The 70,717-nt window shown below is 51.4% G+C and overlaps 2 protein-coding genes across 3 annotated transcripts; both read right to left on the bottom strand.

Moving 5' to 3' along the window:
- Window positions 1–18,717: 18,717 nt before the first annotated feature.
- Window positions 18,718–43,143, bottom strand: E2F2 (E2F transcription factor 2; the record flags this gene model as incomplete). Of its 2 annotated transcripts, none has more annotated exons than XM_080693137.1 (7): window positions 18,718–18,978; window positions 27,995–28,171; window positions 30,470–30,582; window positions 32,959–33,131; window positions 34,256–34,475; window positions 36,559–36,664; window positions 42,889–43,143. In XM_080693137.1, 7 exons carry the CDS (start codon window positions 43,141–43,143, stop codon window positions 18,718–18,720), a joined length of 1,305 nt encoding a protein of 434 aa, XP_080549263.1. The 2 variants fall into 2 exon arrangements, with proteins under 2 accessions (XP_080549263.1, XP_080549262.1); XM_080693136.1 differs by having other exon boundaries at window positions 18,718–19,001; window positions 27,994–28,171.
- Window positions 43,144–69,278: 26,135 nt separating this feature from the next.
- On the bottom strand, window positions 69,279–69,751 carry ID3 (inhibitor of DNA binding 3; the record flags this gene model as incomplete). The annotated part of the gene is made up of 2 exons (XM_080692538.1): window positions 69,279–69,338; window positions 69,452–69,751. 2 exons carry the CDS (start codon window positions 69,749–69,751, stop codon window positions 69,279–69,281), a joined length of 360 nt encoding a protein of 119 aa, XP_080548664.1.
- Window positions 69,752–70,717: the final 966 nt, after the last annotated feature.

Consider the following 70,717-nt stretch of genomic DNA (forward strand, 5'->3'; position numbering starts at 1 on the left):
GAGGATCCCTCTTATTTTGTTGGCTTTTTTTTTCAGAACTGGGGATTGAACCCAGGGGCCTTGTGCGTGCCAGGTAAGAGCTCTACTGCTGAGCTACATACCAGACCCTTGTATTATCTGCTGAGGCAGGGACTCCATAAGCTGCCTAGGCTGGTTCTCCAACGTGTGATCCTCCTGCCTCAGCCTCCCCAGTAGCTGGGATTTTAGGTGTGAGGCGTCACAGCCAGCAGGATCCCCGTTTTGCTGTCCCTAAGGCAATGCAAACACTCTCAAAGACACAGCTTGTTTTGTTTTTATGCTAGGATCAAACTCAGAGCCGTGCACACACACAAACGGGCAAGCACTCTATACACACCCAGCCCAGCATCAAAGGTCTCTTTTTTGGAGCGGGGGATTGAAACCAGGGACTTTCTGCTTCCAATATATCCCTCCAGCCTTTTTTGTACATTGTGTTTATATTATTTTGTTACAGTGACTCATTTTAATGCTTTTTTAAAAAATAATCATTATTATGTTATTTTGTCCATATTTATATTGAATCGGCCATTGGCAAACTGCTGTGTGTCAAGAAAAAAGTCCAGGGTGTGGCTGGGCTGGAGGGCGGGAGGGCGGGGAACGAGCCTGAGAGGGGCCGTGGGGGCGTGCCCGTGGAGCCAGGGTACTGCGGCAGGAACTCTCGGGCTTTCTGGCCAAATCTGAACCATCCAGGGCTTTAAGTAAGGGACGATATGATCTAGAAATTGATGACAAGAAAGGAAGAGAAGCCAGGAGGATCCAAGGGAGAGGCCCATGGAGCAGCTCCGATGGAGGGCAGGGAGGTTAGGAAGGAGAGATGGAGGCCAGTGCTTGCACTCTGATATTTTCTTAAACTACCTTTTTTGTTGTTGTTGTTAGTGTGGATTCAACCCAGGGGCCTCCGAGCTACACTTCTAGCCCTTTTTTAAACTTTTATTTGGAAACAGGGTCTCACTAAGTTGCTGAGAGCCTCACTAAGTAGCTGAGGCTGGCTTCGAACCTGTGCGATCCTCCTGTCTCAGCCTCCCAAGTGCGAGGATTACAAGCGTGTGCCACCACACCCGGCTTATTTTTTAATTGTAAGACAGGGTCTTGCTAGGTTGGTGAGCTTTTCACTACTTGCTGAGGCTGTCCTCTAGCCTCAAACCTGTGATCCTCCTGTCTCAGCCTCCCAAGTACTGGGATTACAGGTATGTACTACCATGCCCAGCTTGACCCCATGACCTTAAATACCAAGTAGATCCTGATGGTTCCCAAACTTATAACTCCAGCCTAGACCTTCTCCCTTGAACTCCAGACCTCCTACATCCGACTATATCCTTGACCCTCCTACCTGTAAGTCTGATAGGGCGTCTTGAACATGACATGTCCCTGACATTTCTTCTTAAACTCTTACACACACACACACACACACACACACACACACACACACCTGTCTTTCCATCTCCATTGATGGCAACCCCACTCCATTTACCCCACCTCCAGAGTGTATCACAAATACATGCTGCACCCCACCATCCTGCTGATACCATCCTGATCCCCACGGCCATCATCTCTTGCCTGGATCGCTTCCGGAGCCTTCCGATTGTGTCCCCCCTCCCCCTTCCACTCTAGGGCCTCACCAGCCTTGGCTCAACAGAACAGCAGGTGATCCTTTAAAATGTAAATCAGACCATGTCACTTCCTGCCTCAAAACCTTTTAAGGGCCAAGTGACAGTGCACACCTGTCATCCCAGTTCTTGGGAGGCCGAGGCAGGAGGATGGAAGGCTCAAGGCCAGCTTCAGCAACTGTGTAAGACCCCATTTCAAAATTAAAAAAAAAAATAGGGCTGGGGTATATCTTGGAGGTAGAATGCCCCTGGGTTCAGTCCACAGTGCCAACAAAACAACAAAGACCCCTCACCCCTACCCTTGCTGGCCCGAGTGCTCCATGGCTCTCTGGCCTCTGACAGGGTCAGGGGAGAGCGGGGAGAGGGAAGGAGCTGAACAGGCTCCATTGAGATAAACCTGCAGAGGGGTGTCCAGGAAAGGATGGTGCCTGTCTCCACTTATGGGCTGAGAGGTATATAGGTTAATCGGGAGGGAGGTTCAAATTCCGGTGGGTAGGTAGCTCCAAAGGTGGGAAAGAGGGAGTCCTGGAGGCAGGAAAGGAGTTATCTATCGTAACTCTTAAGGAGTTCTCTAGAGATTTCTTGTAGTCTGTGCCAAGCAAGAGATGGAGGAGTTCCAGTGGGCGAGCTAGGGGGACTTTTCCAGGAAGTGAAATGCCTTCACAAAACGGAGTAGCCATGTAACAGCCTCGAGTTTTGCTAGATGTTTCCTACCCGAGGATCCCACAAAGAACAGAAAAGCACTCAAGCTCAGCCGCCCGCCAGGATTCAGTGGTCTTGGCACATCCTCATTTTGAGCCATCAGAAGACCTTAATCATAGGAATCTCAACTCTTCAATTCCCTTGAGAGAGCTGGGTGGTCCCAGCCTGGATCAGAGGCTCATAAGCTTCTTGCTGTACAATTCCAGGACTGGGAATTGTCTGCGCCAGGGAGCCCTCTAGTGCACAGCCTGCAGAGCGGGAAGGCCACAGTGGCAGAGTCCCTGAGTACCTGCTAGCACAAGCCAGACTTCCGCGGAGCTGTGGGGCCCACCCATGTCCACAGAGCACAGGCGAATTTGTCTCAGGCACCCAGGGGCAATTTCCAGAGAAGGATGTGGACTAAATAAATATTACAAAGGTTTATACCTGTCATCAGATTCCTAAAGGGTCCATCCATGAACCCATAAAAGGTTGGAATCTTCTAAAGAGATATTTAGTGAGCACATAAAATGATCCATGCTAGCAGGGCATGGTGGTGCACACCTGGAATTCCCATGCATGGGAAAGCAAGACAGGAGGATCCCAGGGGCATTCTACCTCCAAGCTATACCGCCAGACCTGTTTTGTTTGAAACAGGGTCTCATTAAGTTGCAGAGGGCCTCACTAAGTAGCCGAGGCTAGTCTCAAACCTGCTATCCTCCTGCCTCAGCCTTCCAACTACTGGGATTACAAGCTTATGCCACCACGTCCAGCTAAGCCCCAGCAATTTAGCAAGGCCCTCTGCAACTTAGTGAGGCTCTGTTTCAAAATTAAAAAAGAAAAAGGGTTGGGGGTGCAGCTCTGAGGTAGAATACCCCTGAGTTCAATTTCAATCCCCAGTAACACACACACAGTATCATGAGAATCTCTCTGTACAGCTGGACACCACTGCAGTCCCTTAGAAAGAGATTTGGGGTGAGCCGGGCGTGGTGGTGCACGCTCGTAATCCCGGCACTTGGGAGGCTGAGACAGGAGGATCGCACGGGTTCAAAGCCAGCCTCGGCTACTTAGTGAGGCTCTCAGCAACTTAGTGAGACCCTGTTTCCAAATAAAATATAAAAAAGGTCTGGAAGTATAGCCTGGAGGTAGAAAGCCTCTGGGTTCCACCCCCAGTACCACCAAAAAAAAAAAAAAAAAAGATTTGGGGTGAAGTGGATGTCCCAAGACATGAAATAATAATGAAATGATAAAATTTGCCAAAGACTTACTTGCATAGGCACTGAATATTTTCCTTCTATACCTCGAGACCACATAATAACAAACACATGTATCATCACAAGGGATAGCAGATCAGCATATTGCAAGTTCGTGGCCATCTAGCCAACAAAGGCTTCCCTAGCACCTCCAAGGAGACGGCCTATTGCTGACTTCCAGGGTCACAGAGCTAGAGAGAAGGTGCTGGTCCTCAAAGGGCCTGGGTGCTGGGAAGCTCCCAGCAAGCAGAGAAATCATGGGATGAGGCTCAGCCTCAGGGCCTGCGAGTCCAGCTCTTCGTGGGAGTTTGGGGATTGCTGTCTTGCTTTAGGGGGCACATCGCTGGGGAAGAAGAATTGTGACCTTAGAGACCACCTTCAGGCCAACATACACACACACACACACACACACAGACACACACACACACACACAGACACACACGTGCACACACACACACACACACAGACAGACACACGCACACACACACAGACACACACACACACACACACACACACACACACACACACCGTGCTTCCCTTGCTCCTCCTGAAGCCAGATTCTTCTCACAACTTGCAGTCGCACATGTGTGTATATGCATGGTGTTGGGTTCTGGTGATTGAACTCAGAGACATTCTACCTCTGAGCTATACGCCTAGCCCTTTTTTTCTTTCTTTTTTTTTTCTTTTAAATTTTTTTATTGGTGCATTATATTCAAACATCATATTGGGGTCTTTTTTTTTTTTGGTGGTGGTACTGGGGGTGAAACCCAGGGGCTTTCTACCTCCGAGCTATACTCCCAGACCTACTTTACACTTTATTTGGGAACAGGGTCTCACTAAGTTGCTGAGAGCCTCACTCAGTAGCTGAGGCTGGCTTCGAACCCGTGCGATCCTCCTGTCTCAGCCTCCCAAGCGCTGAGATTACAAGCGTGCGCCACCACGCCCAGCTAACCCTTTTTTCTTTTTAATTTTTTTAAAATTTTGAAACAAGTTCTTTCTAGGTTGCTGAGAGCCTCACTAAGTCGCAAAGGCTTTCTTCGAACTTGTGATCCTCCTGTCTCAACCCCCCAAGTACTGGGATTACTGACGTGTGTCACCAGGCCTGGCTTGGTCACAGTCTAATAGGCAAAGGACTGCGTCTTTGTTTAGCATCTAGCACTGTACACCATGGGAAATGGCTAAGATCAGAGTGGAGCCCCATAATACCAGTGAGGAGGCAGCGCCACGTGGTGGTCAAGAGCATGGCCAGAGTCCAGCTGCTGCCATCACTAAGTCGGGGACCAGGTGAGGCAGATGAAGAGTGCTGCTCCCACCTGTGTCCGGGCCCCGCCTTCCACATCCTAGCTGTCTGACTTCAGATGCGAAAACTCACTTCCTTTAGTCTATGGGGATAATTATACCTTCTTTATAAGGCTTTTGGAAGGATCAAACAGAATAAAACCTTAAAGAGGTCTCCAAAAGGAGGAGCTCTTTTCTCAATTTTTACACTTGGAAGAGTGGCCACCACAGCCGGGCGTGGTGGCGCACGCTTGTAATCCCAGCTTTTGGGAGGCTGAGACAGGAGGATCATCATTCCAGGACAGCTTCAGCTACTTAGCGATGCCCTTAACAACTCAGTGAGACCCTGTTTCAAAATAAAGAATAAAAAAATAGGGCTGGGGGTATAGAGTGTGGAGGTAGAATGCCCCTGGGTTCCATCCAGTGCCGGAAAAAAAAAAAAGAGTGGCCACCAGAGGGCAGTGGCGCCCACCCTGGGAAAATACCAGCCTGCCTGTGGGGGGAGGGGGCAGCCAGGGTTGACCTGCAAAAGCCTCCGGAGTCAGTGACCTGTTGGATGACAGAACCACACACTCCAGAAAGGGGTATGAGACCTTGATTAGGTCTGCAGAGCCACCAGCCCGCAGATACACTGGGCACTGGTCTCTTTCCCCTGTGGCCACTCAAGGGCTGGCACAAGCCTGGGAATCCGTGAATTGGGTTTGCTGGGATGCGCTAGTGTGTATGTTTAACCGTGGAGCCACCTAACCCTTTCCAGAACGGCTCCTTCTGCCTGCCGTGTAGCCCTGTCTTCCTCGTCCTCCGGCAAAGGGCTCCCTCAGGTTCCATCCCCAACATGACCTCTTAAGAGTCTTCGCTTCAGGTTGTCCATCTGGACTCCTGTGCATCCAAATCTTCCTGATGGTAGCAATTATTAACACTTCATCAAATGAAATATTTATATGAGGTTTGACAAGCAGTTAACAGTAGAAAGTCTTGGCCAGGCTTGGTGGTGCATGCCTGGAATCCCGGTACTTGAGAGACTGAGACAGGAGGATCGCAGGTTTGAGGCCAGCCTCAGCAATTTTAGCAAGACTCTATTTCATATTTTTTTTATACTGAAATCCCAGGACTTGGGAGGCTAAGAGAATAAGATCACAGGTTTGAAGCCAGTCTCAGAAATTTAGTGAAGATGTCAGCAATTTAGCAAGATCCTGTTTCCAAATAAAAAATAAAATTAGGGCTGAGGGTGTAGCTTGAAGGTAGAATACCCCTGAGTTTAATCCTCAGAACCACAAGGAAAGAAAGAAAGGAAGGAAGGAAGAAAGAAAGAAGAAAGAAGGGAAGGCAGGCTGGGATGTAGCTCAGAAGTATATCCCCCACCCTTTTCAATCCCCAAAACCAAAAACACCAGTAAGGTGGGCATGGGAGTGCACGCCTGTAACCCCAGTACTTGGGAGGCTGAGACAGGAAGATCAAAGATTTGCAGCCAGCCTCAGCTACTTAGTAATGACCTCTGCAACTTAGTAAGACCATGTTTTAAAAATAAAGAATAGAAATAGGGCTGGGGATATAGCTCGGATGTAGAATGCCCCTGGGTTTAATCCCCAGTTCCACAAAAACAAAAACAAACCAAAACAAACAAACCCACTAGAGTAGGAAGTCTTGGGGGCCATAGGCTGAATTCCCTCACTGAGTATCCTGTATACATTTTTTTTTCTTTTTCTTTCTTTTTTTTTTTTTGGTGGTACTTGGGTTCCTGGAAGCCCTTCTACCTCTGGGCTACACTCCCAGACCTATTTTTATACTTTTAAATTTGGAAACGGGGTCTCTTAAGCCAGCACGGCTGGCTTCGAACCTGCGCGATCCTCCTGTCTCTGCCTCCCAAGTGCAGGGATTACAAGCGTGCGCCACCACGCCCGGCGTCTTTTTCTTTTTTTAGCGGTACTTGGGATGGAACCCAGGGGGATTCTACCTCCGAGCTATACCCCTAGCTCTATTTTTTTTATTCTTTATTTTGAAACAAGGTCTCACTGAGTTGCAGAGGGCCTCACTAAGTAGCTGAGGCTGGCTGCGAACCGTGATCCTCCTGTCTCCGCCTCCCAAAGGCTAGGAATGCAAGCGTGCGCCACCACACCCAGCCTACTTTGTACATTTCTAAACTCCCTGAGTCTGTTTCCTCGTGATAAATGTAGAGCCAAGCCAGGCGTGGTGGCGCACGCTTGTAATCCCAGTATTTGGGAGGCTGAAACAGGAGGATCCTAGGTTTGTGGCCAGCCTCAACGACTTCATGAGGCCCTCTGCAACTTAGTGAGACCCTGTTTAAAAAAAAAAAGGAATAAAAAATAAAATAGGGCTGGGGGTGTAGCTCAGAGGTAGAATACCCCTGGGTTCAATCCCCAGTACCGCAAAAATAAATAAATAAATAAATAATAAATAAACCAGGTGTGGTAGCGCACGCTTATAATCCCAATACTTGGGAGGGAGGCTGAAACAGGAGGATTGTGCAGGTTCAAAGACAGCCTCAGCAACTTAGGCTTTTATTTTATTTTTATTATTATTATTTTTTTTATTTATTTATTTTTGGTGGTGGTGGTACTGGGGACGGAACCCAGGGGCCTTCTACTTCTGGGTTACACTCCCAGACCTATTTTATATTTTATTTGGAAACAGGGTCTCAAACCAGCTGAGGCTGGCTTCGAACCTGTGCGATCCTCCTGCCTCAGCCTTCCAAGTGCGGGGATTACAAGCGTGCGCCACTGCGCTTGGCTTTAGTGAGGCTTTTAGAAACTTAGTAAGGCCCTGTTTCCAAATAAAATATAAAATAGGTCTAGGAGTGTAGTTCAGAGGTAGAAAGGCCCTGGATTCTACCTCAATACTACAATAAATAAATAAATAAATAAATAAATAAATAAATAAAGGTAGAGCCAACAATAGCCACAAAAACCTGCTTTGTAAAGTTTTCCTGGAAACAAAATAAAGGCCTTACGTTATCCAGGCCCTAATTTGCTGAACAAGTAAATGAGTGAATGAATTAATGCCTATCAAAATCTATTAGGGGAGTCGGGCATGATGGCGCACACTTGTAATCCCAGCATTCGGGAGGCTGAGACTGGAGGATCGCGGTTCACGGACAGCCTCAGCTACTTAGTGAGGCCCTCTGCAACTCAGTGAGACCCTGTTTCAAAGTAAAGAATAAAAAATAGGGTTGGGGGTGTAGCTCAGAGATCGAATGCCCCTGGGTTCCACCCCCAGTCAGGACTGTTTTCTTCCTGACGTTGTGCAATGCCTGCATGCCGGTGTGGATGCACTGTCCGACGCAGTGCTCCTTAAAGTGGGGTCCTCCTGGCACCCCCAGCCAGCACCTTGGAGTTCACTGGAAATGTACATGGTTGGGCTCCACCCCGACCTACCGAATCAGAACCTCGGGACGGTGCTGAGCGTGTATCTCTGTTACCAGGCGCTTGCCAAGCCTGCAAAGGCACTGGGTTCTATTCCCAGCACTGCACCCAAAACCAACAGAAACCTCTGCGATGGAGCCCAGCAATCTGCTTTTTGGGTGATTTTGACGAGGGCTGCGTGCCTAGCACGTGTAGGCACATAGTAGGTACTCAAAAAACGTTCACGGAACAAGTGGTGATCCTGCTCACTTCTTTCTGTGGTTCTAAGTGTCTTACGTTTTCTATATTTCGGGTTTATTATCTATTTTCTCTCCCAGGATTGATGGAAGGAAAAAGAGGCAAACTAAATATCTGAATATACATGACAAAATAAAATAAAATAAAAAAGCATTGTCCTACTGATGAGTGCTGAGTTCTGTTAGAAACTCTCATTTAGAATCCCAGAGAGTTGGCCGGGCGTGGTGGCGCACGCTTGTCATCCCCGCGCTTGGGAGGCGGAGACAGGAGGATCGCGCAGGTTCCAAGCCAGCCGAGCGCGCTGGCTTAGGAGACCCTGTTTCCAAGTAAAAATGTAAAAATAGGTCTGGGAGTGTAGTCCAGAGGTAGAAGGGCTTCCAGGAACCCCAGTACCACCAAAAATAAAAAAAGAATCCCAGAGAGTCGGGAGGCTGAGACTGGAGGATGGCGGTTCGCGGACAGCCTCAGCTACTCAGTGAGGCCCTCCACTACTCAGAGAGATCCGGTTTCAAAATAAAGAATAAAAAATGGGGCAGGGGGGTGTATCAGAGGTCGAATGCCTCTGGGTACCATCCCCAGACCCTCCAAAAAAAAAAAAAAAAAAGAATACCAGAGAGGCATACATGTATAATCCCAGCACTTGGGAGGCCGAGACAAGATAATGGCAGATTTGTGGCCAACATCAGCAACTTAGTGAGGCTCTCTGCAACTTAGTGAGACCCTGGTACAAAATAAAAAATAAAGTAGGGCTGGGCTGGGTGGTGGTGCACGCTTGTAATCCCAGCATTTGGGAGGCTGAGACCAAGGGTCCTGGTTCGTAGACAGCCTCAGCTACTTAGCAAGGCCCTTCACAACTCAGTGAGACCTTGTTTCAAGAAATATAAACCGAGCATGGCGCATGCTTGTAATCCCAGCATCTGGGAGGCTGACCGGAGGATCGTGGTTTGCAGACAGCCTCAGTTACTTAGTGAGGCCCTCCGCAACTCAGTGAGACCTTGTTTCAAAATTAAGAATAAAAAATTGGGCAGGGGGTGTAGCTCGGAGGTCAAATGCCTCTGGGTTCCATCCCAGACCCACAAAAAAAAAAAAAAAAAGAAAAGAAAGAAAAATAAAATAGAAATATAGACAGGCCGGGCGTGGTGGCGCACGCTTGTAATCCCAGTGCTTGGGAGGCTGAGACAGGAGGATAGCGCAGGTTTGAAGCCAGCCACAGCTATTTAGTGAGGCTCTCGGCAACTTAGTGGGACCCTGTTTCCAAATCTGGGAGTGTAGCCTGGAGGTAGAAAAGCCACTGGGTTCCAACCCCAGTACCACACACAAAAAAAGAAAGAAAGAAAGAAAGAAAGAAAGAAAGAAAGAAAGAAAGAAAGAAAGAAAGAAAGAAAGAAAGAAATATAAAGACAGCCAGGCATGGTGGCTCACACTTGTAATCCCAGCATTCAAGAGGCTGAGACTGGAGCATCGTGATTCAAGGACAGCCTCAGGTATTTAGTGAGGCCCTCTGCAACTTAGTGAGACTCTGTCTCAAAATAAAGAATAAAGAGCCAGGCGTGGTGGCGCACGCTTGTAATCCCCGCGCTTGGGAGGCTGAGATAGGAGGATCGCGCAGGTTTGAAACCAGCCTCAGCTACTTAGTGAGGCTCTCAGCAACTTAGTGAGACCCTGTTTCCAAATAAAATATAAAATGGGTCTGGGAGTATAGCCGGGAGGTAGAAAGCCTCTGGGTTCCACTCCCAGTACCACCAAAAAAGAAAGAAAGAAAGAAAGAAAGAAAGAAAGAAAGAAAGAAAGAAAGAATAAAAAATAGGGCAGGGGGCATAGCTGGGAGGTCGAATGCCCCTGGGTTCCATCCCCAGACCCGCATGTGGGCGCGCGCGCATGCACACACACACACACACTATATATATATATATATATATATATATATATATGCAAAAAATATATATACACACTATATATATATATATATATATATATATATATATACTGCAAATATATATACCGCAAAAAAATAAAAAGAACAAGAAGAAGAGAAGAAAAAGAAAGCACCTCAGAGCCAGAGAGGCACATACCTGTAACCCCAGTGTTTGGGAGGCTAAGATGGGAAGATGGCAGGTTTGAGGGTAGCCTCAGCAACCTAGTGAGACCCTGTTACAAAACAGAACAAAACTAAACTAAAAGGCTGGGGCTGTAGTTTGGAGGTAAAATGCCCCTGAGTTCAATCCTCAGTAACCACACACACACACACACACACACGAATCCCAGAGAGGTCTGCCTTCTATCCCAGCCACAGCCCAGAGCTTCAGACATACACTTGCCAGACCCTGGCCACCCACGGAAGGAGGAAATGAATTCTTCCAGAAGACACACACCCTGGACAGGCAAGGAGCAGCAGCTATGACCCCACCCTGCCGCGGAGTGCAGGCTCAGCTCAATAATTATCTGGTGAATAAATGACCCTTGCTCAAGAAGTAAGTCATTACTTTTGCAGGGTTTGGGCAAATAGACTTGGGCTATTTTCTCCTTTTTGTCTTTTTTTTTTGTGGGGGGCAGTGCTGGGGAATAGAAGCCAGGGCCTCACGCATGCTAAGCACGCGCCGTACCATCGCCACAACTCCTGCCCCCAAATGTAGCACGTCTGTCTCAGCTTCAGCGCATAAGAGCAGCTTGGCGTTTACAGCAAGTTTTATCAGCAAGCTGATAACATCCTTGAGTTTCTACATCAACCCAAGAACTTGACTGTGATTTTTTTCCTTATTTTTCAAAGCTCTATTTAATTGGTTAATTTTTATTTAGGATTTGTGCCTCTCTGCTTAACAGAATTAATCTATAACTTACTTGTCTTGCATTGTCCTTGACTTACTTAGAGTGTACAATTCAATGGTTTCTAAGATAGTCTTCAAGCTGGGTGTGGTGACACAGCCCATAGTTCCAGGACCTGAGAGGCTGAGACAGGAGCATTACAAGTTCGAGGCCAGCTTTAGCTACTTAGTGAGGCCCTCTACAACTTAGTGAGACAGACCCTGTTTCAAAATAAAGAATAAAAAATCGGGCTGGGGGTGTAGCTCAGAGGTAGAATGCCCCTGGGTTAAATCCATGGTATCAGAGCCAGGCAGGTGGCACATGCTTGTAATCCCAGTAAGTACTTAGGAGGCTGAGACAGGAGGATCACAGGTTTGTAGCCAACCTCAGCTACTTAGTGAGGCCCTCCACAACTTAGTGAGAACCTATTTCAAAATGAAGAATTAAAAAAATAAAGTCGGGCTGGGAGTGGAGTTCAAAGGTAGAATGCCCCTGGGTTAGGCCGGGCGTGGTGGCGCACGCTTGTAATCCCTGCGGTTGGGAGGCGGAGACAGGAGGATCTCGCAGGTTCGAAGCCAGCTGTGCTGGTTTAAGAGACCCTGTTTCCAAATAAAAATATAAAAAATAGGTATTTGGGAGTGTTTCTGGGAGGTAGTAGAAGGGTTTCCAGGAATCCCAGTACCACCAAAAAAAAAAAAAAGATTTTTAGTTTTTTTGTGTGTGTGGTACTGAGGGTGGAACCCAGAGGCTTTCTATCTCTGGGCTATACTTCCAGCCCTATTTTATATTTTATTTGGAAACAGAGTCTCACTAAGTTGCTGAGAGGCTTACTATGAGCATCCTAGCCCTGGGCTACATCCCTAGCCCAATTATTTATTTATTTATTTATTTATTTACTTATTTATTTATTTATTTATTTATTGGCAGGTCTGGGATGGAACCCAGAGGTTCTGAGCTGCATTTGACAGCTGAGGCTGTCCGCGAACCGCGATCCTCTGGTCTCAGCCTCCCAAATGCTGGGATTACAAGCATTCCCCACCACGCCCGGCTCGGCAGTCTACATCTGAGCTTCACCCCCATCTCTATTTTATTTTGAAACAGGGTCTCAGTTGCAGAGAGCCTCACTAAGTTACTGAGCCTGGCTGCAAACCTGCGGTCTTCCTGCCTTAGCCTCTCAAGTACTGGGATTACATGTGTATGCCACCATGCCCAGCTATTTTTTTTTTTTCAGTACTAGGGATAGAACCCAGGAGCATTCTGTTTCCGAGCTACATCCCCAGCCCAATTTTTTAATCTTTTTTTGAAACAGGGTCTCACTGAGTTGCAAAGGGCCTAAGTAGTAGCTGACTGAGGCTGTCTGTGGAATCCAATCCTCCTGTCTCAGCCTCTCAAATGCTGGGATTACAAGCGTGGGCCAGATGATGTTTTCTACAAACAGACATAGTGTCTATGAGTCTGGACCCCCACCCCATTTTCTTGCCTAATTGTCCTGGCTACAGTGCCCAGTACAAGGTTGACCAGAACAGCGTATCTTTTTTTCTAAACTTGGGAGTATTTAGCCATCAAGTGGACATTAATTGTGGATTTTTCATGGATTTTCTTTAGCAGGGTTGAAAAAGTTCCTTTCTGATCCTAGTTTGTTGAGGTTTTGTTTTGATTTTGCATGAGGGAGGAATTGGCCATGGTAGTGTATGCCCATAGTCCTAACTACCCAGGAAGATGAGGCAGAACCACCACTCCAGCCCAGGAGTTGGAGAACAGCCTGGGCAACAGAGAACATAGTGGTTGCAAGAAAAGTAAATCAATAAATCATAAAGGAGCCGGGCGTGGTGGCGCACGCTTGTAATCCCAGCATTTGGGAGGCTGAGACGGGAGGATCGCCGTTTGCGGCCAGCCTCAGCTACTTAGTGAGGCCCTTTGCAACTCAGTGAGACCCTGTTTCAAAATAAAGAATAAAAAATAGGGCTGTGGTGTATCTCGGAGGTAGAATGTCCCTGGGTTCCATCCCCAGTAACACACACACACACACACACACACACACACACACACACACACACACACCATCACCACCACATACAAATCTTAAAGGGTGATGAATTGGGGGGATTACTGGTGGTTGAACCCAGAGGCATTCTACCTCCAAGATACACGCCAGCCCTATTTTATTTTTTAGTTCGAAACAGGTTCTAAATTTCTGAGGCTGACCTCGAACCTGCAATTTTCCTGTCTCAGCCTCCCAAGTACTGGGATTACAGGCATGAGCTAGCACACCCACCTCTTCATCGTGTGTGTGTGTGTGTGTGTGTGTGTGTGTGTGTGTGTGTATGTGCATGTGGTACTGGGGATTGAATCCAGGGGCATTCTATTTCTGAGCAACACCTCCAACACTATTTTATTTTTTAAAATTGGAAACAATCTCATTAAGTTGCAGACGGCCTCACTAAATTGCTGAGGGTGATCGTGAACCTACGATCCTCCTGATTCAGCCTCCCAAGTACTGGGATTAGAAGCCTGCACCATCATGCCCAGCTCCCTCTATCTCTTTTAGGAGCTGCCAACCTGTTTACTAAAACAGCTGGCATCATCTTGTATTTCTGCCAATGATGTATGATGGTTACCCTGGGAATGTAAATTTTCTAAGTATTTTTTTTTCAGCCCTGCTTTTTATTCTTTATTTTGAAACATGGTCTCACTAAATTGTGGAGAATCTCACTAAGTAGCTGAGGCTGGCTGCGAACCTGCGATCTTCCTGTCTCAGCCTCCCAAGTACTTGGATGAACCTTCTTGGCTCAGTAGGCTTTCCTGGGCCGGAGTTCCCAATTGGCAGAGTTGGGCTTCTGGGCTACCTTTTTTTTTTTTTTTTTTGCAGTACCGGGGATGGAACCCAGGGGTATTCTACCTCCAAGCTATAACACTAGCCCTATTTTTTAGTCTTTATTTTGAAACAGGGTCTCACTGAGTTGCAAAGGACATCACTAAATAGCTGAGGCTGTCCTTGAACTGCAATCCTCTTGTCTCGGCCTCCTGAATGCTGGGATTACAAGTGTGCGCCACCATGCCTGGCTCTCTGGGACACTCTTTTTGGCTTTTAGATGTCAGTGTCCTGCCTCTGGGGTGGCAGGCAGTGCCCCATACCTGCTCTTGTCTGTTAGGACAGAAAAAAAATGTTAATTGCTCTGCTTGAAACAGAGATCCTCTCCCTATAGGCCCGACCTTCAGGCTACTCCCGTCCATCCTTTTGACACTGCTGGACACGGATGATAGGTCAGGTCCCTCCCTTCCCTACAGCAGGGACAGGAGGTGGAACCCTGGAAGCCAGAAGTGGAGATATCGTGAGAATCCAGGTGCCTTGAGACTCCAAACATCGCGAGACATACACCAGAGGTCGCGAGACTACAGATGTCACAAGAATCGGCATGCCTATAAAACATCGGTGCTTCCACTCTGCCATGTGACTCAGCTGGCCGACCGGGACTACATGCAACTCTCCGGATGTGGGGCTCGTCGTTCCCTTCCCCCACGGCCGGCTGACTCCCTGAAGGTGCCAGATTCTCGATTAAAACTGTCGTTAATAACCTGGTTGGTGTTTGTCTCCTCTGCGAACTCCCTAACTCTATTTTCAACGTTTCAACCACCTCCTCCAGGAAGCCTTCTAGTGATCCTCCCATGACAGGTATCACTATATCCACCACATCCTGATGTAACTGTCTTGCCAGCCTCCTGAGGAGGGCAGGGTCGTGCTTACCTCCAACTCCCCAGTGCCTAGCACAGTAGGTACTCAATAATCCAAAATAAAAACATATTCACGTGCAGAACACTGACATGTAAGAAGACCCTACAGAAAAGGTTCCTGACCTGGGCTGAAGAACAAGCAGGCCTTGCTCAGGGCAAACGAAGCTTGGGGCATCTCGGGCAGAGTGACCAGTGTGTCAAGGCCCAGGAGTGGGGAGTGTAGCTATGGGTGGTGGGCAGGAGTGGAGGAGGACCTGAGGGCGCAGAGCGCTGTGGGTGAGCACCAGGCAGGAGGGCAGGATGAGAACCTTAGAATGACCCCTTGGTGGTGGAAGGTACACACTGTCAAACCTCAGCAGCATTTAGACTCATCTGAAAGGCTCCTTAGGACTCAGAATCCTGGGTCCTGCTCCTGAGTTTCTCACAAGCCTGGGTGCAGCCTCGAACCTGCATTTCTCCTGAATTCCCAAGTGATAGAGATGCTGATGATCTGGGGACATGACTTTGGGACCCCTTGGTGCAGAGGGCGAGAGGGAAGAGTGTGGAAACAGATAACTAGAGAAGCAACCTCCACCGTCCAGGTGGGCAGGATGGCGGCCGGTGGTCAATTTCAGATCCATTTGTTGCCAACTTCTCAGGGAGGATGACTTCAGTGAGCCAGGGTGTTAGGGAGGGAGGCTGTTTCTAGGGACGGTGAGCTGGGCAGGCGTGTGTTCCTGGCTGACGGCCCTAACTCCCAGCTTGGGGGACCAGATGCACAGCTGGTAGTGAATGTCACTCAGAAAGTACAACGGAGACAAGCCATGTCGATTCCAGAGTTGCTGTGGTTTAATGCCTGATTATCGCAACACAAGAACGGAGGTCCCCAGATGAGCTGGAACCTCGGGAAACAGCAACCGACAGGAACCAGGGAAGGGTTTCCAAACAACCCCAACGGATACCACTTCAAATGCACTAAGCCACAGGCTGCCGGGCACCCAGACTCACTCCACACTAAACACGGTGCAGGCAGCGGCCGAGGACAGCAGGGGAGGGGAAACGAGGTCAAAACACCGAAAGCCCTCTCCTTTCCCTGTGACTAGTGGAAAAAGGACACATCAGTCATGACACTTTCGATGGCACAAAGAACTCTCTTTGGATCTCCAACTCTACAATTTAAAACCACTCAGTTCCTCGGAGTCCCAGGGCCTCGGATGTCCCTGCGGACGTGAATGGCTTGGGGATGAGACACTTCCTAGCACAAGTCAGAAAGAAACTGGTTTTTCTCTTGCTGTAGTTTTTTTTTTTTTTTTTTTTTTTAAGATGCTGGGGATTGAACCCAGGGGCATTCTACCTCTGAGCTACATCCCCATCCCTTTTTATTTTGGAACAGAATCTCTCTCTAAGCTGCTGGGGGACCTCGCTAAGTTGCTGAGGTTGGCCTCAAACCTGCAATTCTAGCCGGGCGTGGTGGCGCACACTTGTAATCCCAGCATTCGGGAGGCTGAGACCGGGGGATCGCGGTTCGCGGACAGCCTCAGCTACTTAGTGAGGCCCTCCGCAACTTAGTAAGACCCTGTTTCAAAATAAAGAATAAAAGCAGGGCAGGGGTTGTAGCTCGAAGGTCAAATGCCTCTGGGTTCCATCCCCGACCTGCAAAAAACAAACAAACAAAACCCTGCAATTCTCCTGTCTCAGCTTCCCAAGTACTGGATTCACAGGCATGCACCACCATGCCTAGCTTTCTCTTGCCCCAATTTTAAAGTTTTTCTTGGCCCTTAAAGAAACTATCACTCAAAATAAAATTCTTCAAGTGCTTTAGGGAACTTGGGAGATTCCAAACGTTGCTGGCAAGAAAGAGGCATGGGGTCAGTCAGTTTCCACTCAGAGCCCGCGAGGTCCAGCCCCTCGGCCAGGCTGGGTGCGAAGGGAAAGGCCCAGGACGGGGCAGCTCGGAAAGGTCTCTGTATCCCCCCATGGCTGGGCCTTGGTGGAATGAGCTTGAATTTGGCCAAACTTCAGCATTCAACTCCGTCCAAGATGGCTCCTGCGGGCCTCTTCTGTGGCTCTAGGAGGAAGCCCCAGGTAGAGCCCCGGGCATGGAGGCCACAACCTCTGTCCTCAGAGCTGGGATATGGCTAAAAGACAGCCTAGCAGAAGCCTTGGAATAGCAATAACACCTGCACCGCACTACCCAAGCCAGGCCCCTGCAGCCAGCCCCACCCGGGGGCCGAGGCAGTCCCTTGTCCTCGAAATGCTGGGCTTCAAGATGGGTTTCTAATGAGACCCCCGGTTGGGGAGTGGAGACCAAAGACATTGCTGTACAGCCTACAAAACTCTCAGGGGCCTCTGCGAACTGCTGGCTGCTCCCTGGAAGCCCTGAAGGTTGGGCCAATGATAAGGCACAGCTGTCCTCGGCCAGACATCAGCTCACAACAGACCCCACCCACAAAGAAGCCCACAGCCCAAATCGCAAACGCGTCAGCCAGCTCAGGAGCAACCCAACAAAACCAACTTCATACTTTAAATCAACTTAATGCTACAAAAAAAAAAAGTGCTGCTCAGCTGAGCTCCTGAGGAACCCGAGCTCCCTGAGGGTGGGCGGAAGGCCTCTCGGACCACTGCCCCCGCGGGGCGGGTGACAAGAGCCGCTCCCGGGCCACACGGACACTGTGGGGTGGCCAGAAGACCTTCTCAGACCCCCACGCCTGAAGAGGGGCCGCAAGCCCGTCCCATTAGCTGCCAAGGCCTGGTCTGCAGTAAGAGCCCTCCCTGTGACCCCTCCCACATTCCAGGGACCAAAGGAGTGGACGTGCCGCCAGGCCCTGGTCACCTCTGTCCCGGGAGGCCTGCGAGCTGGTGGGGTACGGCTTCATGAATCATCCCTCCATCAACCGAGGCAGCAACACGCTGCAGGGGGTGGGGGTGGGTGCTCCCTGCAGCCTCTGCTGTGACCTGCCCCTGGCTACGGCGGAAGGGCCTGGGGTGGCGGACAGCTGCCCGCCTGTTTTCCTCAGGATCCCTGATCCCCTGGAGGATTCTGTTCTAAGGCCAAGGAGAGGCAAGGAATTCCACAGAACAGGGACTCCTAACTGGCTGCTCCTGTTTCCACAGGAGCCGCAATGCTTCCTGCCCCAGCATGGCTCCTGGAACCTTCTCTGGGATGGAGGACCCCAGGGCTCCCGGCCGACACGCAGCTGGGGGTGTCAGGCTGAGCAGAGGCCGAAGGTCAGAGGGCCTGTCGCTCACTAGAATTACAAGGCCTAAGTGCAATTAGCAAACTGGACAACCCCTCAGAGGCCCAGGCCCTGCGCGCCCGACCTTGGATGGCGGGCAGGTATGGGCCTGTCTGAGGAGAAGCCTTGCTAGAAACTAGAACAATCTCCCTGCTAAAACTCAGGAAGAACAAACGAATCTCAACTTGAAATAAATACAAGGGCATTAAGTGCTTCTTAAAACTCGAGGGTCCCAATGACCCCTCAAAAGGAGGTGGCAGGGCCTTTCCCTGAACCTGGTCACCTGCACCTGTGGTCCTTCACTGAGGTCAGAGGTCAGAAGAGGAAGGGCAGGACCCCAGCCCCGCCACCCTCCTCACCCATGTCCTCAGATAGCGTCTGCCGGCGTGGGGGGAAGGGAGAAGAGACCCTCACGTCCTGAGGGTGGCACCCTGTGTCCACCGTCCCAGTGTGGGCAGAGGGCCTGTCAGTCTGTCTGTGAGGAGGTAGAGACGGGCACGCTGCTGGGGGCCACTCAGTTAATCAACAGGTCCCCCAGGTCGTAGGAGTCGAAGAGGTCGCTGATGCCCTCACCCCCATCCAGGCCCCACAGGTAGTCGTCATGGTCCAAGGGCGGGGAGAAGCTAATCAGAGGGGAGCTGCACCCCGGGGCCGGGGACAGGAACTGGTCCTCGGTCTGCTGTAGAAGGGGGTGCGGCAGATCCAGCATGCTGTCGGTGGCCTCCAAGGGGACAAGGGACGGGGGTGGCGGCGGCAGTGGCGGCGGCAGCGGGACCTGCTGGGGAGTCAGCTCAGGAGCTGGAGACAAAAAGACAAAGGTCATGCCCAGACCTCAGCATGCCGGGACAGCCTTCCTGTTCTCTAGACAACTGTGAACCCCCTGCTTTTCCCCCAGCCTGCCCCACACCCAAAGGCACAGGGATGCCCTCCCTTTCCCACACCAACTTCAGAAACCTCCTGCATTCTCCCTCTCCCCTTCAAGGCGCGGAGTGCTCCTCTCTCTCAAAATCTACTCCAAGCTCGTACCCTGCTGCCTCACAAGGCCCTCACTCCCGAGACCATTTCTTCACCTTCCTTTTGTTGTACTAGGGGTTGAACCCAGGGCATTTGATCTCTGAGATACATCCCCAGCCTGATTTTTCATTCTTGGTTTTGAAACAGGGTCTCACTAAGTTGCAGAGGGCTTCACTTAGTAGCTGAGGCTGGCCACGAACCCTGATCCTCCTGTCTCAGTCTCCCAAGTACTGGGATTACAAGTGTGTGCCACCACACCCAGTTTCATTTCTTTCACAAGCATCCCTCCCCTAAGAGGTTGTTTGTCCTTTTGACACACAGTGCTGGGAAAACTGGATGTCTACAAGCAAAAGAATGAAGCTGGTCCCTTACCTCACACCATATACAAAAATTAACTCAAGGCATGGTGGCACACTTGTCAGTACAGGAGAATCAGGGCTCGCGAACGGTCTCAGCTACTTAGCGAGGCCCTCCGCAACTTAGTGAGACCCTGCTTCAAAATAAAGAATAAAGCCAGCCACGGTGGCGCACGCTTGTAATCCCAGCATTCCAGAGGCTGAGACCAGAGGATTGCGGTTTGTGGACAGCCTCAGCTACTTAGTGAGGCCCTTCGCAACTCAGTGAGACCCTGTTTTATTTTATTTTATTTAGCGGGTCTAGGGATGGAACTCAGGGGCACTGGACCTCTGAGCTATACCCCCTTCCCTAGTTTTCTTTATTTTGAAACCAGGTCTCACTGAGTTGCAGAGGGCCTCACTAAGTAGCTGAGCTTATCTGCGAACTGCGATCCTCTGGTCTCAGCCTCCCAAATGCTGGGATTACAAGCGTGCGCCACCATGCCCGGCTGAGACCCTGTTTTAAAATAAAGAATAAAAAATAGGGCTGGGGGTGTAGCTCAGAGGTAGAATGCCCCTGGGTTCCAATCCCTAGTAACGAAAACAACAACAACAACAACAGAAAAAAACAATCGGGCTGGGGGTACAGCTCAGAGACAGAATGCCCTTGGGTTCAAACCCCAGCACTACAAAAAAAAAAAAAAAAAAAAAAAGCCTCAAAAGAGATCAATCAAAGACCTAAAAGTAAAAAGTAAGACCTAAAACCACAAACTCTGAGAAGACATATGACAGAAGCTTCAAGACACTGGAATTGGCAATGGCTTCTTGGAAATAGCGCCAAGGGCACAAATAAAAGGAAAAATAGATTTGGCCTCATAAAAATTATTATTATTATTGGTGTGTGTGTCTGTGTGTGTGGTACTGAGGGACCCAGGGCTTTTCTACCCCCGGGCTACACTCCCAGACCTATTTTATACTTTATTTGGAAACAGGGTCTCACTAAGTTGCCGAGAGCCTCACTCAGTAGCTGAGGCTGGTTTTGAACCTGCGCGATCCTCCTGTCTCAGCCTCTTAAACACTGGGATTACAAGCGTGTGCCACCACGCCCGGCTTATCATTATTATTATTACTTATTATTATTATTTGTAGTGCTAGGATTGAACTCAGGGCCTTGGAAACGCTAGGCAAGTACTCCATCACTGAGCTACACTCCCCTTTTTATTTAGAGACAAGTTTGTGCTAAATTGCTCAAATTTGAGTTCCTCCTGCCTCGGCCTCCCACAAACCAGGATTTCAGACTTAAATATTAAAAATTTATGAACCAAATGATCATATCAAGGCCGGGTATGGTGGCACACGTTTGTAATCCCAGCATTTGGGAGGCTGACATGGGAGGATTGTGGTTCACAGACAGCCTCAGCTACTTAGGCCCTCTGCAACTCAGCGAGACCCTGTTTCAAAATAAAGAATAAAAAATCGGGCTGGGGTGTTGCTTCAGAGGTAGAATGCCCCCGGGTTCTGGGTTCCATCCCCAGTACCACACACACACAAAAAAAGTAGTTAACATGGTAAACTTTACCTTGTGTTATATTACCACACACATGAATATTTGGGGGGGAAAAAAAAAGCATGCCTGACCTCATGACCTCTCCAGTTCCTGGCACACTTTATTGCTTCATTTCATCACAAACTTTCTCAAAAGCTTGAGAAAGCCTCTTTGTGTTGCACTTCCCCACTTCCACTCATTCCTCGGTCCGTGTCAAGCTGGGGACCCGTCTCCACCAGGGCACTGAACCAACAACCTTCATGTCGCTAAATCCACAGGCCAGTTCTCCGGTCTCACTTTGTGTGTGTGTGTGCGGTACTAGGGATTGAACCCAGGAGTATTCCACCTCCAAGCTACAGCCCTACCCCTTTTATTTTTTGTTTGGAAACAGGGTCCCACTAGGTTGTTGAGGGTCTCGCTAAGTTGCTGAGGCTGTCCTTGAACCTGTAATTCTCCTTTCTCAGACTTCTAAGTACTAGCACCTCACAATCCCAGGATTTCCCCTGTGGCTTTAAGTTCCCTTCTACACCCAAGGATGTCCCCCACATCCAATCCAGGAGCAAGACTGGTCAACTCCCCAACCCACCACTTATCCGAGCTGCCCATTCCTCTTCTGTCCCACACAGTGGTCAGCCTCAGCAATGTAGTGAGACTCTCAACAACCCTAGCAAGACCCTGTTTCCAAAGGGCTGGGAGTGTTGCCTGGAGGTAGAATGCCCTTGGGTTCAATCCCCACTACCATAACAACCACCAACCATAATGGCCGCAAGTCCCACCAGGGCTGAAATGACCCTGTGTGCTCTGGCCTCTGCTTTCCCTCCATAACTCGCACCCCCAACCCCACCACGCCAGCCCCAGCCACTCCTCAGCACACCAAGCTCGTGTCCACTCTCAGGAAGGAAGGTGACTTCCTACATGGGGGGATAGGGCAGGACACCAGAAATACCTGCCAAACAGACCCCAGCGCTCCGAGTCCCACGTCTGAGACCTTCCCTAAGCTCCATCTGAGGCAGCTTCGGGAACAGGGAACGAGGCCGCCTGGCAGCCTCTAACTGCACCGGGGACTTCGTGTTTCTGAGCCCGCACTTCCTCGCCTCTGAAGGGAGTGACAAGAGCCAGGCGTGGTGGCGCATGCCTGTAATCCCAGTACTTGGGAGGTTGAGACAGGAGGATCGCAGGTTCAAACCCAACCGCAGCAACTTAGCAAGCTCTTGGTAACCTAGTGAGACCCTGATTCCAAATAAAAATTAAAATCGGGCGGGGGGGGGTATCGTTTGGAGGTAGAATACATCTGGGTTCAATACCTAATACCAAATAAATAAGTAAATAAATAAAGGGGTTGATAATGACTGTATCCACCTCAAATGTGGAGAGGATGAAACGGGCAGTGCAGAACAACTGGTCTGTATAAACCCCGTGGGTGTCTGCACAGCCCTCATTAGTAGAGTAGCCCCGTTTACTGAGGGCTCCTGGGGGCCCACCTCTGCTCTCTAAGGGAGGCACAGTCCACCCCGAGGGAGGAGATTCTTATACCTTTATGTACCAACGAAGGAATGAGGTCCCAAAGAGTCAATTGCATTTGATTAAAAAAAATCTAGTCAGCCAGGCGTGGTGGCGCACGCTTGTAATCCCAGCATTCGGGAGGCTGAGACTGGAGGATCGCGGTTCGCGGCCAGCCTCAGCTACTTAGTGAGGCCCTCTGCAACTCAGTGAGATCCAGTTTCAAAATAAAGAATAAAAAATAGAGCAGGGGCTGTAGTTCAGAGGTCAAATGCCCCCTGGGGTTGGAACCCCAGACCCGCCCCCCCCCCCAAAAAAAAAATATATATATATATATATGGAGTCAGGTGTGGCATATGCCTGCAATCCTAGTGACTTGGGAGGCTGAGGCAGGAGGATTCAAGTTCTAGGCCAGCCTGGGCAACTTACTGAGCTACTTAGCAACTTAGTATGACCCTGTCTCATAATAAAATAAAAAGGACTGGAGGCATAGCTCAGCGGTAGCGGACTTGCCCAGCGCATGCAAGGCCCTGGGTTCAATCCCCAACACTGAGAAAAAATAAAAAAATCCAAACAAATAGCCTGCGGCTGCTGTTGTAGTAGTCAGAGGCCTGGCGCTTGGGGACAAGAGAGAGATGGGTCCAGACCCCAGCCTGAGCCCTCACCAGCTGTCAGACCTGGCGGTGGCTCAGATTCCGCATGAGGAGTAACGAGAGTCCCCTGAGCGCAGTGCAGGCAGTAGCAGTCCAGATAACAGGGCTGGAAATCCCTGCCTCGGCCGGACCTTGCCCTTCCTGCTGTAGCTCGTGCCCTTTGGACTGTCTGCCTCTCTGCTGCACTCCTGCACCTCTTGCTGTTTTCTGTTTCCAAAACCATGCCAGGCCCTGAGCCGTGGTGCTCAGGTCACATCCGCTGTTTTAAGAAATCACACCCACCAGGCGTGGTGGTGCAGGTCTCTAGCCCCAGCTACCAAGGAGGTGAGCAGGAGGGCTATTTAGCCCAGAAGTTTTTTTTTTCTCTTTTTCTTTTTCTATGGTACTGAGTTCTACCCCTGGTCCTATTTATCTTTTTTTTTTTTTTTTTTTGGTGGTACTGGGGTTCCTGGAGACCCTTCTACCTCCAGGCAACACTCCCAGACCTATTTTATACTTTTTTATTTGGAAACAGGGTCTCTTAAGCCAGCGCGGCTGGCTTCGAACCTGCGCGATCCTCCTGTCTCTGCCTCCCAAGCGCGGGGATTACAAGTGTGCGCCACCACGCCCGGCTGATCTTTTCTTTTGAAAGAGGGTCCTAGCCTCAAATATGCAATCCTCCTGTCTCTGCCTCCCAAGTACTGGGATTATACAAGTATGTGCCACCACATCTGGCTGAGCCCTCATCTTAAAAAGAAAGACACTAGGTGTAGTGGTATGTACCTGTAATCACAGTACTTGAGAGGCTGAGAAAGGGGGATTGAAGGTTTAAGGCCAGCCTTAGTAACTTAGTGAAACCCAGTTTTAATTTTTGTGTGTATGTGGTACTGGGGTTCCTGGGAGTCCTTCTACCTCCTGACTACACTCCCAGACCTAATTTTTATATTTTTATTTGAAAACAGGGCCTCTTAAGCCAGCACGGCTGGCTTCAAAACTACACAATCCTCCTGTCTCCATCTCCCAAGCGCAGAGATTACAAGTGTGCACCACCAGGCCCGAAGAAACCCAGTTTTAAAATTTAAAAAAAAAAAAAAAAAAAAAAAAAAGCTGGGCAGGGTGGCTCACGTGGGCACCTGAGGTTGAGACAGGATCGCAGGTTTGTGGCCAGCCTCAGCTACATAGTGAGGCCCTTGGCAACTTAAAGAGACCCTGTTTCTAAATAAAAAAAATAAAAAAATAGGGCTGAGGGTGTAGCTCAGAGGTAGACTGCCCCTGGGTTTCATTACTAGTACTGCAAAAGTAAATAATAAAATAGGCCAGGCATGGTAGCGCACGCTTGTAATCCCCGCGCTTGGGAGGCGGAGACAGGAGGATCCTGCAGGTTCAAAGCCAGCCGTGCTGGCGTAAGAGACCCTGTTTCAAAAATATAAAATAGGTCTGGGAGTGTATCCCGGAGGTAGAAGGGCTTCCAGGAACCCCAGTACCACCAAAAAAGAAAAGAAAAGAAAAGAAATCCTGAGGCTATCAACTCTATAAACCTAGTCCAATCACTGTTGTAAGACAGAAAGAAGCTGGCTTCTGGGCCGGCTGCCCTGGTCTGCTCCCGGAGCCTCTCCTCCCGGGGCCCCAGGTCTCCATCTGAGATGCTGAGGTCAGAGCTTTGCCTCCACCCAAGGTCTCCAGGCAGCTGTGGCGAAGGTGCTCTGGCTCTGCAGAGATGCGACATGTTGACAGCTGAGGGAGAAGGCGGAGCAGGGGGAGGGACAGCAGGGTGGGGCCCAGGTCTGGGGCAGGAGATAGGCACCTGGGAGTTGCCCAGAGGGACAGATGGCTGGCACAGGGAGAAGCCCTGGTTTCTGGACGAGGCCAACAAGCACAGGGGAGATGGGGAGAGAAGAGCTGAGAATCTGGGCTCTTGCCCCAGTTTCCCCATTAACTTGCTGCATGATCTGAGGGACACTGCTGGCCCTTTCTGAGCCTTAGTTTAATCACGTGTAAAATGAAGGGTGGTTTTAGATCAGGACTCTGCAAACCTTTCTAAAGGGCTGGGGAGCATTTTAGGCTTTGCAGGACTCTTGTGTCTTTGTAACGCAGTTGCACCTGTTACTGACTCTAAAAATGTACAAACTGGGCTGAGGTCTAGCTAGATAGGAGAGCACTTGACTATCACTCACAAGACCCTGGAGTGCACGGCCAGTACTGCCAAAACACAAAAACAAAAACAGAAAAAGTAAAAACAAAACAAAACAACAAAACAACATGCCTAGCTCCTGGGTCATGTAAAAACAGGCCAGACCTGACAGCAGGCAATAGCTTGTCAGGCTCTGAGCTGAAGAACCCAAGCTGTGCTCTCAGACCCTCACCCCGCCTCCCTCATCCCACCTGTCCTAGCTCTGTCTTTTAAATACTACATTTCAGCCGGGCGTGGTGGCGCACGCTTGTAATCCCCGCGCTTGGGAGGCGGAGACAGGAGGATCGCGCAGGTTCGAAACCAGCCGCGCTGGCTTAAGAGACCCTGTTTCCAAAAATAAAAAAGCATTCAATAGGTCTGGGAGTGTAGCCTGGAGGTAGAAGGGCTTCCAGGAAACCCAGTACCATCAATCAATCAATCAATCAATCAATCATCAATCAATCAATAAAATACTACGTTTCTCTGTAAGGGAATTCTACTGAAGAAACAAAAAGAATGTTTGCTCGTGTGACTTGAGGACCTTGGAATTCTAACCTGGCGCGTGATCCTGTCCCTGTGGAAGGCAGAAGTCGTTCTGCAGATGGGACCTGTAGGGGCTCCCAGGTCTACCCCTGTGGACTGCCCCCGCCTCTGCTCCCCAGTGACTACCCGCCAGGCCTTGCCAGCTGTGCCACCTGCCTCCCAGCCAGGGCAAGCCCCTCCCTTGACTTGTTCTGTACCCATGCGAGAGCACTGGGCCGGTGTAGATCAAGGATCAGGGCCAGAGGTGGGATGAGCCTTATGTGGATGAGGCCCTGGGTTCCATCCCAGCATTGCAAAAAAAAAACACAGGCACATGGCTTCCCAGCCGCCAGACCTTGGCACGTCACATCATCTCTGTCTTGGTTCACTTATCTCTGAACTGGGAACAGTAAGACCCACCTCAAGAAGAGCCACGAGGGGTAATGTGGTAATGTGAGTACCTGGCACGTGATTCTGGTTGAACGATAAGGTTCTGAGCCCCCTCAAAACCAGTGTCCAGAGTGTGGGCACACGGAGTGCCAGGGCTCTGCTGCCAGCAGTCCTCAGAGGGGTGGGTGGTTCTAATGGTGGTGGCCATCGTAGTAATACGACTCACCAGCATTGCCAGGCCGAGTTTCCTTTTCTCTCTTTCTCTCTCTCTCTCTCTTTCTTTCTTTCTTTCTTTCTTTCTTTCTTTCTTTCTTTCTTTTTTGTGGTACAGGGTATTCTACCTCCTAGCTACACTCCCAGACCAAGTCTTTATTTTGAAACAGGGTCTCACCAAGTTGAGGAGGGCCTCACTAAGTTGCTGAGGCTGTCTGCAAACCTGTGATCCTTCTGTCTAGCCTCCAAAGTACTGAAATTACAAGTGTGCACCACCACGCCAGCTTCAGGCTGAGTTCTTATACTAACTAATGCTGGTGGCACACACCTAGAGTTCCAGTAGTCGGGAGGCTGAGTCAGGAGGATTACAGGTTCGAGGCCAGTCTCAGCAACTTATACTAACTCATTAATCATTACAATCATCTGATAATCAAATTTGTTTAAACTGGGACTTTTGGTGTGTGTGTGTGTGTGTGTGTGTGTGACTGAGGATTGAACCCAGGAATGTTCTACCTCAGAGATATACTCCCAGCCCTATTTTATTTTGAAATAGGACCTCACTAAATTGATGAGGGTTCCGCTAGGTTGATCACTCTAACATGTGGTCCTCCTTTCTCAGCCTCCCAAGTACTGGGATTACAGAAGCTGAGACGGCCTCCGTAAGTTGATCCTCGTTTTCAGCCTCCTAGGTACTGGAATTATGGCAATGTGCCACTTCACCCAGCTGGTATTGCGGCTTGAACTCAGGGATATTATATCTCTGAGCTACACCCTCAGCCCGTGTGTGTGTGTGTGTGTGTGTGTGTGTGTGTGTGTGTGTATTGTGTGGTATGTGTGTATGGTACTGGGGATGGAACCCAAGAGCATTCTATCTCTGAGCTACACCTCAGCCCTATTTTTTATTCTTTATTTTGAAACAGGGTCTCACTAAGTTGCAGAGGGCCTCACTAAGTAGCTGAGGCTGTCCGCACACAAGCCATCCTCAGGCCTCAGCCTCCCAAGCACTGGGATTACAAGTGTGTACTACCACGCCTGGCTCCCCAGCTCTTATTTTTTTTAACTTTTATTTTGAAACAGGGTCTAAGTTGCTGAGACTGGCTTCAAACCTGAGAACCTCCTGTTTTAGTAACTGGGATTATAGGTGTGTGCCAATGCATCCAGCAACCCTCACAATAATCTAAGGGTTAGATGTTATTAATTACTATGCTGACTTACAGAAGAGATCAAGGCCAAGAGAGGTCAAATAACTTGCCCAAGTGGTAGAGCTGAGATATCCAAGCCCTCTTCTGCCCGGAGCAGCATGGGCTCCTAGTGGGATGGGGTGCACTTGTTCATAGAGCACAGCGCACATGTGTAGGGGAGCCAGCTGTGCCCCAGACACGGAGAGGGTGACAGGTACCCAACAATGCAGAGGTGGAAGAGGAAACTGAGGCCGCACTCTCCCTGCCTCCCACCCCCCTGCCCCTACCTGAGGATGCCGGAGGCTCTGTGATCCCAGGGTCTGCACTGCTGCTGGGCTGGGCAGAGAGGGCCGAGGTGGAGGGGAGGGGTTCCTCAGCAGGATAGGTGGGCTCCTGTACCTCCTCTGGGCACAAGTAGACTTCGATGGGCCCTTGGGTGCTCTTGAGATAAATCTGCAATTTCTCCTGGAGGAGGAAGAGAAGCTAGCTTATGGCCTTGGGCAGCTGACGCTGGCCCGTGGATCAGTGCGTATGAACAGACACACGTGGTGCCATCATGTGACCACACTCAACCCTGAACCAGCACTGAGGCCTGCTCCACCTGGCCCGTGGCGGTCACACGCAGCTTCCAGTCCCCTTCTTTTAGGGAGAACATGTTGATTTTCTTTGGCAAATCATTCATCCCACCTCGGGTCATGGAGTTTGGGGGTGCGCCCTTCCCCAGCTTTAAGAAGCAGACGGAGAAGTCAGAGTGGTATGAGTGGCTGAGCCAGCACCAGCCTGGGACTCTGCTATACTTGTGGGAAACGGAGGTCCCCCACCACTGGCGGCTGAGCTGGTGACACAGAAGACATTTGCCAACAGAGCGGCGAGCCCGCTGGGGAATAATCAGCCCAGAGAAAGGGAGCGTGAAGACAGAGCAGACAAGACGGCCCCTGCATCCAGCCCGGTCTCCAGTCCCAAGTCTGCCCCCGGAACTGCGGCTTGGTGCCCCACCACTGTTTGCCTGGGTCTTTCCCCAACAGGTCCTTAGCTTCTTCATGGGAGAGACCTTCCCCACCTGTGCTGGCCGTTATTCCTTCCAACATGTTATTTCTAGAGCCTTGTTATATGCCTGACTCTGGGCTGGGGCCACAAGGTGAGCAGAGCATTCTAGAGGGAAGTTTGCGCTCTACAGATGAAGCAGAGCTTAACCCATGCTCAGGGCAGTGGAGACTTAGAGTGGTGGGGAAGCGCTGGCTCTGGAGTCTGGGGTGATCAGGGAGGGCGTCCTGGAGGAAGGCAGTTGTGTTCCAGTTGAGATCTGAGGACCAATGGCAGTTAATTGGGCAGAGAGGGGGCGTTTCAGAGGGAGGGACAGTGTGTGTGGAGGTCATGCACCACAGATGCTCTCGTGTGCGTGAGTGGAGAGGACTGCAGACAGGTCAGTGGGGCTGGAGCGAAGACAGATGGGGCGGCACAGAAGAGGAAGCCGGTGAGGTCAGCTAGGGCTAGGGCACCAAAGACCCTGTAGGAAGTAAGAATTTTGGTGTTGGCCGGGCGTGGTGGCGCACGCTTGTAATCCCTGCACTTGGGAGGCGGAGACAGGAGGATCGCGCAGGTTCGCAGGTTCGAAGCCAGCCGCGCTGGCTTTAGAGACCCTGTTTCCAAATAAAAAAAATATAAAATAGGTCTGGGAGTGTAGCCCAGAGGTAGAAGGGCTTCCAGGAACCCAAGTACCACCAAAAAAAAAAAAAAAAAAAAGAATTTTGGTGTTGACCAGGTGCAGTAGCCCATGGCTGTAAGCCCAACTACTGGGGGGTGGGGGGGTGGAGACAGGAAGATAAAAAATTCAAGGCCAGCCTGAACAATTTAGCCACAGCCTGTTTCAAAATTTAAAAAGAAAGCCAGGTGTAGTGGCCTATGTCTGTAATCTCCATACTGGGGAGACCGAGACAAGAGGAGCACAGGTTCGAGGCCAGCCTCAGCAACTTAGTGAGACCCTGTTTCAAAATAAAAAACAAGCTGGGCATGGTGGTACATGCTTGTTATCCCAGTATTTGGGAGGCTAAGACAGAAGGATGGCAGGTTCCAGGACATTAGCAAGCAGTGAGATTCACTGACCTAGTGAGACCCTGTGTCAAAATAAAAATAAAATAAGACTAGGGGTGTAGCTCAGAGGTAGCATGCCTCTGGGTTCAATCTCCAGTACTAAAAAACAAAATAAAATCAGAAAATTACCCACACACAGTCGGTGGGTAAGGATTTCCATGAGTCTTTTTCTTTTTTTGTTTTTTTGGTGGTACTGGGGTTCCTGGAAGCCCTTCTACCTCTGGGCTACACCCCCAGACCTATTTTATGCTTTTTTGTTTTTGGAAACAGGGTCTCTAAAGCCAGCTGGCTTCGAACCTGCGCGATCCTCCTGTCTCCGCCGCCCAAGCGCGGAGATTACAAGCGTGTGCCACCACGCCCGGCTTCCATGAATCTTAACACAGTTGTGAGGGCACATGTGTGTGTGTGTGTGTGTGTGTGTGTGTGTGTGTGTGTGTGTGTGCAGGGACCCAGGGGAGGTGAGACAGGGAAGGACAAAGAATCGCTCGGGGACAGAGATCTTTGTCCCCTCCTCTTCAGTCTCCAATGCCCTTTCCAGCTCTGCCATTTTGGCCCCAGAACTGCCACGGGCACCAGAATGGAGCAGCAGAGCTTGGGGCTGGGCAGCACCAGGGACGGCCTAGAGAGCTGCCCCGACCCTCCACCCTGCTCTGGTGCAAAGTTGCCTCTCACCTCAGGCTTGTCAGGGACTTCCAGTCTCGTCAGCGGAGGGGCCTTGACAGCGATCACCGTTTGCTCCTTGAAGCTGTCAACGGCGCGGATGTCCTGGTAGGTTATGTAGGCCAGTGTAGGGGCAGGAGGAGTCAAGAAAAACAACTGTCTAGCCGGGCACAGTGACACACGCTTGTATCTCAGCATTCGGGAAGCTGAGACAGGTTCACAGCCAGCCCCAGCTACTTAGCGAGGCCCTTTGCAACTCAGTGAGACCCTGTTTCAAAATAAAGAATCAAAAATAGGGCTGGAGGTATAGTTTGGAGGTAGAATGCCCCTGGGTTCCACCCCCAATATCGCAAAAAAAGAAAAAAGAAAAAGAAAGAAAGAAAAAAGAAAAGTAATTGTCTGGTCCACGCTTGATCCTCCAGGCTGCCAGGCTGGGCCTTCACCCACCACTCCCAAGCCTCTGAACATCACTTTCTCACTCCATACCCAGCTCAGAAATACCTAAAAACTTTAGCCTGTTCATTGATGATCACGAGCCACCCTAGGTTACTCTCAGAAGCAAATAGAGATACAATCATTTTTAAAATGCTGCTTTTTTTTTTTTTTTTTTGGTGGTACTGGGGTTCCTGGAAGCCCTTCGACCTCCGGGCTACACTCCCAGACCTATTTTTACATTTTTATTTGGAAACAGGGTCTCCTAAGCCAGCGCACGCGGCTGGCTTCGAACCTGCGCGATCCTCCTGTCTCTGCCTCCCAAGCGCGGGGATTACAAGCGTGCGCCACCACGCCCGGCTAAAATGCTGCTTTATGCTGAACGTGGTAGTGCCCAGCTGTGATCCCAGCAACTCAGGAGACTGATGTAGGAGGATCACAAGCTCAAGACCAGCCTGGGTAACTTAGTGAGATCTGTCTCAAAATAAAAATCAAGTCGGGCGTGGCGGCGCACGCTTGTAATCCCCGCGCTTGGGAGGTTGAGACAGGAGGATCATGCAGGTTTGAAGCCAGCCTCAGCTACTTAGTGAGGCTCTCAGCAACTTAGTGAGACCCTATTTCCAAATAAAGTATAAAAAATGGGTCTGGGAGTATAGCCCAGAGGTAGAAAAGCCCCTGGGTTCCACCCCTAGTACCACCAAAATAAATAAATAAATAAATATTAAGAAAAGATTGAAAATGTAGCTTAGTAATAGAATACCCTGGGTTCAATCCCAAGTACCACCACTCCCACAACAAAAGATAAAAATGCTACTTTATATTAGCTTTTTATGCAAAGATCTCATCTCTCAAACTAGACTATTAGCTCTGAGACGGCAGGAAGAGATGTTTTATTTCTCTGTATTTCTCAGAATGTCTAGCATCCTTACAAAAATACAAGATCAGATCCAAAAACCAATAAGAAGCCAGGTGCAGTGGCATATGCCTGTAATCCCAGTACTTAGACGGCCGAGATAGGAGAAATCATGGGTTCAAGGTCAGCATGTGGTAACTTAATGAGACCACTTCAAAATTTTAAAAAAGCCAGCACGGTAGTGCATGCCTGCAACCCCAGGGCTTGAGAGGCTGAGACAGGACTACAAGTTTGAGGCCAAGTCTCATCAACATAGCAAGATCCCCAGCAATGTAGAGAGACCCTGTTTCAACACAAAAAATAAAAATAGGGCTGGGGTGTAGGTTAGCGGTAGACCACCCCTGGGTTTAATCCCTAGTACCAGTGAACAAATGAATGAATGAATAAATGGCTGGGAGGATGGCTCGGTAGTAGGAGAGCAGATGGACACGGGGGCCACGCCTATAGCTCCAGCACTTGGGAGGCAAAAGATTGCAAGAAAGCCGGGCGTGGTGGCACACGCTTGTCATCCCAGCATTCGGTAGGCTGAGACCGGAGGATCGCGGTTCACGGACAGCCTCATCTACTTAGTGAGGCCCTCTGCAACTTAGTGAGACCCGGTTTCAAAATAAAGAATAAAAATAGGACAGGAGGTGTGGCTCGGAGGTCAGATGCCCCTGGGTTCCATCCCCAGACCTACACACACACAAAAAAAAAAAGATTGCAGGAGAATTCAAGACCAGCCAGGGCAACATACTGAGATCCTGTAGGAGAAGAAGGAGAAATAGAAGGAGAAGGAGGAGGAGAAGGAGGAGAAGAAAAGAAGAAAGAGAAGGAAAGGAGAAGGAGACGATGACGACACTGATGAAGGAGGAGGAGGAGGAGGAGGAAGAGGAGGAGGAGAAGAAGAAGAAGAAGAAGAAGAGGAGGAGGAGGAAAGAAAGAGTAGAAGGCAGTGGCAAAGAAAGAGAGGAGGAAGAGGAGGAGGAGAAAATGTATTTGTCTTACTTTTCATAGTGAGACAGTAAGTCTAATAAGCACGAGAGGAAAGTCCACTGAGGACAGAGGAGGCAGGTATGCCCCATCTCCTGGGGGAGCCCGTCCCCGCATGGAGGTACTGAGCCACCTCTGGCAGGCACAAGCAGCCCGCAGGCCCCCGCCACCTGACCCCGTCCACAGCAGAGAGGATATCTCTTGTTGGCCTTGTCCTCCGTCAGGTGCTTGAAGGTCAGGGAGCAGCTCTGGATGAGCTGGTCCAAGGCCTGCTCCTGGCTCGTCAGCTCCTTCAGCTCCTGCCCCAGCTGCTGCTGCCTTGCAGGCCGGGTGGGGTCTTCAAATATGCCCCTGCCTCTGGAAGAGAGCAGCCCCCAGGGTCACGTCAGTCTACATCCAGGGCCCCCCAGGCCCTGGCAAGGGAGTCACACAGCCTGGATGGTGTCCAGGGCTGTGCAGATCAGTGGCTCGCTCCCAAGGAGCTGCCACAGATTAACCCCATTTTCGGAGTGCTCTCAACTCTGACCTTCTCTGTGCCCCAGCCTCTATCAAGCAGTAGGGAGGGAACTGGAGTGACCTCGGTCCTGACTCCCTTGCCTGGATTTTCTTGGGGTTCAGGAGAGTGGATGTAGGTCTGGGTTTTTTAAGAAAAACCCATGATCCTCCTGTCTCAGCCTCTTAAGCACTAGGATTACAGGTGCAGCCACCACTGTGCTGTAGGTCTGCTCTTTTTTTTTCCTCTTTTTTTTTGGTGGTACTGGGGTTCCTGGAAGCCCTTCTACCTCCGGGCTACACTCCCAGACCTATTTTTTTATATTTTGAAACAGGGTCTCGTAAACCAGCACGGCTGGCTTCGAACCTGAGCGATCCTCCTGTCTCCGCCTCCCAAATGCGGGGATTACAAGAGTGCACCACCACGCCCGGCAGGTCTGCTCTTTTAAGACCTGGAGAAAACCGGGTGTGGTGCGCACTCTTGTAATCCCCAATATTTGGGAGGCTGAGACAGGAGGATCCCGGTTCAAGGACAGCCTCCGCTACTTAGTGAGGCCTTTTGCAACTTAGTGAGACCCTGTTTCAAAATAAAGAATAAAAAATCGGGCTGGGGGTTTAGCTCAGAGGTAGAATGCCCCTGGGTTCCATCCCCAGTACCGCTAAAATAAATAAATAAATAAATAAATAAACAGACCTCGGAGAAGTGGGGAGAAAAGTCTGGGCTACTCCTCTCAGCTTCCAAGGACTTCTCTAAGCTAAGAGCAGGGAATCTCGAGATTCCTGACAGAAGAGGAAGGACCTGGCATCCTCACAAACCTTCCCACCTCCTAGAAATCTGCTCAGGCCCCTACACTCAGTATTACTAACTCCAGCAGGAACCCCTGCTCCTCCCTCTCCATCCCAGCACTTGCGCCCATTGGATGTTGCCCCAGCCCCGCCCCTGACACTCGCGCCCATTGGCTATTGCCCTAGCCCCGCCCCGCACTCACACCCACTGGATGTGGTTCTTGGATTTCTTGCGGATGAGCTGGATGCCCTCCAGCACGTTGGTGATGTCGTAGATGCGCCGCTTCTGCACATCCAGCACCTCAGCCGCCCAGTTCAGGTCCAGGACCCCGTCCTCAGACTCGCTCAGGAGGTAAAAGAACTTCTTGGTGAGCAGCCCCAGCGACGTGTCATACCGAGTCTTTTCCCCAGGGGACTTGGGGGCTGAGGAGAGAGACCCCACTCACAGCTCAGGCAGGGCCAGCCCAGGGGGTCTCCACTGAACTGGACCCATTAGGTACCGCCTTTCACCACCCACTTTCCAGCCTACTGAGGGAGGCAGGGGTGGGTCACCTCCACTGTTGAGACAAGAAGCCCGACACCTAAGAGGAACGTGACCAGGTCCCACAGCCAGGGGGCGCTATCATGACCAGAAGTCCAGTGTTCTTGGCACCTTTCCTTACAGCTTAGGCAGCCATAGGAACCACGAGTACAGCCCCTTGCTGGTCTGCAGGTGATGCGGCCCTTTCCTCGTGCTAACACATTTAACCCTTACACGCTCTATAAGGTCGATGTGCAACCATACCCATTTTACAGATGAGAATACAGAGGCACCCAGAAGGCTACATAACTCCCTGAGCTAGAAAATGACAAAGCTGGGATTCAAACTTAGGCAGTTCGGCTCCAGAGTTGTCCTTCTTAACTATCACCCTATTCTGCCAATTATGCGAGGAATCTGGGTTTAGGGTAGGGAGGGAATGACAAGCCTACATTCGAGACTAGTTTTATAGACACACACTTAATTTTCTTTCCGTGTGTAGCCCAATCATTATCTGAGAGGAAGCGGTCATGAACATTAAATGGGGCAAGGTCCCTTTCTCAATGAAGCAGATGTCTCGAGACCACATCTCAGCTGCGCATCTTAAGCCACAAGGGGTCTTTCGCAATCAAGTGATTTGTAAATCATATAGCAAGTTAGTGGTCAAACTAGTTTCAGAACCCAAGTTTTGGATTCCCTCAAATTCCTCAGGAAGGGGACCTTGGAATTCCTGAAGGCCCAGATGGCAAGCGTTCAGCACACAGACTGCTCTGGTCAGTTCTGTGCTCCTGGCAGACATGACTAGTTGATCGCTGCAATCTTTTTCACTAGTCTTGCTGCGCTTGAGAATCCTTCAATACCATGTTCTGAGCGGCCTCTCCCTATCAACTGGAGGAACCTGGTCTAGCTATGCCTCATTTTACAGCTGAGACAATGAGGTTTCACAGAGAGCAGTGATCAATTAAGTCAGAGTCCTGCCAGGACCCTCAGAATTCTGACCTATCTGGAAAAACTAGCATTTCTTCAGTGTACAGCTGCATAAATCCCCACTTTACCCAGACTACTGACTGAAAGGATCAAGAGGTAGATATCCCTCCATGTTAGTTAGGGGAAGGCTCCAGTGGGGTAGCCTTCCTTAAGAACTCCAGGCAGGCACCCACTGGATCAACCCAGCTTTACTCTTGAGTCATGCATTTAACTGTCTGCACTTGAGAAAGACCCTGGGTGGCCCTCATCTTCTCAGCTGCATGCCTATGATCCCAGTATTTAGCAGGCTGAGACCGGAGGACTGCAGGTTCAAGGTCAGCCTCAGTAAGTAGTGAGACTCTTAACCTAGAGAGACCCTGTTTCAAAATAAAAACAAAACAAAACAAAAAACAGGCTGGGGGTGTGATTTGGAGGTCCAATGCCCCGGTACCAAAAAAAAAAAAAAAAAGATAGTAGTCTCCCAGCTAGGCGCAGTGGCCTGTGCCTATAATCCCAGTACTTGAGAGGCTGAGACAGGAGGATCACAGGTTCAAGACCAGACTCAGGAACTTAGGGAAACCCTCAGCAATTCAGTGAGACCCTGTTTCAAAATAGAAAATAAAAAGGATCAAGGGTGTAGCTCAGAGGTAGAATGCCTCTGGGTTTGATCCCTGATATAAAAGCAAAAGAAAAAGTAGTCTTCCAAATAAAAAACATTGGTCCTCACATTTAGATCACGAGAGTGGTAGGTGGTATGGAAGAAGTGGTAGACTTCCACCGGCCTCAGCCTGGTTTCATTTTCTTGCTGTGTGGCCTTGAGCAAGTCATTGGCACTCTCTTGAGCCTCGAGTTGCCTCTTGGGTAAAAGAAAAATAATCCTATCTGCTGGGCCAGGATCAAGTGAGAGAACACACAGGAAATCCTGGTAAACCAAAGAGGTGGTACCAACTTCGCCTCTGCTGGTCTGGGCAGGGCTGCGGCCCTCAGCTGCCCCCCTCGCAGGTGCCCATCGGAAGCTCTTACTTTTGGGGCTGGGGAGGCCACCCACGCGGATGCACTTCCCCTTGGGAGTCCGGAATTCTGGGACCACAGGCCTCCCGACGCCCTCCAGGTCCAGCTTCCTTTTGGCCTTGGAGAGGAGAGAGGCAGAGTGTGAGAAGCAGTCCGTACTGAAGGGACCACCGGCAGCCACCTCCCGAGCCTGTCTGACCCCAGCCCAGTGAAGCCTGGCCGCGCTTGGGGAGGCAATGTCAAGGGCCTGGGAGGCGAGAGTTCCAAGCAGGCATGTCCTGTTTTCTGAGGTGCAGATGATCCACCCATCTCTGAGGCCCCAGTGCTGGAGGCCCTACCAAATCCAGTGTGACCAAGGGCTCAGGGTTCCTAACCACAGGCCCCAGGGCTGCCTCTCCACCCACCACCCCACCAGAGGGCACAGAGGAAGGAATGGGTGAGGCCTAACCGCATCAGGATGGGGACAGGCCCCTCTGCAGAAACAGCTGGCCCAGCCTGACCTTGTGCCCATCACGGCCCCACAGCTGGCCCTTATCAGGGTGGGGCCAGGCACCCGCCCAGGCCCAGGAGACTTCCTGGCTCTGTGCCACGCCCGAGGGAGGTGTCCACGATGGGAAGCAGTGCAAACATCCCCCAGCCCCCAGTTTGGGCTCCGGTTTGAGGGCCCAGGGCCTTCCAAAGAAAGACTTGCCACTTTCTTTGCCCTGGGACAATGAATGGGTCCTTCTCAGCATCTTAAGACCAGCAGCTGAGGCCCCTGCTGTGCCTCCCCGTTCCCCGCCAAGCTTGAGAAACACCTGCTGGGGAAATCAAACCACAGACCCATCTGTTTCTCTCCACCCCACTGCCACTGCCCCAATTAGTCCCAGAGCTGCACAAGCCGGAAAGGGCCTCCCTCGTTCCCTCCTGGTTTGGGCAGGGCAGGGGCACTGGGGCACAGGTCAGAGAGCAAGCTGGAGGCCCACTGTGTGACCTGGGGAAATAAATGCTCTATTTTTAGAAGCCTCGGTTTCCTCCTCTGTAAAACAGAGCAGAGAATACCTACTTAAAACAGAGCAGAGAATACCTACTTCCAGGACTATTTTAAGGATTCAAGAGAAAAGTTCCGTAAAGTTCTCAGCCTGTGCTCAGCACACAGTGGGCATTCAGGAAGCGTGCAGTCCCATCCCTAACATCCAGTCTCACCGTCTTCCTGACACACCCTCCGAGGGCCGCGAGCCGTTTCCTTCCTCTCTGGTCCCCAGGCACACAGGCTTAGAGGCCTATTTTAACACTTGGTGGTGAGGTCATGCTCCGCAGGGCTGAGGCTTGTAACCGCTGCTGAGCACAGCTGGGCTGCTAGGTGTTGGGGGCAGACAGCTCCTCCTGCTATCAACTCCCTCCCCCCACTCCTGCCTCCTCCAAGAAGTCTTCCTGGACTGATTGGAGGAACTCTGCTCCTGGGCTTGGTCCTGAGTGTCACATTCCTCTCTTCCATCCTACCCAGACCCAGACATAATCCAAACACCTCCCTGTTCATTCCTCTTAAAATTTCTCTTTTCTTGTGCGTGGTCCTGGGGGGTTGAGTCCAGCGGCACTCTACCTTCTGGTAGAATGCCCTCGGCCCTATTTTTTTTTTTACTTTGAACGGCAGCTTTTCTAGGTTGATGAGTGGCTCGCTACCTGCCGAGGCTGTCCCTGAACCTGCCATCCTCCTATCTCAGCCTCCCAAGTACTGGGATCACAGGCATGAGCCGCCACACCAGGCTCGTGAAATCTCTCTTGAATAGTCCTCATCTACCTCTCAACTGGTGAAATCCTGGATTCTAGGGGTCTAGTCCTAGACTGCCATTAGAGAAAGGCCCAGTCATTCACTGAGACCATCTGCATGTTCAGTCACACATCCAGGTGAGCCCCCTTCACCTCTCAGGCTGCCCAGCACCACCAGTCCCCAGGGTCCAGCAGAAGCGACCCTGGCAGGGTGAGCCCCAAGGTCTCTGTCAAGGCTCCACCCCATCTCACACACATCCCTCCAAGGAACCCCAAGGGAAAGGAGGAGATAAGAAGGTCAAGCTGAGGTTAGGTTACTCACGCAGAGGTGAGCCAGCCCAGAGTCCCCTACCCCAATCGCCTCCCCTGCCAGAACCTCACTACCTGCAGAGTAGGAAGAAGAGGACCTTAAAAACAGAATCCGCTACACCCCCAGCCTGATTTTATTATTATTTTGAAACAGGATCTCATTAGGTTGATGAGAGTCACTACCTGCTGAGACTGTCCTTGACCCTGCGATCCTCCTGTCTCAGCCTCCCAAGTACTGGGATTAAAAGTGTGCACCACCATTCCTGGCTTAAGCACAGCTATTTTTTTTTTTTTTTCCCCTACTGAGGATGGAACCCAGGGGCATTCTACCTCTGAGCTACACCCCCAGCCCTATTTTTTTTCCTTTATTTTGAAACAGAGTCTCAATGAGTTGCAAAGGGCCTCACTAAGTAGCTGAGGCTGTTCTCGAACCACTATCCTCCTGTCTCAGCCTCCCAAATGATGGGATTACAAGAGTGTGCCACCACGCCCAGCTAACATCAGTACTTTCATCATCTCTTGGTCAAAAAAGAACTGGGCTAGCCGGGTGTGGTGGCGCTCGTTTGTTATAATAGCATTCGGGAGGTTGAGACCAGAGGATCACGGTTTGTGGACAGCCTCAGCTACTTAGTGAGGTCCTCTGCAACTTAGTGAGACCCTGTTTCAAAATAAAGAATAAAAAATAGGGCAGGGGGTGTAGCTCGGAGGTCAAATGCCCCTGGGTTCCATCCCTAGACCCACACACACACACAAAAAAAAAAAAACTGGGCCCAGAGAGGTTAAGGAGCATAACCAAGGTCACACAAACATAAGCAGAATCAGGGTTTGAACCCAAGTCCTTCCGACTTCAAGGTCACATACTACATGCATCCCCAAGATTTGCTGGAATTCGGGCCAAGACTGGCGATGCTGCCTCCGCCACACTCCACACACTAACGTGCTGGCCCCTTCACTCTCCCTGACTCTTACCCTGAACTCCCAGGGGGGTCCCTAAGCAGCAGAATGTCCCCTACCTAGGAACACTTCCGTGACACCCTTTGGGCACTGCCCAGAGAAGTCATCTCAGCCTGCATAACCGCGATGGCAGAGGATGAGCCCAAGGAGAAACAGGCACAGGCCGTGGGGTCAGACCAACATGGTTCACAGCCCGGCCTCCCCCTTCTTAGCACAGCTCCCTGTGCAGTACTGACAGCAAGGTAAGGAAATACTCGGAGAAGTGACTTGCCCAGGGCCCACAGAATGGTGCCAGGTCTCTCCTAAGCCCTAGGTTAGACAGCGAGGGCAGGGCAGCTGCAAGGAGCAGTGCCTGGCTTTCGCCCCCGCCCTGGCACTTGGTAGCTGGATGGTCTGGGATTCCTGCCTCACTCCTCAGGCTACTTCTCTTCTGACCTGCCTCGGAAAGTTCAACAAAGTATTATTTTCAGCCTCCTGTGGTGGTACACACCTGTAGCTCCAACCACTCCCTAGACCAAGCCCAAGAGCTTGAGGACAGCCTCTGTAACATAGTTAGACCCCTACTCAAAAGAGGAAGTTTGAAAAACAGAAATAGTGCGTGGTGGGTGGTGGCGCATGCTTGTGATCCCAACATTTGGGAGGCTGAGACAGGAGGATCACGGGTTTGCAGGCAACCTCAGCTACTTAGTGAGGCCCTCTGCAACTTAGAGTGTTTCAAAGAATAAAAAAATAGGGCCAGGGATGTGGCTCTGAGGTAGAATGGCCCTGGGTTCAATCCCTAGTACTGCAAAAAAAAAATTAAAAATTAAAAATAAATAAAAATTAGAGCCAGGCGTGGTGGCGCACGCTTGTAATCCCAGCATTTGGGAGGCTGGGACAGGAGGATTGCGGTTCGAGGACAGCCTCGGCTACTACTTGGTGAGGCCCTTTGCAACTCAGTGAGGCTCTCTTTCCAAAAACAGAATAAAAAACAGGCAGAATGGAATTGGGGTTCCATCCCCAGTACCGCAAAATAAATAAATAAATAAATGAATAAATGAAACGACAGGAGGACATCACAGCATCCCACTGTCTTCACAGGTCCCCGCAGGGCTGAACAACAGTGGCATGTGCCCGGCCAGAGAAGGGCCTCAAATGAAAGACTGTCTCCCGGGCCATGGCTGGATGGGGACTGAGCAGACCCCGCCACCCTGTAGAGGACAGCTCCCCGGCAAATCCTGCTCGCCCTGCACTTTGCAGCCCAGCCACAAAGCAGCCACCACACCCAGGGTTGGGTTTGGAGCCGTTCCAGGTCACACCCTTGTCAAATGAGTAAGCAGGGGGCAGGCCTGCCTGTGGGGCTGAGGGGCCCTGGGCATCTGGGGCCCCGTGGGAGACGGGGCTCTGGGCCTGGCAGGCCTGGGGGAGTCTGATGCAAGGAGACGCCTCAGCTCATGGCTTGTGACTTGGACAAGCGCCCTCACTTTTCAGCTCAGTTTCCTCACCTGCAGTGGGGCCTCATTCTGGGGATTTTTTTTTTTTTTTGGTGGTACTGGGGGTGGGACCCAGAGGCTTTCCACCTCTGGGCTATACTCCCAGACCTGTTTTATGTTTTTTATTTGGAAACAGGGTCTCACTAAGTTGCTGAGAGCCTCACTAAGTAGCTGAGGCTGGCTTTGAACCTGCGCAATCCTCCTGTCTCAGCCTCCCAAGCGCGGGGATTACAAGCGTGCGCCACCACGCCCGGCTCATCCTGGGGATCTTGACCAAGATAATGGACGTGAAGAGTGCCCAGCCGTGCCTAGCATACAAGGGGCATTCAGTAACAGAGAGCTATTCTTGCTGAGATCACTGGGCCCCTCTTGGAGCGAGGTACAGACAGATGCTGTCAGGTTCCCCTGGGAGGGTTCAAAGCAGTTCAAAACCACAGCTGTTACTGAAACTCTGAATCTGAAGCAGCTGGCCAGAGAAGAGACTGGGCCCGCCCAGAGTCCCCTTCCCTGGGGACACCCCTCCCAGCCAGGCTGTCCTGAGGAACATCAAGGCTGCAAGGTGAGGGCTGCCTCAGGTTGGATCACTCCACCTGCTCTCCCTGAAATGCCCTTGGGCAGGTCACATCCCCTCTGACCCTCAGTTCCCCTTTAACACCAGCTACCAATTCCACCTGCTTCACAGGCTACAAGAATGTTTCAGGCTGCAAAGTGCTGAACACAAGACACTGCAAGATAACAGTTACCCTCAGTTGTGTGGCCTATAAAATGAGGATAATAGCAGACCTGCCTCTGCCTCTCAGTTAGAAAGAAGAGGTAGGAAGGGGCTGCCGGAAAGTGAAGCAAAGTCTGATTCCAAAGGCAGGAACTGGAGCTCTGCCTGCAGCCCAAGGCGCCTACTGACGCACCTGCCTCCCCCGAGGTCTCTGGGGTGGTCTTATCCCTGTATGTAACCTTACCACAGCCACAATTAAGCATGCCTTCAATACCCCCCTCCCAGAGGCCCCCTTGGAGCCTGCTTCCAAGACCCAGGACCTGGAGCTGGAGTGACCCAAGAGGAGCTGACCTGACAGCTACCCCAAGCACACATGCGCTTTCAAGAGGAAACCGAGGCCGAGGCTTGTCCAAATACACACAGTCAATCAGTGGCAATCAGGACCAGAAACCGTGCTCCCCAAGCCCCACCCCTTCCCACTCCCCCACCTCACCCTAGGGTTGTTTCCACTCCTATGGGCTCCAAGAATTCCACACCCAGTGCCCCATGCCACCATCCTTTGCCCCCCCCATTCGCCCTGCAAAGGCCCTGGGGCTTGAGGAGGGAACAGCCCACCTGCACAGGACCCCAGGGGGCTGCGGGCTACTGGCTATCTGAAAGGAAACTGGGCCTGCTGAGGACCTGGGGCAGCAGATACCGGGGAAGGAGTTGGCTGGCTGGACAATCTGGAGTCTGTCCAAGAGAGACTGGACCAGGCAGAGACCACAAACCTGTCCTCCTGTCCTAAACTCCCCAAAGTGTCCCCGACAAGCCTTGTGCCTGAACAACAGGTGCCAGCACAGGCTTCCGGGCCAAACAATGAAAAAATGAACGCGAGCCCTGCGGACTCCCCAAGGTCACCCAGTGCACGGGCTGTGTCTCCAGACTCCGCGTTCCGGTGCGCATACACTCCACTACGGTGGACGATAGGAAACGAAGGGCTCTTCTACTCAGTTATCAGGGACAGCGGGTCGCCCCAGAAGTTGGAAGCTCATCCTCCCCCTTCCCAACACCTGACCTGCTTTGCTCAAACTGAGTCTCCGACGCCCCTCCCTCCTTTGGCCCACCCGAGAAGCACGGGGGGAGGCGGGGGACCCCCAGCATTACCGGCAGCCGGCCGGCCGGCACGCATCGCTCGGCCTGGCCCTCGGGTCCGTGCGGGGTGGCGTCGAGGCAGGTGCTCGGCGCCGCAGCCGCAGGCGCAGTCTGCGGGTACAGCGAGGTGTAGACGGTGGTGGTGGCGGCCGGGCAGAGCTGGGGGCTGCTGAGGCCGGGCGACCACAGCGCGGTGGGGCTCACGCAGGACACCCCCTGGGGGGGCTGTGTAGCAGCCGGAGCCAGGGCCCGGGGTCCACGCAGCATGGCGAGTGCAGCGCCCCCTACCCAGCCGGGCCTGGCGCGCTCGCGGGCACCTGCGGGCTCCCAGCGCCCGGCGCGGAGGCCGGGGGCGCCGCCGCCAATGGACGCGTGCGGGGCAAGGCCGGACCCTCCCCTCCTGGCCCGCGGCCCGGCGGGGCCGCGCTTGGAGATCGCCGCTTGGAGATCGCCGGCGGCGGTGGCACTGCCAGGGGCTGTCCCGCCCCGGGCCGGCCCGCAGGCCTCGGGGCCGGGGGTCCCGCCCGCCCGGGGAGGGGGCCGGCTGCCTGGGGCTCCGCGGAGACGCGGCGCGCTCGGACGGGGAGGGCGCCTCGGCCGCCCCGACTCGCTCTCAGCTCGCTCTCTGCTCCCCGAACCTTTCTCTATCGCTCTTTTTCTTTTCTCTCTCTCTCTCTCTCTCTTTTAGCGCCAAACTGCGTGCCGCGAAATTCGGATCTCCCGCGGAAAATGCGGCGCTGCGGTTGGCTGCCGCAACATGCACAGGCTCCACCCCCCGGAAAAGGCCCGTCTTCCTAGCGGCTCTTGCAACACGAGCTTGGCCCCTTAAAGGGGACGCGACACCTGCTGTGGGCCCGCCCGGGTCCTTGGGCGCTAGCAGCCCACGGAACTGAGGCGGAGGGTGGTTATGCACACAGCACACAGCACCGAAACGCCAGGACAGCGCCTTGCGCTGGGAGAAACCGGCCAGGGTTCCCTGGGGAAGAGGAAAGAGAAGGGGGAGGGGAGGGCCAGGACATTTGGATACCAGACTGAACCTGAGCCTAGCCCCTGCTGGGCATTTCCCTGGCCACACGGTCTTTTGTTAGTTTGCATAGTTGCTTAGCTAGATTATATGCATTTATATCCCTTTTCCTACTAAAAGGAAAACCAGGAACCGACTCTCTTACTTGGTAGGGGAGGAAGGGGTGGTTCCTAACATTTATGCCTCTCTTTTGAGCACCTGCTGTATGCCAACCACCATATTAAATCATTAGTTCTGTGTTTGTTTTGTTTTAAAGTACTGAGGATTGAGCCCAGAGATATTCTACCTCCAAGCTACACCCCCATTCCTATTTTTATTTTGGAACAGGGTCTAAGTTGTGAAGGCTGACCAAGAACCTGAGATACTCCTGTCTCAGCCTCCCGCGTCCTGGAGTACAGGTGTGCACCACCATGCTGGGTTAGATGAGTTCTTTGATGTAATTTCTCCAACAGTCCTGGGGAGAGGAATGAGGATCCCGTGCTGAAGTTGAAAGGCCTTCAGAGGCAGGGTAAGCAGCCCAAGGTCACACAGAGATTTGCTGATTGGAGAGCCCCCAGCGGAATCTGGCTGGGACAGTCCTTATTCCAGGATTTCTCCAGACTGTCCTCCACTGGGCCCTGCCCTTTGCAGTCACAGCGGGATGGGGGGCCTGGAGTGCAGAGCTGTGTCTTATTCAGGGTTCTTTGTTTTGTTTTGTTTTGTGGTGCTAGCATTGAACCCAGGGGCATTCTACCTCCAAGGTACACCCCCAGCCCGATTTTTTATTTTTTATTTTGAAACAGGGTCTCACTAAGTTGCAGAGGACCTCACTAAGTAGCCGAGGCTGGCCGAGAACCCAGATCCTCCTGTCTCAGCCTCCTGAGTACTGGGATTACGAGCGTGCGCCGCCACGCCTGGCTTTCATGGCTGTATTCTGAGGACTCAACACTTAGTAAACACTGGGATACCTCCTGGTTTCTTCTAAGCAATCCTTGTACCCCCAAAGCCTTTCTCATCCAAAAACCTTCACAGCTGCGGGGTGTGATGGCACATGCCTGTGCGACTCTCAGTAACCTAGTGAGATGCTCTTTCACAACAAAAAATAAAAAGGGCTGGGGGGTAGCTTGGAGGTAGAGTGCTCCTGGGTTCAGTCCCCCAGCACCACAAAAAAAAACACAAAAAACCCACAATCCTTCCCTGCTGGCCATCCCTTTGCATTCCTTCAGTCCCCAGTTCCTAGAGGCTCAGGAAGCAGCCTTGGGGCGTGAGCCGCAAGTCTGTGCTGTGGGACTCGCTGGCACATCTGAGCCTGAGTGTGCAAAGCCCTCCCTTCAGCCCTCACCAGACCACTGAGCATGAGGCGGCCCAGGCCTTGGGGGTAGTTTCTGGACTCAAGCCCAGGCCTTGCTGGTTTGCTCGCTGAGTGACACCAGGCAAGTGTTTAAAATTCTCTGAGCCCCGGTTTCCTCATCCGTAATAACACTCTTACCTCATAGGATGGAGGGGAAATCTCATGAGATAACGCATGTAAAGCTTTTGGCCAAGAACCTGGTTCGTAAGGCGCTCCAGGAACTGGCAGCTGTTGCCATGCCTCTGCCCTTATCTCCCATTCACAGTCCCCCTCTAGTCTATGTAGCTCACTGGTCCTCCAAGGCCCAGCTTAAACCTCACCTCCTCCAGGAAGCTTTCCCTGCCTGCTTCCCATGTGTCTACTAAATGTCTCTTGCCCTCTTTTTGTTTTTGTTGCGGTACTGGGGATTGAACCCAGGGGCATTCTGCCTCTGAGCTACACCCCGCCCTTTTTATTTTATTATTTATTTATTTTTGGTGGTACTGGGGGTGGAACCCAGGGGCTTTTCTAACTCTAGGCTACACTCCCAGACCTATTTTATATTTTATTTGGGAACAGGGTCTCACTAAGTTGCTGAGAGCCTCACTAAGTAGCTGAGGCTGGCTTCGAACCTGTGCGATCCTCCTGTCTCAGCCTCCCAAGCGCAGCGATTATAAGCATGCACCACCATGCCCGGCTTAGGCTTATTTTATTTTATTATTGTTTTTGAAACAGGATCTTGGTAGGTTGCTAAGAGTCTTGTTATATTGATAAGGCTGGCCTCAAACCTGTGATCCTCCTGTCTCAGCCTCCCAAGCGCTGGGATTGCAGGCGTGCACCGCCACAACCAACCAGCCCTCTTGCCTCTTTGGGCCCTCAGTGCACTCTTTGTTTTTATGTCTTTATCTTTTAGGTTCTAAGCTTCTTCCAGGGTCTAGGTCAGATCTCTCTTCAAATGCCCCTTCAGCATCCAGGTAGAGCCTGGCTCGGCATGCAGGAGGCGGATAATAAATGCTAATTATGGCTCACTCACCCACCCAGCAAAGAGCAGCAGAAGTTAATGGGCTCTGAAATCAGAAAGTCAGTCAGGAGGCCCCCGGCTAAGTCCTGCCCTCAGCTCCCTAGCCAGCACCCCTGGACGGCTGCTGCTCTGCTTATTTTAACCCAGTGTCCTGGGCCACCAAAGAGAGACGGTGCTAGAGCACGGGGCCCATTCCCCAGGACTTCAGAGACATTACCAAGAGGACCGCGACCACTAGGATTTGCTGAGAACCCGCGCATGCCGGGCCCCAGGCACCTTCCCCTGAACATCTCCTCTGACCCTTGAGACACACCTCTGTGGTAGGCACTGTTATTACCCCATTTGACAGATGCGGGAACCTGGAGGGAATCGTGGCAGAACAGGTTTGGGGAAGAAGCAGGGCCCCAGGGCCAGGGAGGGAAGTGGGGGTGGCAGGGTGGAGCTCAGAGGAAGAAGGAGCCAGGGAAGGGGCTGAGAGCCAGCTCTCTGCGGTTGAGTTTCGGGCAGCTGGGCTGACTTTAAAGTTTCACTGTCTGGGAACTGAGAAATTCCTGCAAGAGGTGTGGGGTGCAGCGCTGAAGCCTGTCTCCACGGCGGGGAGCACCGTGATCTTGTCCAGGTAGCTGGGCCTCAGTTTCCTCCTCTGTGAAATGGGAATGGCAAGTGACGTCTCCATGGACTGTGAGCACCCAATAAGATGTTGGCTATAAAGACCTTAGAAGGGTGCCACGCGCATAGTAGGTGCTTGGTGTACATACCCAGCAAGGCACTTAACGGCATTATTATTTTGTGGGGGGAGGGGTAGTAGGGATGGAACCCAGAGGCATTCTACCTCCAAGTTACACTCCCACCCCTGTTTTTCATTCTTTATTTTGAAACAGAGTCTTACTGAGTTTCGGAGGGCCTCACTAAGTAGCTGAGGCTGTCCGCAAACCTGCGATCCTCCTGTCTCAGGCTCCCAAATGCTGGGATTATAAGCGTGCACCACCACCACGCTCAGCTTAACAGGCACCACCACGCTCAGCTTAAGCACTATTTTATGGAAACTTCCTAACTACCTTATAACACAGGTATGATTTGGACAGATAAGGGAAACTGAGGCTGAAACATGTAAAGAGATTTGGCTAAGGGCTGAATAAAGATGAGATCAGGATCAGAATTTGCATCTGTCTCCCAAGGCATCGAGTTTTTTGTTTGTTTTTGTGGTACTAAGGAGTGAACCCACCAGTGGCATTCTACTTCTTAGTTACACCCCAGGCCTATTTTAATTTTTTTTTTTTTTTTTTTTTTTTTTTTTTTTTTTTAGTTTGAAACAGGATCTCACTAAGTTGCAGACGGCCTCGTTAAGTTGCTGAGGTTGACCACAAACCTGCGATTTTCCTATCAGACTCCCAAGTACTGGGATCGGAGGTGTGGGTCACCATGCCCAGCTCACAGATCTTTGAACAAAGGACAGGCCCAGAGCCTCACACACAGACAGAAGGGTACTTTCTGACGGGGGTTCCAAAGCTGCAGACATTGTTGGAGTTGGAAAGGGTGTTTTCCACGACTAGATGAAGGACTGTTTTCCAGACGCGGGAACTGAGGCGCAGGGCCGTTAAGTGCCACGGCACTGGTGAATGAGGAAGCCCCCGTCCCAGCCAGGCCCAAGCAGCCCTGGGAAAGCTCCCGACCAGGCAAATTCCCCTTCTCGCTGACAAGTCTCATCCCTGGTGTGTCTTCTCTTGAAACAGTCTCAGATCCCTCTGCACAAGGTCCTGTGTTTCTGAATACAAAACACTCGAAACTGGTCTCCTGTTCCGGCCACCTCAGTAGACCGCCTGCTCAGACAAGTCAGAAGGGAGCCGGGTCAAGTGTGCAAAAGAGGGAGAAAAGTCTCTGCACCAGCATCTCCTTTTCCTTTCTATAAGAAATATGCATTACTTTATTAAAGGAAAATGTGTGTGTTTTGTTTTGTTTTTTTGTGTGTGGGTTTTTTTTTTTTTCACCAGGGATTGAACCCAGGGGCATTCTACCTCCAATCTACACCCCAGCCCTATTTTTATTCTTTATTTTGAAACAGGGTCTCACTATGTTGCAGAGGACCTAAGTAGCCGAGGCTGTCCTTGAACCTGTGATTTTCCTGTCTCAGCCTTCCAAGTACTGGGATGACAAGCGTGCACCAACCATGTGCCCTAGTGAAAAAAGCTGTTTAAAGGGCCAGGCCCTTTGCTAATGATTGCACTTCCCTGGAAATTGTAATGTGGGGTTAACGGGTTCTCTTTTTTGCGGGGGCGTACGGTACTAGGGATGAAACCAAGGGGTATTCTACCTCCAAGCTACACCCCTGCCCTATTTTTTATTCTTTATTTTGAAACAGGGTCTCACTGGGTTGCAAATGGCCTCACTAAGTAGCTGAGGCTGCCCACGAACCATGATCCTCTTGTCTCAGCCTTCCAAATGCTGGGATGACAAGCGTGCGCCAACATACCCATTTCATGGGTTCTCTAGCAGTGATTGGACATGGAAAATTCTAGTGTGGATTCTTTTTTTTTTTTTTGTATTGGGAGGTAAAACCTAGGGGGGCCTTCTACCTCCAGGCTACACTCCCAGCCCTATCCTTCCTTTCTTCCTTTCTTTCTTTCTTTCTTTCTTTCTTTCTTTCTTTCTTTCTTTCTTTCTTTCTTTCTTTATGGGTCTGGGGATGGAACCCAGAGGCATTCAACCTCCGAGCTACACCCCCTGCCCAATTTTTTATTCTTTATTTTGAAACGTAGTCTCACTGAGTTGCAGAGGGCCTCACTAAGTAGCTGAAGCTGTCCGTGAACTGCGATCCTCCCGTCTCAGCCTCTGGAATGCTGGGATTACAAGCGTGCACTACCACGCCCGGCTTCCTATTTTATTTTATTTTATTTTTCCTATTTTATTTTCTATTTGGAAACAAGGTCTCACTAAGTTGCTGAAAGCCCCACTGAGTTACTGAGGCTGGCTTCGAACTTGAGATCCTGTCTCAGCCTCCCAAGTACTGGGATGACAAGTGTGCACCACCACGCCTGGCCTGAATGTTTGTTAAATACGTACAATCTGAATTGGGTGTGGTGGCTAACACTTGTAATCAGCTGAAAAATGGGACTAAGCGTGGTGTCTCTTGTTGTCTTGTGTCGAAGTGAATCTGGGATGGGATATGCACATATGCTTCCCCTGTCTCTTGGAACAAAATTTATTAAATCTGGCACGGTGGCAACTCTTGTAATCCCAATACTTGGGAGGCTGAGACAGGATGACCTCAGGTTCTTTGCCAAACTCATCAACTTAGTGAGGCCATCGCAATTTAATGAGACCCTGTTTCAAAATAAAATAGCCAGGCGTGGTGGCGCACACTTGTAATCCCAGCATTGGGGAGTCTGAGACAGGAGGATCTCAGGTTCAAGGACATCCTCAGCTACTTAGTGAGGCCCTCTGCAACTCAGTGAGACCGTTTCAGAATAAAGAATAAAAAATAGGGGTAGGGGTATAGCTCAGAGGTAGAATGCCCCTTGGGTTCCATCCCCAGTATTACTACCCCAAAAAATATTATTGAGAAGACAAAATATTTGGGTGTATAGTTCTCCAGAGAGGATATATGGAGGCCCGTCGGCACGTGAAAACATGTGCGTCATGAATCATTGGGAAAATGATCGAACCGCAGTGTGATGCTGCCGCGCACTCTGGAACGGCTACGCAACAGAGATGGACAGTCACGAGTGTCCACCCAGGAGGAGCTGGAGCTTCGTGCACCGCGGGCGGGAATGAACACTGGGGCAGCTGCTTTGGAAACCAGTTTGACACTTTCTCAGAAAAAATCACATACAGAGATACTGTATGACCCCAAAATTTCACTCATTGGTATATACCCAAGAGAATTGAAAACATGTGTACACACACACACAAAAAAATGTGTACACAAATTTCAGGGCAGCTACACTATTTGTGATAACCAAAATGTAGAAATAATGCAAATGCTCACTTTTTTTTTTTTTTTTTTTCAGTACTGGGGATGGAACCCAGGGGCATTCTACCTACATCTGAGCTACATACCTAGCCCAAGTTTTTATTCTTTATTTTGAAACAAGGTCTCACAAAGTTGCAGAGGACCTCACAAAGCAGCTGAGGCTGTCCTTGGACCCGAGATCCTCCTACCTCAGCCTTTCAAGTACTGCCAAAGGCCCATTTTTTTTTTTCTTTTTTTTTTTTTTTTGGTGGTACTGGGGTTCCTGGAAGCCCTTCTACCTCCGGGCTACACTCCCAGACCTATTTTACATTTTTTTATTTGGAAACAGGGTCTCCTAAGCCAGCGCACGCGGCTGGCTTCGAACCTGCGCGATCCTCCTGTCCCTGCCTTCCAAGCGCGGGGATTACAAGCGTGCGCCACCACGCCCGGCATCCAAAGGCCCATTTTTAAACTGATAAATGGATAAAATAAAATATCTGTATAATGAAATATTATTCAGCCACGAAAAGGACAGATGTACTGATACATACTACGACACAGATAGGCCTTCACAACATATGGAAAGTAAAAGAAACCTGACACCAAAGGCCACGGACGGTAGGATTCCAGTTGTATGAAACTTCCGGTCTAGGCAAGCCTCGGAGACAGAAAGTAACCGAGTGGTCACCAGGGGTGACCAGGAGTGAGACTCAGAGAAGCAGCTGCCACTGTGCCCACCTGCCTGTGCGACCCTCGGCCGATGGCTTCACCCTCTGACTCTGGGCTCTCTGGGTTGTGGAGATGATGGAGGGCCTGGACCATTACCGCCCTGGGTGTGTTGGTTTGTGTCCCATTCTGTGGCCTTCCGGGGGAGCTGGCTGGGTCTAAAGGTCGAGGCTGCCATCTAGAGGTGAACTCGGGCACCTGCCCCAGGACGGGAGAGGAGGCCCACGTAGAGGTTGTGTGCGCCTGCAGGGGAAGGTAGCGGCCCTGCAGGGAGACCAGCACCTCCACCCTCCACCGGCCAGATTATTTCCAGATGTTTCCACACTCTGGAGATGTTTTCACAGCTTTGGGGTCCTGCGGTGGCGGCTCATATGGAAGGAGGGCCACCAGATTCAGGTCCCAAAGGGGTGCCGGGAGCAGTGTGGGAAGCACCCAATACAGTCCTTGGAATTACCAGTTTATTCCCTGCGGTTCCCTGCTGTTTTGCTTTACTGTGTGTGTGTGTGTGTGTGTCTTAATGGGAATGGAACCCAGGGGCATTCTACCTCTGAGATACACCCCCATCCCTATTTTGTATTCTTTATTTTGAAACAGGGTCTCACTGAGTTGCAAAAGGCCCCACTAAGAAGCTGAGGGTGTCCACGAACCACCATCCTCTTGTCTCAGCCTCCCAAATGTGCTACCACACCTGGCCGCACCCCCTTTTTTTGTAGGTCTGGAGATGAAAACCAGGGGCATTCGACCTCGGAGCTATACCCCCTTCCCTATTTTTTATTCTTTATTTTGAAACGGGGTCTCACTGAGTTGCGAGGGCCTCACCAAGTAGCTGAGGCTGTCTGTGAACCTGCAATCCTCCAGTCTCAGCCTCCTGAATGCTGGGATTACAAACGTGCGCCACCACACCTGGCTAGCACCCCTTTTTAAATATTTGTTTTGAAACAGGGTTTTGCTAAATCGCTGAGAGTTTACAAGTAGTAGCTGAGGCTGTCCTCGACCCTGTGATCCTCCTGTCTCAGCCTCTCAAGTACTGAAATTACATGCACTGCCATGCCCGGATTATTTTTATTTTTTGAAACACCTCATATGGGGGTTAGGGGGAGAGAAAAGAATAAAAGGCTGGATGTGGTGGCGTGAGGCTGTAATCCCAGTACTTAGGAGGCTGAGATAGGATCATCACAAGTTCAAGTACCACCTCCGCAAATGCAAGACTTTCATCAACCTAGCAAGATCTTGTTTCATAAATAAAAAATAAATAAAATAGGGATGGAAGCTAGGCGTGGTGGTGCATGCTTGTAATCCCAGCATTTGGGAGGCTGAGACAGGAGGATCTGGGTTCACAGACAGCCTCAGCTACTTAGTGAGGCCCTCTGCAACTCAGTGAGACCCTGTTTCAAACTAAAGAATAAAAAAAAAAAAAATAGGACTGGAGGTGTAGCTCAGAGGTAGAATGTCCCTGGGTTCCATCTCCAACACCACAAAAAACAAAAAAAAAAAAAAAAGAAAGAAAGAAAGAGAGAAAGAAAGAAAAGAAAAGAAATAGGGCTGGGAGTGTAGCTCAGAGGTAGAATGCCCCTGGATTCAATCACCAGTACCACACACAAAAAAATTGCCGAATGCTTGTAATCCCAGCATTCGGGAGGCAGAGACCAGAGGATCACGGTTCGCGGACAGCCTCAGCTACTTAGCCAGGCCCCTAGCAACTCAGTGAGACCCTGTTTTAAAAAATATAAAGGCTAAGGCCGGGCGTGGTGGCACACGCTTATAATCCTCGCGCTTGGGAGGCTGAGACAGGAGGATCACACGGGTTCGAAGCCAGCCTCAGCTACTTAGGCTTTGAGACCCTGTTTCCAAATATATAAAAAAGGTCTGGGAGTATAGCCCGGAGGTAGAAAGCCTCTGGGTTCCACCCCCAGTACCACCAAAAAAAAAATAAAGGCTAAAAAATAGGACCAGGGGTGTAGTTCAGAGGTAGAATCACCCTGGGTTCTATCCCCAGTACCAAAATAATAATAATAATAATAATAACCTTCAGAGCCAGGTGTGGTGGCATATGCCTGCAACCCCAGTACCTTAGGAGGCTGAGAGAGGAGGACTGCAGGTTTGCGGGCCGCCTCAGAAATCTAGCAAGACCCTGTTTCAAAACAAAAATAAAACTGGACTAGCCGGGCGTGGTGGTTCATGGTTGTAATCCCAGTACTTGGGAGGCTGAGACGGGAGGATCTAGGTTTGCAGACAGACTCAGCTACTTAAGTGAGGCCCTCTGCAACTTAGTGAGATCTGTTTCAAAATAAAGAAAAAAAAAAAAACAGGGCTGGGGTTATAGCTTGGAGGTAGAATACCCCTAAATTCAATCCCCTGCACCACTCACACAAAAAAAAGGTCGCTGGTGTGGTGGCGCACGCTTGTAATCCCAGCACTTGGGAGGCTGACACAGGAGGATCGCACAGGTTTGAAGCCAGCCTCAGATACTTAGTGAGGCTCTCAGCAACTTAGCGAGACCCTGTTTGCAAATAAAGTATAAAATAGGTCTGGGAATGTAGCCCGGAGGTAGAAGGCCTCTGGGTTCCACCCCTAGTACCACCAAAAACAAAAACCCATATATATACACATACATACATATACATACACACACATATATATACATACATATACATATATACACACATATACATACATATATGTATATATAGGCTGGGGTTGTATCCCGGAGGTAGAAAGTCCCTGGGTTCCACCTGCTCAGTACCAAAAAAAAAAAAATTTTTTTTTAAGGGTCCCAGCCAAGATATCTCACTAGGTATATTCAAATATGACAAAATCTAAAATCCAAAACATCTCTGTGTCCAAGCATTTTGGAGAATGGATACTGTGCTGTCGTTGAAGCCAGTGCGTGTGCACGCCAGGTCTCCTGTGATCACAGCCCGAGAAGACGCCTCCTAGCCCTGGTTTCTGGGCGGTCAGTGGTCCACCAGAGGCGGCCGCCTCGAGGAACGTCAGCCCCTGAACTGGACTTGTTTGCCAGGTGTGGGCCGCCTTTCTAAGGCTTACGTGCCTCCACACATAGGACCCGCGGACAGTGAGGTGTATCCTCCTCGCGCCCGCCTTACAAATGAAGAAACCGAGACTCAGCATTTCTGCATTTTGCCAAGCCACAGGGCAGGTGTTGGTAGGCGCAGTTTTGAGCCAGGGCTGTCTGGGCTCACCCTCTCCACTACTCTGCCTCTGGGTACGCTCCGGAAGCCTTGCTTTGACTTGTGTATGTAGGATAAAAACACCCACCTTAGATTAGATTCCATCTACCCTCTGTGGGCGGCTACAGCACCGGAGGTGCTCCGGAGCGGCAACTGACCTTTACAGCAACCGGCCACCAGGGGGCAGGCAAGCGCCAGAGACCTCGGCTTTCCCAGGCGTCGGATTGACCCCCCGGCTGTTGAGAATTCTATCGCGCCCTTTCCTCCCCGTGCCCAACCCTAGGATCAAGGCCGTGTTTCACCAGTGTGGAACTCAAGGAGCTGACCCACAAGGCTTAGACATTAACTCCCATAGGAGGCGCCTTTACCAACCACCAGTTCTGGGCCGGGAAGGTGGGGGATGTCTCTGCACATCCCAGCTGTGTCCCATTTGGTGGTGGTAGGGTTGGGGGGTGGCAATTATCAGCAATTCCCCTCCTGCTGGAGGCTGGGTTCCTGGAGCCACAGCTGCAGGGTGGTGAAGTGGGGGGGGGGTTGCGGGGAGGGCTTTGGAATTGTCTCCCTAGAGGTTTCCATGGTTACAGATTGATGCAGGCGGGCCCACTAGGCTGGGTCCTTTATCTGCATTGTCTCTTAGGGAGACAATGGGCTTTGGGGGGTGGGGGGTACTCCATGCAGATCACTGCTGCAGCAGGGGCCCAGTGTTCCCTGCTCTCTGAACCCCCTGACCTCAGCTGCTGGGGCTGAAGGAGTTGGGCACAGAGGTCGGCCTTGGAACCACGCCTTGCACTGGGGTACCACATTGCTGCTTCCAGGACTCAGAGGCTTCCTGCAAACAAAACTCAGGCTTTGGAGTCAGATAGCCTTGATCAGATCAGGATTCTGAACGGCTCTGGCTGTGTGACTGGGGTCAGTTTCTGCCTGCCTGAGTTTCAGCTTCCTCATCTGGAACAGCGGAAATCACATCTGCTTTAGAGCGCTGTCCTGGGGAGGCAGAAGGTGGGAGCTGAGTGCCAAGACTACCTGAGGTCAGAGGGGTTTGTGGCCTGCCTTGGGATATAGGATTGGCTCTGTGACTCCGTGGCCTTAGCCATACCCTCTCTCTGGGCCTCAGCTTGCCCCATCCAGGACTTGGGGACTCAGGGTAAAATGAGATGATGGAGCTGGGCGTGGTGGTGCACATTTGTAATCCCAGCATATGGGAGGCTGAGATGGGAGGATCGTGGTTCAAGAACAGCCTTAGCTACTTAGTGAGGCCCTTTGCCAACTCAGTGAGACCAGGTTTCAAAATAAAGAATAAAGCTGGGCATGGTGGCGCACACTTGTAATCCCAGCACATGGGAGGCTGAGACAGGAGAATCACACAGGTTCAATGCCAGACTCAGCTACTTAGTGAGGCTCTTGGCAACTTAGTGAGACCCCGTTTCCAAATAAAATATAAAATAGGTCTGGGCGTATAGCCCAGAGGTAGAAAAGCCCCTGGGTTCCACCCCCAGTACCACCAAAAAAAAAAATAAAATAAAAAAGAATAAAAAATAGGGCTGGGGGGCCGGCCGTGGTGGCGCACGCTTATAAATCCCTGCGCTTGGGAGGCAGAGACAGGAGGATCGCGCTGGTTCAAAGCCAGCCTCGTGGCTTAAGAGACCTGTTTCCAAATAAAAAATATAAAATAGGTCTGGGAGTGTACCCCGGAGGTAGAAGGGTTTCCAGGAACCCCAGTACCACACACACAAAAAAATAGGTCTGGGGGTATAGCTCAGAGGTTGAATGCTTCTAGGTCCCATCCCCAGTACCAATAAATAAATAAATAAATAAATAAATAAATAAATATAAAAAATGAAATTATGGTAAGAAGAAACAAAAATTAAGTTGCTACCACACAGGTCTGCCTTCTAGGACTTAACTGGAATCGAGTGGAGCTGGGCGTGGTGGCATACACCTAGAATCCCGATATCTGGAAGGCTGAGACAGGAGGATATCAGGTTCGAGGCCAGCTTCAGCAACTCTGAACTCCAGAGCGAGACCCTGTTTCTAAATAAAAAAATAAAGGCGGACGTGGTGGTGCACACTTGTAATCCCAGCATTCAGGAAGCTGAGACTGGAGGATCACGGTTCACGGACAGCCTCAGCTACTGAGTGAGGCTCTCTGCAACTTAGTGAGACCCTGTTTCAAAATAAAGAATAAAAAAAATAGGGCAGGGGACGTAACTCGGAGGTCAAATGCCTCTGGGTTCCACCCCCAGACCCGGGGAAAAATAAATAAATAAATAAATAATAACATTGGTCGGGCATGGTGGCACACTTCTGTAATCCCAGTACTCAGGAGGCTGAGACAGGAGGATCTCAGCTTGGAAGTCAGCCTCAGCTTCCTAGCAAGACTCTCAGTAACCTAGCAAGGCCATGTTTCCAAATAAAGAATAGAAAGGAAATCGGTTGTGGTGGTGCAGGCTTGTAATCCCGGTACTTGGGAGGCTGAGACAGGAGGATATCAGCTTTGTGGCCAGCCTCAACTACTTAGTGAGGCCTTTTGCAACTCAGTGAGACCCTGTTTCAAAAGAAAATAGAAAACAGAGCTGGGGGCGTAGCTCAGAGGTAGAATGTCCCTGGGTTCCATGCCCAGTACTGGGAAAAAAAAAAAAAGCCAGGCATGGTAGGGCACACTTGTAATCCCAGTATTTGGGAGGTTGAGACAGGAGGGTTGCAGGTTCGCGGCCAGCCTCAGCTACATAAGGGAGGCCCTCTGCAACTTAGTGAGACTCTGTTTCAAAATTTAAAAGAATATATGACTAGGGGTGTAGCTCAGGATATGATGTTCCTGGGGTCAATTCTCAGTACCACAAAAGAAACTAAGATTTACGATTATTGTTATCCAGTTGCTATGGTCCCACGATGTATAGGCCCAACAATAAAATCATTTAGTCTGCAGTATGGAATGCAGAACCTGTCTAAGTTCTGTACTGCCTGTTCTCCACATAAATAATCTTCAGAGAGAACCAAAACCTTTACATATTTAGTACTCATCTTTCCATTATGAGAACGTAGCACAGAGCCTTGCACAGAGTAAATGTCTAATAAATAAAAGTTCTGAACATGCCATTACTACACACACACACACACACACACACACACACACACACATTTTGGGGGGGATACTGGGGGTAGAACCCAGGGGGCATTCTACATGGAGCTACATCTCCAGCCCTATTTTTTTTCTTTCTTTCTTTATCTTTCTTTCTTTCTCTCTTATTTATTTTTACGGGTCCCAGAATAGAACCCAGTGGCATTCGACTTCTGAGCTACGTCCCCTGCCCTATTTTTTATTCTTTATTTTGAAACAGGGTCTCACTAAGTTGCAGAGGGCCTCGCTAAGTAGCTGAGGCTGTCCACGAACCGTGATCCTCCTGTCTCAGCCTCCCGAATGCTGGGATTACAAGCGTGTAGCTCCACGCCTGGCTCTTTATTATTTTTTTTTTGCGGGTCTAAGGATGGAACCCAGCGACATTCGACCTCCGAGCTACACCCCCTGCCCTATTTTTTTATTCCTTATTTTGAAACAGGGTCTCACTAAGTTGCAAAGGGCCTAAGTCGCTGAGGCTGTCCATGAACCGTGCTCCTCCGGTCTCAGCCTCCCAAATGCTGGGATTACAAGCGTGCGCCACCACACCCAGCTCAAGACACTATTTTAAAAGAAAAATTAAAAAGGTCTGGGGATGCCAGGCGTGGTGGCACATACTTGTAATACCAGCACTTGGGAGGCTGAGACAGGAGGATCTCACAGGTTCAAAGCCAGCCTCAGCTACTTAGGTTCTCAGCAACTTAGTGAGACCCTGTTTCCAAATAAAGTATAAAATAGGTCTGGGAGTATAACCTGGAGGTAGAAAAGCCCCTGGGTTCCACCCCCAGTACCACAAAAAAAAAAAAAAAAAGGGCTGGGGGTGTAGCTCAGAAATAGAGTGACCCCCGGGGTTCAAATAAATAAACAGGGCTGGGGTGTAGCTCAGAGGATCAATCCCCAGTTTAAAAAAAATCTGGAAGGAAGGAAAGGAGAGAAAGAGGAGGGAGGGAGAGAGAGAGAGAACGAACACCTGGGGGTGTGGGTCTGTGGACAGCTCGTCTAGCATGGGTGAGGTGCTAGGTTTAGTCCCAGCCCCATAGATAAATAAGATTGTGTGTGTGTGTGTGTGTGTGTGTGTGTGTGTGTGTGTGGTGCTGGGGGTGGAACCCAGGGGCTTTTCTACTTCCAGGCTATACCCCCAGCCCTATTTTATACTTTATTTGGAAACAGGGTCTCACTAAGTTGCTGAGAGCCTCACTCAGTAGCTGAGGCTGGCTTCGAACCTGTGCGATCCTCCTGTCTCAGCCTCCTAAGCGCTGGGATTACAAGCGTGCACCATCACGCCCGGCTATGGCTTGATTTTTAATTCAGTAAAAGTCATCTTATCAGCCGGGCGTAATGGCGCACGCTTGTAATCCGAGTGCTTGAGAGGCTGAGACAGGAGGATCGAGGTTGGAGGACAGCCTCAGCTACTTAGTGAGGCCCTCTGCAACTCAGTGAGACCCTGTTTCAAAATAAAGAATAAAAAATAGGGCTGAGGGTAGAGCTTGGAGGTAGAATGCCCGTGGGTTCCATCTCCAGTACCAAAAAAAAAAAAAAAAAAAATCAAGACCTTTAGATCATTTATGGAGCGCAGACACTTCTCAGAGCATCCCAAGAAGCCTGCACAGTGGGGATGGCCAGCCCCTTTCCTAGACCAGAGAAGTGGAGGTGTGTGCCTAGAGCTGCACACAAGGCCGGGGCGGGGTCCAGGCTCTGACTCTGGGGTCAAGAGACAGGCCAGGCTTCCCCTGGGGCCAGGCAGCGCCCCAGCTTCCCCCTCCACTGAGCCTGCGTGGGCGAAGAGCTCTTCACCCTGAGAGGGCTTGTTTCAGCCCATTTGGGAAGCAGCGGGGCGTGGCACGCTTCTGGGATAGAGAGAGAGAGAGAGAGAGAGAGAGAGAGAGAGAGAGAGAGAGAGAGAGAGAGAATGAATGTGTGTGTCTCTCTCTCTGTGGGCAGGCGTGCGCAGGCAGCCACATGTGGACAGTGTGTGAAACTGGCCCGGCGCCGGGTCTCACAAATCCATGTGATAAAAATCTGGTACATCTTTCCGAAATGTCAGTTGTACTCAAAAGAAAAAAAGAGACATCATGGTTTGATATTCAGACGCAGATGGCTACAGAATGTGTGTGTGAGAAGGGAGACACAGCTTTCCACGGGACGCTGAGGTAATGAAGAACTGGCTGGGGGGCCGAGGGCATGTGCCCGTGAGCACTCGTTCTGGAGCCCCACGGTCAGCGGATCCTCCCGGCGGGCCCACATGGCCCCTGTTCCCATTTTACAGACAGCGACACTGAGGACAAAAGAAGTTATGTTCGCATCCAAGGTCCCCACAGCTCCCCAGCGGAAGAGCTGGGGACCCATGGGCATTTCAACACCCAACCATTAGAGCTTCTGTGTTCTCCATTGCTTGTTCAGAGGAAAGCTTACTAGATTTAAGACCAGTGGTGCACGCCTGTAATTCCAGCTCTTGGGAAGCTGAGACAGGAGGATCACAGGTTCAAGGCCAGCTTTGGTAATTCAGAGCGACTCTGTTTCAAAAAATAAATAGCGGGGCGTGGTGGCGCACGCTTGTAATCCCAGCACTTGGGAGGCTGAGACAGGAGGATCGCACAGGTTTGAAGCCAGCCTCAGCTACTCAGTGAGTCCCTCAGCAACTTAGTGAGACCCTGTTTCCAAATAAAGTATAAAATAGGTCTGGGAGTATAGCCCGGAGGTAGAAAGTCCCTGGGTTTCACCCCTAGTACCATAAATAAATAAATAAATAAATAAATAAATAAATAAATAAATAAATAAATATAGATAGATAGCTGGACGTGGTGGCTCACACTTGTAATCCCAGCATTCTGGAGGCTGAGACCAGAGGATTGATGTTAGTGGCCAGCCCCAGCTACTTAGCGAGGCCCTTTGCAACTCAGTGAGACCCTATTTCAAAAAAAACTTTAAAAAGACTAAGAAATAGACTGGGGGTGTAGCGCAGAGGTAAAATGCCCCTGGGTTCTATCCCCAGTACCGCACACACACACAAACAAAAAAGAATTGAAAAAATAGGGGTATAGCGCGGAGGTAGAATTCCCCTGGGTTCTGTCCCCAATACTGCAAAAAATTAATTAATTAATTAATTAAAAATGTAAAGGGCTGGAGGTGCAGCTCAGAGGTAGAATGCCCCCTCCACGTTCAATCCCCGGTACAAAACAGAAAAAAAGGTTGATGATTTACGCTCAGCGGTGACAATAAAGTCTCTCCCTTGACTTCCTCCTGATGAAACAATAAAAGCTGCCAAGTAGGCGGTTCTCCTGTGCGCTGCCTCTGTGGGTTTAGTTAACTGCTACAACTCTGTGAGAAGGACCACCGAGTGTCCTACAAACGAAAAACCAAGGCTCACACCAGGGTGTGGAACATGCTTGTAATCTCAGGGCTCAAGGCTGAGATAGGAGGATCACAGGTTTGAGGACAGCCTCAAACTTAGCACAACCCTTAGCAGCATAGTGAGACCCTGTTTCAAAATTAAAAAAAAAAAAAAAAAAAGGCAGGTGTGGTGGCACACACCTGTAATCCTAGTAGTTGGGAGGATGAGACAGGAGGCTCTAGGTTCAGGGACAGCCTCAGCATCAGAGTCATAGTGAGACTCTTAGCAACCTAGCAAGACTATGTTTTCAAGTAAAAAATAAAATGGGGCTGGGGTGTTGCTCAGAGGTAGAATGCTTAGGTTCAATTCCCAGTACCAAAAAGCAAAAAACTAAATCTCAAAGTAGTAGGTAGGCAGACATGGTGGCTCACACGTATAATCTCGGTCATTAGGAAGGCTACAAGAGGATCCCAGGTTCTATTTTTTTTTTTTTTTTTTTTGCAGGTCTGGGATGGAACCTAGGGTCATTCGACCTCCGAGCTACACCCCTGCCCTATTTTTTATTCTTTATTTTGAAACAGGGTCTCACTGAGTTGCAGAGGGCCTAAGTAGCTGAGGCTGTCCGTGAACCGCGATCCTCCGGTCTCAGCCTCCCGAATGCTGGGATTACAAGTGTGCGCCACCATGCCCAGCTTTTGGATCCCAGGTTCTAGAGCAGCCTCAGTAACTTAGTAGGACTCTCAGCAACCTACCAAGACTCTGTTTCAAAATTTAAAATAATAATAATAAGGCCAGGCAAAGCGGTGCATGCTATAATCCTGGTAGTTGGGAGGCTGAGAAGGGAGGATCAAGACTAGTGAAGACCTGCAACCAGCTGGGCGTGGTGGCACATGCTTGTAATCTGAGCATTCTGGAGGCTGAGACCTGGAGGATCAGGGTTCGCAGACAGCCTCAGCTACTTAGTGAGGCCCTCCGCAACTCAGTGAGACCTGGTTTCAAAATAAAGAATAAAAAATAGGGCAGGGGGTGTAGTTCGGAGGTCAAATGCCCCTGGGTTCCATCCCCAGACCCGCAAAAAAAAAAAAAAAAAAAAAGACCAGCAACTTAATGAAACCCTAAAATTTTAAAATAAAATAGGTCTTGTGGTATAGCTCAGATGTAGGCTGCCCCTGGGTTCAATCCCCAACACCAGAGAGAGAGGGAGAGGGAATGGGTGGGTGGGTGGGTGGGTAGGTCTCTGCAGTCGGTTGCTGCTCAGCTCACTTTTTCTGCGTGCGGCACTGGGGCTTGAACTCAGGGCATTCAACCTCTGAGCTACACCCCCAGTCCTATTTTTTTTTTTTAAACAGGTCTCACTATGTGATGAGAATCTCACTACTCGCTGAGGCTTTCCTTGAACCTGCAATACTTTTGTCTCAGCCTCCCGAGGACTGGGATTACAAGGGTGTGCCACCATACCCGGCCAGCTGTCTTGAGTGCCGGCCATGTCCCAGCAGGCCTCTGGGCGCTTGGCATTCAGCTCCTCACTGCATCCTCACTGCACCCCTGTGGACGAGGGTCAGGATCCTCACAGTGTCCCCCGCTCACAGAGGTGAAGGAACTAGTCCAAGATGCCTGAGTTCTGGAGCCTAGGCTCCGGGCCAGCCCTGCTGTCGCGCGGCACGGTGGGCGGGAGGAAGGGGCTGTGACACACGCCAGCACTGGGCAGGCAGGCTTGAGCCCACGGTACTGCCGGCTGGGCAGGCAGGCAGAGACAATATAGAGAGACTGACACCCAGCCCAGCCAACTCCCAGGCGAAGGCCACCCAGGGCGGGCCGGCGCCAGGCTCTTTACGTACGTCCTCTAATTTAATCCTCACATCAATGGTGTGAGGCTCAGAGAGGACAGGTTACTTACCTGGGACAGCTTAGCTGATAAATGGCAAAGCTGGGGTTTCAGCCGTCTGTCTGACTCCCAGGCTCACGGAGGGAAAGTACCTGGAGGCTCTGTGGCTGGGAGAGGCCATCTCTGCAGGACACATCACTCTGCACAAGTTTTAGATTTTCCTTGCACGTGGTACTCGGGATTGAACCCAGGGGTGGTCTATGTCTGAGCTACACTCCGGCCCTATTTTATTTTTCATTTTGAAACAAGTTCTCACTAAGTTGCAGAGGGCCTCGCTAAATTGCGGAGGCTGGCCTTGAACTTGCGATTCTCCCGTCTCAGCCTCCCACCTACTGGGATTACAGGTGTACGCCACCACGCCTGGCAGGTTCTAGATTTTTATTTTCCTTTTTCCTTGGTGGTACCAGGGACTGAACCCAGGGCCTCACACGTGCTAGGCAAATGCTCTACCACTAGCCGGGCGTTGGTGGCGCACGCTTGTGATCCCAGCATTTGGGAGGCTGAGACAGGAGGATCGCAATTTGGGGGCAGACTCAGCTACTTAGTGAAGCCCTCTGCAACTCAGTGAGACCCTGTTTCAAAATAAAGAAAAATAGGGCTGGGGGTGTCGCTTGGAGATAGAATGTCCCTGGGTTCCATTCCCGTACCACACACACACACACACACAAAAGTCTCTTTAAAGCATTCTTACCACTGCCTTTGTATATGGAGTTGAGTCTGAAGAAGACGTGACTGACATCAACACGGAGACCCCTCGGGCTTCACTCTTCCCTAGGAGGAAGCTGGGCTCACAGTTCATGCGTCTGGACCCTCAGTGAGACCTACCAGGCCCCTGGTCCTGCTGGGGCCAGGGGTCAGGTCGGGGAGTGTGGTTGTCTGTCTGCTGGTTCATCCCTTCCCTGTGTACCCCACTGTGGCTCCATGCCGGGGTGTGCCTTAAAGCTTTCTTTTGGATGCTAGAAACGGCACAGGCTGGAAACAAAATGAGGTTTACCAAGAGCCAGGATCGCTGGGCGGTGGGTTATTCTGGGGAGTCTGCTGGGCCTCAAGTACCCCCACTGCCACACAACGCACACTTACAGCCCCAAACCCGCCGGCTGCCAGCTGGCCAGCGACCACCTTGACTTAGGGTAATGAGTTCCATATGTTCCTACAAGAGCCCAGCTAAGCGTTTCCCCAGCACTTCTCCCAGTCTCCCTCCTCCACTTCCAGCCCACACTTGGCCACCCTTGTTCCGTGCTCCTCAAAAGGGAGGAGGGAGGGTGCGGGTGGGCCATGCCGGGAACTGTGCTCTGAGGAGGCACCAGCCTTGACTTCTCTGTCCCGAGCTTCAGGAGAGGAGCTGTGCAGTCAGCCCCGGGCAGTCCCTTGGTGACGGCTGTGGGTGAGGGTCTCAGAGCCGCAAATGCCCCATCTTAAAGTGGGTTTTACGGTGAAAACAGGCCTGAAAGCCAAGCCTGGTAGAACACACCTGTAATTCCAGTACTTAGGAGGCTGAAACAGGAGGATCACAGGTTTGAGGCCAGCATCAGCAATGTGGTTAGCTGATCAGCAACTTAAGGAGACCATTTCAAAATAAAAAATAAAATAGGGCTGAGGCTGAGGATCAGAGGTAGAACACCCCTGAACTGCATCCGCAGTATCACATTAAAGAGAGACGCCGAGACAGAGTCAGTGCTGGGCAGGAAGCTAGAGACTGGTTCCAGTGCACTCTTGACCACTAACTTGCAGTGTGTCCCTGAGAAAGCTCCTGGCCCTCTTTGGGCCACACATGTGATGGGATTTGGTGTGTGTGTGTTTGTGTGTGGTACTAGGGATTGAACCCAGAGGCATTCTACCTTCAAGCTACACCCCCAGACTGATTTTATTTATTTGGAAACAAGGTCTGACTAGGTTAGTTAGAATCTCACTCTTGCTAAGGTTGTCCTTGAACCCACGATCCTCCTGTCTCAGCCTCCCAAGTACTGGGATTGTAGGCATGATACCCTGCTTGGGCTTTAGATTTCTGAACAAATGATAAAAAAAAAAAAAAAAAGTGTAGAGTGTCCACTTGCCTGTTAAACATGGGTGGCCCTGGTGTAGGATCCCTGGGAAGTCCAGGGCCTCCAGATCTGGCCAACACTGCCATCAGCCTGGGCTCTAACAATCCTCAATGTAGGCCTGTGCCTGCCACATCTGCAGAAGACAGAGGGGTGGTCAGGAGAGAGGGGTGGTCAGGAGAGAGGGTGCCCCAGCTGGAAGGAGTGGTGCTTAGATGGGGTGGTGGGAGGACACAGAGCCATGTGCCCCAGGCCATAAGCTCAGAAGACTACAGAGAACTAACCCTCTTACCTGGCTTGTCAAAAGCGACCCCCTACCCGGGTGTGGTGGCACACAACTGTAATCCAGTACTTGGGAGGCTGCGAAAGGAGATCGCAGGTTCCAGGACAGCCTCAGCAAGGAGTAGACTCACCAACCTAGTGAGACCCTGCTTCAAAATAAAAAGAAAACAGGACGGGGGGGGAGGGGGGGAGCTCCAGAATCGAGCCCAGGGGCTCAATTCCCAATACCATAAAGCAGCAACCCCCTAATCCTGCTTTCCAGGTGACCTACCACCCTGATCCTGGCGGTCCCTGTCCCTACACTCAGGCTCACTCCCACACCCCGTCCACGTAAGCCAGCACACAGGCTGACCACTGCTCAGTTCTATCTGCCTGTCCCCGACCCTTGCCACCGACTGGCTCAACCTCAACGCTGGCCACGCTTCAACCGGCCACTCGCCGAGTGACCTCCGGCACCCAGAGGCCCCTTGACCTTGCCGCCGGCTGACCCCTACCAGGGGAAGTCACGGGGGGCACTGGAAAGGCCAGCCCCGTGCCCGCGGAGGCAGGAGGGCGGGGCGGGGGCCGAGGCCCGGGCAGGCCGCAGGGCCTCGCGGGGCCGGCCGCAGGCGCTCGAGGAATGCAGCCGCCCGCGAGAATGAAGGAAGGAAGGGACGGGCCGCGGCCGAGGCGGGAAGCGAGGGGCGCCGCGGCCGACGCAGCTGGGGGCGGCAGAGCGGCGGGGTCGGCGGCGCGGGGGCCCCCCAGGCCCGGAGGCTGGGAACCGGGAGGCCGCGCTGCCGGCGGGGCGGCGGGGGCGCCGCGAGGCTCCGGATGGGCTGCGAGCCCCGCCCGCGGGCTGCGGAGGGAGCCGGAGCCAGCGCGGAGCCGGAGCTCAGACATCCGGGCGCCAGCGAACACCTGCGAGCGGCCCCCAGGGCCCGCGGGGGGAGCGGGCGCCGGGGCGGGGCGGGCGGTGGGCGTGGCCTCAGGCCCCGCCCCGGGCGCCGCGCCACGTGCGCAGGCCCCGCCCCCGGCGGCGCGGGCGGGGCGGCTCTCCCACGGAGGCCGCGGGCGGGTGGAGGGCGAGGTGGGGGCGGGGGGGGGCGCCGAGGCCGGAGGTGGTCCCGCGCACCCACAGCCGAGTCTAACTGGCCCGCTCCTCGGGGCACCGGTCGGGTGTCGCCAGCGGCCACGGGCGAGTTAATTTGCCTGTTTTGGGCTCGTGCGTTTCTAAAGGAAATCTCCTCTCCCAAAGCAGAGCTTAGGTGCAGGTTGCAAGTGAAGTGAGCCCGAGACACTCGGGTGACAGGGCGTGGTTCTCCCTGGAGTTCAGGGAGCCTGGTGGGTACTTTATGAGCATTGTCTGTTATCTAAACCACAAACCCGAAGGGGAGATTCCACCATCCCTCTTTCACAGAGGAGGGAGAGACCAGGGGTGGCCTTAGGTCTTTCCTTCAATAAGCTCCCTCTGGGGACCAAATCTGTGTCGGGCTCAGGGAAAAAAGCCCGTCTGAAGTCAAGGTGAGGACATGGGCTTTAAAGTTGGAGGAAGCCTCCCTAAACCTGCTCCTGCCGGTTACCTGCTGTGACCTGGATCACCCTATTCAGCCCGAATCTCTTCTTAAAACAGGAATGATGATACTGCCTTTGCTGGGTTGCCGTGAGAATTAGAAAGAAATGAAGATAAAATGGAATCTGGAACCTCGCAGGCCCTCGATAGGCGATTCTGACACAAGACAGTATCCTCTCTCTCGGAGTTTTCAGTCCTAGGGTCAAATTGCTTTCACCCGCTAATGACTAATGGATTGGCCTGCTGGTCTAAGCTTTTGTCCCGGCCACCTGAACAGCTCAGCCCTGGGAGTCCTGACAAGCAATTTCCTTGGAATTAGCTTAATAATACCTCGTAGGTGTGTGACGCATTTCAAAGAACTTTCCCACCATTATCTCCTGTCCCCGCGGTGGCTGGGACCGTGGAGAGCGACCCAGAGAAAGTGCTCGCTCAAGGTCACATGGCGACAGAGCTCCGTGGCTCTTCTCCAGTCTTGCAGCTTCTGCAGGGCAAAAGCCATGAGATTAATGCTCAGCTTTATCTCAGTTAATGGAATAACTAATGCATTTAATGAGGTGGAGCTAGGCACCTCAGAACTGCTTCCCCAAGCTCAGCTCCTTTTGCAGGTATGAAAACCAAGGCAGAGTCTCTATCCTGCACGCATACAGGCCAGGAAGTAGGCTTTGCACCCTGGCGTGCCTGTCCCCACAACCACCATAGAGCGCCTAACATGTAACCCAAGGGAGACCCAACTGGGGCCTTGCAGTTTATTTGGGGCAAAGGTTTACTACATGGACATCCAGAGAGTTGGAAGTTAGCTTCAAAGTTTGTGTGTGTGTGTGTGTGTGTGTGTGTGTGTGTGTGTGTGTGTGTGTTTTCCGGAAGAGTGTTCATACCTTCCATCAGGTCAGGGGAGACCCAGGGCCTGAAACAGGCTGAGACACAATGGTGAGGCTGGGAGACTGACTGGTTGGTGGGTAAAGGCAAAAGTTGCCCCCCTCCACATGCCCCTGTTCACCCCAGAAAGTGCATCAGGGCTAAGGCACAAAAGGTGATGACGTGACCTGTTTGTTATGAAATAGTAAAGTAACACATGCCAGGGGCCAACACGCAGGTGAGATCATATCATAAACAGGAATCTGGTGAGACCAGGTGTCTGTTGGGCCCACCTGGGGAGTTACCAGGTTGGAGGGGAGGGCGGTAGGGGATGGCTTGGATTGATTGAGATAGTGCCTTCTGCCCCAGCTTGGACCCATGGAGTAGCCAGTCTGGGACCCCATCCACCACAATCCTAGACAATGTTAAGGTTCAAATCTCATCTCTGCTCTCAAGGACCTATGACAACTTGGGTCGGAACCATCACCCAGAGCCCCACTGTTCCCATGAAGATACAGGCACAAAGATGCCTAGAGTAGGTTCCTAATGCAGGAGGTGCAGGAATGCCAGGAGTGAGGGCTCTGGGGCCTCCCCCCAAATTCCTAGCTCAGGGTCAGAGTTTGCATACATGGCTTAGAGGATTAGTACCTGTACTTCCCAACCAGCCTGCAAATCCTGTCAGAATGGCTGCGGGGTTGAGGAGAGACCGGAAGCCCAGGAGAAGGCCAGAACCCAGAACAAGAGGGAAAGAAAACCAGGTCCAGTGCTCAGCTTATCAACCTCTGAAGTGGGTCCATCAACCACCACCCAGGACTGGGCACCAGATGAGGTCGAGTGGAGGCTCCACTCTGACTGCAACCCCTGCTAGAAAGGCATCCCAATCCCCAGTGGATAAAGGGGGGCTCCCATCATGAGCCCTTCCCACCACCCCACCACCCTGTTTCAGCTGGGAGTTCCCACCTCTCTAAGGGAATGAATGAGTTTTTTTCTTCCCAAGTTTCAAGAGGATATTTATCTCCCTTGTTAGCACGTGAGAACATTAGTACTTAAGGACCGCGCATCTGAAGAGATCACATACCAAGTGTTTAAAAATCGTTTATTATGCAAAATGTTAACTTTTATAAAAAGTTTAATATACATCGCATGATTACAGAAAGTCACCTTTCTGCAAAAAAGGTACAAAAGCTATATAACTCTATTATAGAGTTCATACAGGGCAACGGAGCCTTTCTCCAAGGAGACCAGAAGCCCAGCTCTGACGTCGCCTTGGCAGAGTCCGGAGGGCGGCCACTCCCCAGCCGCCGGCCCTCCAGGCTCCGAAGAGACAGTCTTTAAAACTTGGGGATGGTGGGGGCAGGGTGCCGTTGCCCAGCTGGTGACCAGCGCTAGCTCTGGCTCTCGGGCCACCCAAGTTCACAGTCCTCCGCTCCCGCGCGGGCGCCAAGTCCAGCCTCCAGGCAAGGGTTTGGGGAAGGAGGTGGGCAGGGCGAGGTTGGGGCTCCTCCATGCCCTCGGGCTTCCGGCCGAAGAGGGTCTCCGAGTCCCAGGCGGAACGGGCGCCAGCACCTGCGTTCTGGGCGGGGGAGGAGAGAGGAGCAGGGAGCCGTCAGTTTCCGCCGAGCGCGCCGAGGCGGGGGCCATTCGCAGACTGGCCGGCGCCAGGGAGGAAACTTGGTCTCTACCTCCAGCTGATAACTGCGCCCCACACTACCCCCACCCACTTGGCGCCAAAGGACCACAGGCGGATCTGTCACTACCCCTCCCCTTGGAAGGAACCCCCCCCGGGGGGGGGTGCTGAAGAAGACACAGCTCCCTTTACCACTTCGAACAGAGAGACTATTTTATTTAGCCGGACCCGCGCCTACTTTTCCACATGTTTGGTCACCGGGGGAGCTGGGCAGGGGCAACGTGCGCTTAAGTGCAAAACGCCCTTCAGATGGAATTTGGTTATGCCATTCATTTGAAGTGACCTGGGACAAGTCACTTGACCCTCTCTGGTCTCAGTTTAGTAAAGCCGAGGAAGAGATGGTACTTTTAAGAGGACCTGCCAACTCCCAGATTTGCCCTCTACACCCCCTCGCCCGAGGATGGGATGGATTCTCACCTGGAGGTCCAGGACGGCCGGGTCAGTGGCAGAAGCTCCTCTTATCGTTGGAGATCACAAGTTCCGGAGCGAGCTCAGCTGTCTGAGAAAGGATAGGAGGGGAGAATTACCTCAAGGCACTGAAGGATGAAGGAGGAGAGCGCGCAGCATCCCAGGCCCCGGGCTCAGCCCCGCCCCACCGCGTCTCCCACGTACCTGGATAGGGAGGTGCGGGCCATCTGGGGGTCCGGGGGCCGGCTCGGCAAGGACCACCTGCAGGTCGAGGATGTAGTCGATGACGCGCTGCAGGATTTCCACCTGGCTAAGCTGAGTGCCCCGCGGGACTCCGGGCACCAGTTCCCGCAGGCGCGAGTAGCAGTGGTTCATGTCATCCAGAAGGCTTAATGGCTCCTCGGCCGCTGGGCTCTTGCCGCGGCCCCGCGCGATAGCCAGACTGCGTTCGGACAGGCAGCAGACCGCCTCGTAGCAGCCGCGAACCGGGCTCAGCGCCTTCATGATAGACCGTGAGGCTGGAGATACCGAGAGGAGGAAGAAAACCTCCTAGTAAGCACTAGAGCAGATTGCAATGCGTGCACGCCCGCGCGCCAGGCCACTTTTATAGAGCCCGCTACGAAGACACGCCCCTTTATTCAAAACGGCCCCCTCTGGTCCCGCCCCGCGACCACAAGCCACGCCCCCTCCAGCCCTGGGCGTTCACAGCACTCTTAAATTGCTAACAGGCTTCCTCCTGCTGGTCTGACGCCGAAGACCGCGAAGCCGCGGATTCAAAGAATGAGGAAGCGCTGATACTGGGGAAAGGCGGGCCTCTTCGCCAGCACGGATTTTAAAAAAAGAATCACTTAAAGCCATTAACTTTAAGAATTTGCCCTTTCCTGGCGGCGCCCCAGATCTTTGAGGTCCCTTGCCCTCTTGCCAGTCCACTCAGTCCAACATTGGTTCGAACCCACAGCTCCTCCGAGGTCATAAATCCCTGGACAGCTAAGAAGCTTTCCCTCTCTCTCTCTCTTTAAAAGCACAAGATTTTTTCAAGGGAAACTTGTAAGGAATTAGTGCCGCCTTGTTCCCCAATTTGCTGTTCGCCTGACCTCCAGACTCACTGGCGTCAGGAATTATCTTGTGACCAGAGGGAAAAAAAATTAATTGCGGTGAAGCTGAGGTTACAATGAAGAAAACAGATTTGGGCTAGGCGCTGAGATTGCAGAAGGAGGAGGGGAAGGGGGTTTGAGCAAAGAACACTATTTATTTGAGCAACTGGGGAAAAGGAAAAAAAAAGAGGAGAAAGCCGCTTGAATTCATGCTTTTTGCAGGGGAAAGAAAAGAACTCAGACCTTTTACCCCATGAACTCCATAAGGAATAAAATATATGCCCAGTTGGGCTTTAGAAGTGAGTATGAGTAGAATTTTGAACAGAGTTTCAATTATGGGGGACCAAAAGGAACAATTTCTACATAGGCCTCCTTA

Source organism: Muscardinus avellanarius (genome assembly GCF_963383645.1).
Source record: "Muscardinus avellanarius genome assembly, chromosome: 3".
In the NCBI taxonomy this organism is placed as follows: domain Eukaryota; kingdom Metazoa; phylum Chordata; class Mammalia; order Rodentia; family Gliridae; genus Muscardinus; species Muscardinus avellanarius.